At 42.0% G+C, this 71,197-nt stretch overlaps 4 protein-coding genes across 6 annotated transcripts; 3 read left to right on the top strand and 1 right to left on the bottom strand.

Moving 5' to 3' along the window:
* Window positions 1–4,992: 4,992 nt before the first annotated feature.
* Window positions 4,993–21,173, top strand: LOC139321272 (B-cell receptor CD22-like). Of its 3 annotated transcripts, none has more exons than XM_070949940.1 (11): window positions 4,993–5,037; window positions 6,324–6,381; window positions 7,671–8,084; window positions 9,327–9,617; window positions 10,241–10,513; window positions 12,143–12,412; window positions 13,986–14,399; window positions 16,202–16,495; window positions 17,848–18,123; window positions 19,475–19,738; window positions 20,902–21,170. In XM_070949940.1, exons 2-11 carry the CDS (start codon window positions 6,348–6,350, stop codon window positions 20,913–20,915), a joined length of 2,544 nt encoding a protein of 847 aa, XP_070806041.1. In that variant the 5' UTR covers window positions 4,993–5,037; window positions 6,324–6,347; the 3' UTR covers window positions 20,916–21,170. The 3 variants fall into 3 exon arrangements, with proteins under 3 accessions (XP_070806041.1, XP_070806043.1, XP_070806042.1); XM_070949941.1 differs by lacking the exon at window positions 4,993–5,037 and adding an exon at window positions 5,105–5,134; XM_070949942.1 differs by lacking the exon at window positions 17,848–18,123 and having other exon boundaries at window positions 20,902–21,173.
* Window positions 21,174–27,222: 6,049 nt separating this feature from the next.
* Window positions 27,223–47,952, top strand: LOC139321346 (B-cell receptor CD22-like). The gene is made up of 14 exons (XM_070950016.1): window positions 27,223–27,233; window positions 27,553–27,659; window positions 27,804–28,199; window positions 29,545–29,838; window positions 31,274–31,543; window positions 32,486–32,740; window positions 34,535–34,798; window positions 36,642–36,911; window positions 38,094–38,354; window positions 40,314–40,413; window positions 41,363–41,426; window positions 42,184–42,341; window positions 43,663–43,747; window positions 47,328–47,952. Exons 1-14 carry the CDS (start codon window positions 27,223–27,225, stop codon window positions 47,490–47,492), a joined length of 2,700 nt encoding a protein of 899 aa, XP_070806117.1. The 3' UTR covers window positions 47,493–47,952.
* An 8,968-nt stretch (window positions 47,953–56,920) lies between these two features.
* LOC139321345 (G-protein coupled receptor 42-like) lies at window positions 56,921–57,868 on the top strand. Its single transcript, XM_070950015.1, has one exon. It carries the CDS (start codon window positions 56,921–56,923, stop codon window positions 57,866–57,868), a length of 948 nt encoding a protein of 315 aa, XP_070806116.1.
* A 10,098-nt stretch (window positions 57,869–67,966) lies between these two features.
* LOC139321198 (free fatty acid receptor 2-like) lies at window positions 67,967–69,010 on the bottom strand. The gene has a single exon (XM_070949849.1). The coding sequence runs from the start codon at window positions 69,008–69,010 to the stop codon at window positions 67,967–67,969; it is 1,044 nt and encodes a 347-aa protein (XP_070805950.1).
* Between the last annotated feature and the right edge of the window lie 2,187 nt (window positions 69,011–71,197).

The raw sequence follows: 71,197 nt of genomic DNA, 5'->3' as shown, positions 1-71,197 counted from the left end.
TTTTTTTTTTAATTTGATTTATATGCCGCCCTTCTCCGAAGACTCAGGGCGGCTTACAATGTGCTCAGCAATATTCTATTCTATTCTATTCTATTCTATTCTATTCTATTCTATTCTATTCTATTCTATTCTATTCTATTCTATTCTATTCTATCCTCCCTGAGATTCTTCCTTTCAAGGAAGCATAAATTCCAGGGAACAGTTGGGTAAGGATTTAATTTCCAATTTTATTTAATGAAAAGAACAACATCGCTAATACTGTGGCCCTGGATAAATAAATCATGATAGGACAGTCTATGAATCACTCAGTTTTTTATGTTCTCCTTTGGTTGCTACTCGCATTCAGATGGCACCATCTACTGAGAACATTGAGAACAGCATCCGGAAGTCTTGATGTCTCTGCTGGGCTTTAACAGGCTCGCTTTTATGCTTGGACCATGGCCAGCACACAGCCACGTACTTCCTGAGTGCAGAAATAGATCATGATATCTTCCTCCCACTACTTATCCATTGCAAATGCACCTTGTGGCATTTCCCCCCGCAACTTTGATTTGAAGCTGCTGTTTTCCAACGCAACTCATCTTCAATCCTTCAGAATGGATGGTGTCTAGCACTTGGTCATATGAAACATAGGAAGAATGGCTGCAGGAACTGGGTGTGTCTAGTTTAATGAAAAGAAGGACTAGGGGAGACATGATAGCAGTCTTCCAATATCTCAGGGGCTGCCACAAAGAAGAGGGAGTCAAGCTATTCTCCAAAGCACCTGAAGGCTGGACAAGAAGCAATGGGTGGAAACTAATCAAGGAGAGAAGCAACTTAGAACTAAGGAGAAATTTCCTGACAGTTAGAACAATTAATCAGTGGAACAACTTGCCTCCAATTCTATTCATTCTAGTAGAAGCTCCAATTCTGATTAGCTGCAGTGCCTGACACAGCTCCCTGCCTCTCCTCCAGCAGCTGGTCATTGCATTGGACGGCCCTTTCATCCCCACCCTGTGTTTTTCCCATCCTCTCTTTAAGTCTCCCAGGGGAGGCCCTTTCTCCTTCTGCCTAGGCTGCTCCCTTTGCTTTCTCACCTCCTGTCTCAGAAAACCCCTCCTTTCCTTTTATGTTTTTAAACAGCAACATAAGAATATTATCTTAATAATGAGCCTGAGTGGCGTAGGAGGCTAATGCCTCCTACTAAGGCAGCATTTAACATCCAGCTGCCTGCAATTACTGCGAGTTCAATTCTCCCCAGGCTCAAGGTTGACTCAGCCTTCCATCCTTTCTAAGGTGGGTAAATTGAGGACCCAGTTTGTGGGGGCAATAAGCTGACTTTGTATGAAATATACAAAAGTATGAAGGCTATTGCTTAATGCATTGTAAGCCGCCCTGAGTCTCCGGAGAAGGGCGGCATATAAAAATAAATAAAAATAAAAAAATTATCTTAAGGCGCAGCTGAGAGGAAGCAGCAATGTGAAAAGCAGGCAAAGCATGGGGCGGGGGAGAGATCGCTTCACTCAGCTAGCGCCTAGTTAGGGCTGAAAGAAACCTTCTAAAGAACAGCTGAGAGTCAGAGCAAAGCAAGGAGACTGCTTCACTTGCTAGTGCCTCGTTAAAGCACAGCAGAGATTCGAGGGAGCAGGCAAAGCTGGAAAGATCCTTCACTCGCTAGTGCCTTGTTAGCACCTCGTTACGGCTGAAAAAAAGCTTCGAAAGAGCTACATATCGGAGTATACGACACACCCAAATTTTCAGCCTCTTTTGGGTGGGGAAGAAAGGTGCATCTTATACTCTGAAAAATACAGTACATCATGAAACATGCAAATCAAGGGGAAGAAAAAAGAGGGGAGGGACTTCATGGTGATATTCCTAATTATTATTATTTTTTAAAAAGTGGCCACTAACATTCAATGGTTTTCATGGGAAGGAGATGACCAGGTTCGATTTAAGTCATGTCAAAACATGTGGGGGGGGAATAATCCTGGGCATTGGAAGCATTTTGGTAATTATGACAATGGAATTTATAAACTCCTTGGAAATTAGAAAGTATGTGTGTAGGAATGCCAGCCTATTTATCGTACAAATCAGGAAAGAATCAACTCATGCTCCAGATTTGCAAAGCCCATTTTCGGAGAAGACAGCTAGTGAAGTGCTTTTCAAATATAACTGCCCTATCCAATTCTCACTTCTGCGTCATCTTCTCTAGCCTTTGATCTCTCTCACTCTCCAACTGTGGGGTTGCCCCTTGGTTATCTTTGGTGTAACATGTATACATGTATAGTACATCCTGGCAGCAGAAGCAGTACATACTTTCAAGAGGGCCTCTGGCTATTTCAGGTCAACTGTGTCCTTTTGAGTCTGATAGGGTTTTTTTTTTTTGGGTTAATGATAACTCTACTGTTTGTTTTGTCAGGATTCCAAAGAAGTTCCAAAACAAGTGTCCTATCAAACCCAGCACCAGTTAACAGTGGTGTCCCCCAAGGCAACGTTTTAGGACCATCACTCTTTCTGCTTTTCATAAATGACCTTTGCAATCATATTATAAGCAGCTGCGTCCTCTTCGCTGATGACGTAAAACTATTTAATACCACCAACAATGCTGCTGCCCTACAAAGTGACCTTGACTATGTGTCAGAATGGTCATGCAATTGGCAACTCCAAATCTCAACTAACAAATGTTCTGTCTTACACATTGGCAACAAAAATACAAGCTGGGTGGATATGACCTCGTAGATGACCCTCACTCTGTCAAGGATTTAGGAGTATTCATCTCAAACGATCTAAGCCCCAGAACTCACTGTAACAGCATTGCCAAAAAGGCATTAAGAGTTGTTAACCTAATTTTGCAAAGCTTCTTCTCCGGTAACATTGTACTGCAAAGTAGGGCATACAAAACCTTTGCCAGACCAGTTCTCGAATACAGCTCATCTGCCTGGAATCCACACTGTATATCAGACAATTGAGCAGGTCCAGAGGTACTGTATTTCACGAGAAGAGTACTCCACTCCTCTGCTCACAACAGAATCCCTTATGCCACCAGGCTGGAAATTTTGGGCTTGGACAACCTGGAACTACGCTGCCTATGGTCTGACCTAAACATAGTACACAAAATTGCCTGCTACAGTGTCCTACCTGTCAACATCTACTTCAGCTTCAACCTCAATAATACATGGGAAACAATAGCTACAAACTCAAGGTAAACCGCTTCAAACTCGATTGCAGAAAATCAGTAACACTTCAGCAACAGAGTGGTCAACACCTGGAATGTTCTACCTGCTACTTCCTCAATCCCCACAGTTTCAACCTTAAACTGTCTACCCCATCCCTAAGAGATCCGTAAAGGGGGCATGCATAAGTGCGCCAGCGTGCCTACCATCCCTGCCCTACTGTCCCCATTTATTTGTACTCATTTCCTGTGTTCATGTCCATGTTTATACTTATACCAGTTATCTTGTACATGTTTGACAAACTAAATAAAAAAAAAGTTTGGGTTAAGGTAATGAAGGCTGCAAGAGCTGTTCCATGGAGAAGAGGAAGGATGTTCTAGGGTGGAAGAGGGATTGACCAGATTTGCTCATAAAGGTAAAGAATTTATGCAAGCAGCATAAGTTTGCCAAGTGCAATCTGAAATCCAGAATCTCTGGTCCCTTCCAGAGAACAGGCTCCTGCTGTCCTTCTGCCTTGCTGCTGTCAGACTCCAGAGGCTGCACATAACTATCATATGTCCTGAGTCTCCGGAGAAGGGCGGCATATAAATCAAATTAAAAAAAAAATGGCCTTGGCCCCCTCTCTGCCTCTGATGCAGAGCCCTTGTCTGAGCTTTCCCCAGCCCCCAGGACTGGCCCAGGTTCCTCCCCAACCTCCTCAGTGTTTGACTCTGCTGCCAGCTCTGCTGGCCGCCAGCGAGCCACAACAGTGTTACTTGGAACCCTGACATCAGGGTTCTCCATCAAGGGCCCAAACCAACTGGCAGAGGCAGTTTTAAGGCTCTTCTTGAAGGCCTGAAATGTGAGAAAAGATCTCATCTCCAGAAACAAGATGTTCCAAAGGGCAGGGACCATGGCAGAAAAGGCCCTTTTATATCCCACCAGCCAAAATCCTTGGCTGATGTGGTCCACAAGAACAAGTGGGGCTGGCCAATTCCATTGGGGTAAGACATTTCCTCAAATATCCTGTACTCATATTAGTAGAGCAGAGGAGTGGTGCAGTGGTCTAGAGGTGGAGCTCTCGCCTCACAATCAGGAGGCTGTGAGTTCGATCCTAGGTAGAGGATCAATATTTCTCTCTCTGGACATAATGAGAATATATCTGCTGAACAAAACTCTGCATTGGTGACAAGAAGGGCATCCGGCCATTAAAATACTCTGCTAGCTCCGTTCAGTTGCCCAGACTCCATCCCGCAAGGGATTATGGGGTCATTAAAAGATGATGATGATGATGATATCAGTAGAGCTGAGCTGGACTCCTGGTAACTACATGGACATTCCAGGTACAATATTCTAATACTAGGTTACTTTGTTCTTTTAGAAATTTTAGGATCCCAATTATGTTCGTGCTGATCTGGGCAGTTGTGATACAGAGTCTCAAACGTCCATAGAACTCTACCTTGAAAGAAGGAATCATAGCCTTTCCTATCTAGAGACTAGCCAATCAGAAAAGGCAAGAATGGTTCAGGGTCCAAGAACACTGCTTTCCCTGGGAGAAATGCCAAGCTACAGTGAGAACTGAAAGATCTTGATGATTTTTTATTGCACATATTTTAGAAGCAGAATCCAGTATTATGTGTGCAACACCATATAAATCAAGCTTCTAACTTTTTCCACCCGTTGAAAATATAATGGTCAGATAATAATGTCAGCTATTTAGTTGCCAATAACCGTCCTTGACTTATTCCATTATCGCACTTAAATGTTCCCCAGATATACAAACATTTGATTTGGGTAAAAACATGCAGATGTAAACACATGGCAGAACTTCCCTCTGCTTTTCTGTCCTATTTGCTAAATCCTCATTTCCAGACAAGAACAGCGGATCTGAAATTCTATTTTACTGGTGAGTTAGTTCACCTTTATTTTATTTTGCTTTCCTCCCGATAATCCAGTGTCTCACTAAATTATAAAAATAATATAATACGATTGGGAGGGCAAAGGTGAATTTGAGTTGTAGATATGTTCTCAGCATTTTCTTTTAACTAACGGTGTTGGATGGGATGGATTAGATAGCATCAGGGTATTCAATACTATCGTATACTGTAAAATAGTTAATTATGTAGAAAATAATTTGAGAGTGTTTTATAGCCAATCTAGTGAATAATTCTCAGGCTGTGTTGCAGCTGAAGTTTTCTAAATCTTGTGTCTATCTTGTCTAGCGGAGATGGGAAGCCTGTAGATCAGTGTTCCTCAATCTTAGTAACATTAAAACATGTGGACTTCGATTCCCAAGATTCCCTAGCCAGCCATGCCAGCTGGGGAATTCTGGTGGTCAAGGTTGAAAAACGCTACTTTAGACCTTGATATATTAGATTCCAACTCTCATTATCCCTGATCATTGACCACGATCAATAGAGCTTCTGATTGTTTATGCAGTCTACATGCAAAGTTTCTTTTTTCTTTCTCTTGATCGCAGAAACGAGAGTGGAGACAAATGGCAAGATTCCTAGATTTTTGTAGATCAGGAATTCCAGTTTAGCTCATAAGATGTTTGCTTCCTTGCAACCTGAAGCATTCCTTGGTTAGAATAGAATAGAATAGAATAGAATAGAATAGAATAGAATAGAACAGAACAGAACAGAACAGAACAGAACAGAACAGAACAGAACAGAATAGAATAGAATAGAATAGAATCGTTCTTTATTGTACACTGTATTGTACACTGATAGCATATGCACCAAAGACAAATTCCTTGTGTGTCCAATCATACTTGGTCAATAAAGAATTCCGTCTCTCTCTCTCTCTCTCTCTCTCTCTCTCTCTCTCTCTCTCTCTCTCTCTCTCTCTCTCTCTCATCTATCTATCTATCTATCTATCTATCTATCTATCTATCTATCTATCATCTATCTATCTATCTATCTATCTCATTTGTCCCATCAGCATTATCAGTTGCTCACTTTACAGCATTCATTGCAAATATTATTAATAGATTGTATAGATCAGGACTAATGGAAAACATGTGCTTGTTTAATGACTTTTCTTGTGAAGGTGATTGCTGCTGTAGCAGTCTACCCTTTGTTAACTGGTTTTCCTTTTTAGCTAAACTTATGTGTTGGTCAAAATCACCGATCAGTGTATTCACCATGAATGATGAAGGCCATTGTCAACCATATACTTTTCTTTTCCCAGAATTGGGAATTACATGCTCTGACGATGAGGCATTTCCTTTGGATGTTGTTCATTCCAGGTAAGGAAGTAGGTTTGATTTGTCTCAATCAATATAGCAATAGCAATAGCCGTCTCACTTAGACTTATATATCACTTTACAGTGCTTTCTAGCCCTCTCTAAGCAGTTTACAGAGTCAGCCTATTGCCACCAATAATTTGGGTCCTCATTTTACCCACCTCGGAAGGATGGAAGGCTGAGTCAACCTTGAGCCTGGTGAGATTCGAACTGCCAAATTTGCAGTCAGCCGGCAGTCAGCAGAAACATGGTTTAAAATACATCACACTCCATTGCTCTCTCAATCTATGGCGAAACAGGGTCTAGAATTTAGATTAATAGGGGTAGAATTAAGGTTAGAGCAAATTACATGGAGTCAACTGGGTAGATGATATTTTTTTCATATTTGCTCAGGATCTGAAGCAACCTGAACATCCTGAGACTGGGATACTTAAAGATCACCTTGCTCAATTCTATATGAAGGCTGAAACTACATCTATTAATACTGGCTATAATAACAGAAACTTGCAACTCTGACTCTGCATTCTCCTTCTACTCTTGCATCGATACTCATGTGAATTAGGGCAGGGGTAGGCTTCAAAAATTTTAGCAAGGGGTTCTTTGCCCGGTTGCTGGGTGGGCATGGCCATGGTGGGTGTGGCTTAGTCAGCCTCCTGCATCATCGCGGGGGGTGGGGGGTGGGCATTTTTGCCATCCCTGGGCTCTGGAGGCTTTCCATAAGTCTCCAGGAGGGTGAAAATGGCCTCTCCAGGTTCCGGAGACCCTCTGGAGGCTGGAAACGGGTCCATTTTTCGCCGTCCTCGAGCCTCCATACATGCGTCATGCACTAACCTGCATCCAAAATGGGTTGCGTGGGGACTCCTGGGAGGGGCGGTGTGGGGTGGGCAGGGCCAACCAGGAGTGGGATTTGGGGGTTCTCTGAACTGCACAGAATCTTAGCTAGTGGTTCTACCGAACCCCTATGAACCCGCAACATCCCACCCCTGAATTAGGGTACTGGCTATTGCTTTTCCCCCCTTGTTGCTTTGGTAATAGATCCTGCTTTAATCTTCCGGTGGGTAATCTTTCTTATTAAACAATATTAGACTTATTATATCTTCCTTATTAGACAATACATAGTGCTTGCATTCTGGAACACACTTCACTTTGAACTTCATGAAGATCCCAGGATTGATCTTTCAGGCATTTTTTAACACTTGGATTTAATTGAGGCCTTGCCTGGGTGTATATAGCATATATTCGTTTTCTGCATCAATACCAAAACGTTGATCATGATTTCTCCTCCATTGTAGGCTTTTGGTGTTATGAATCCCCGCTGAGGATCAATCCCAATTCCTTGGTGGCCTGGACAGGATCCTGTGTCTTAATCCCATGTCAAATTGAGGAAAGAATAAATTCTAAGAAAATTGTTGCCACTTCTGTGGTTTGGTATTTTCAGCCTATTTTGAATATGACTTTATTTGACTATGTTGGCAGCGTCTTATACAATAATTCCAGAATCCCAAACGAGCATGCAAACCTACCAACTATTGGTTTTGAGGGGCGAGTGAGGTTTGTTGGGGATTTAACCAAAGGAAATTGCAGCTTGATGATTACTCAGCTCCAGAAAAAAGACAATGGCACATATGTGATAAAAGTCACTGCATCTGTGGAAAATCAAAGTAATCCACAGATACTTCATACTTCAGCTACACTGAAAGTTTCTGGTAAGAACTTTGAAGAATGCTTTTCATTTCTTCTCTGACCTGGAGAGGTATTGCTCCTTAATTTGGATATAATCTCCAACATCTTGAAGTCTTGCTTGCAAGGTCTCCATTGAGGGTTTTCCATTCAGAGATGATGTTGAATTGCTATCATCAAGCAGAGAAAGGACCTAGAGGGCTACTCATAGAATAGAAACGCGTTGGTCTACATCAGGGGTCTGCAACCTTAAACACTCAAAGAGCCATTTGGACCTATTTCCCACAGAAAAGAAAACACCGGGAGCCACAAAACCTGGGTGGGCGTCGCCAACTTGACACCACTCACTTCCACCAGTCACATGACTCCCTAGCCACGCCTACCTTGCTGGTCATTAGGACAGAGAAATGGTTGTTAAAAAACACCGGGAACCACAAAACCCTTTTGAGATCTCTTTCTCTCTCCCTCCCTCCCTTCCCCCTCTCCCTCTCCCCCCCCTCTCTCTGTATCTCTCTGTCTCTGCCCTGGCCACTTCTCCATCCCCCGCCGTCATCCTTACCTTCTCAGGCCAGGCGAGGAGTGACTGGGAGGTGAGGGCGAGGGGTCGGGACAGCCAGTGGTGGGATCACCCAAAAGGGAGCCATAGAAGAGGGCCCAAAGAGCCGCATGTGGCTCCAGAGTCGCAGGTTGCTGACACCCGGTCTACATCTTGCTGCAGACTGGCAGAAGGATGTGACTTATGGAGAGTCGAGTTGCTGATGTTCAAGAAATTTCTTCTTGTCTAAGAACACTTGAAGTCCATAAAGTTAAGCAAATCCTAAAATACGTTGTTTCACTGGCTTTTTTTTTTTTTTAATTTGATTTATATGCTGCCCTTCTCCGGAGACTCAGGGTGGCTTACAATGTGCTCAGCAATAGCCTTCATCCTTTTGTATATTTATACAAAGTCAGCTTATTGCCCCCACAACTGGGTCCTCATTTTACCTACCTTAGAAAGGATGGAAGGCTGAGTCAACCTTGAGCCTTGGCGAGATTCGAACCTGCAGTAATTGCAGGCAGCTGGTCTTAATAACCAGCTTAATAACAGGGTGCCTTAGACCACTGTACTACCAAGGCTTTGAGTTTTTCCAACCCTTTCAACCTGATTACATTATCCTGTTGCATTAATACACACGCCATTTAGCATGTTGTGTCCCTTTCTGAATTCTTATTTATCAGGCCACAGTTTTTCTTCCTATTTGTATCCCTTTTTTATTTTCTGGATACAGATTTGTTTCCAAGTCCCAAATTGGAAATCTTGAAATGCCAAGAAAGGTGGGCCCTGCAAGTGGTTTGTTCTGTGCCTTCCCATTGCCCAGAAGATCCAATAACAATGAATTTCAAAGGCCTAGAGAAGCATTATCTTACTTCAGAAACTATGATGATGGATGATGGAGTACTGCGGAAGACAGTCACCATTCAACCAACTGCGAAACCTCGGAAGAAAACAATAACCTGCCAATTGAGCAACAAGGACATGTCACAGAAATCATCCATCATCCAGGAGCTAGACATGAAAAGTGAGTGTGAAGCTGGGAAGAAATGAAGGACCTTGGGTGGGTTTTTCTGACAAGAATAGACAAGTCCATAAACCATTGGAAGTCCTTTTCATTTAGTATTGTTGCATTCAAAGTCCATCCTGTCTTTCTCTTTTGTCCTTTCCATATTATTGTCACTGGATTATGATCCGCCCAAATGTTTGAACCAATATTTACTTCTTGTATATTATCTATAAATTCTGTTGACGTCCATATCATATCTATCCTTGACCACGATAAATGTCTATTTGAATAAAAAGTGAATTGTTTTTCTTTCAAATGTTTTTGTCTCCAAATATCTTTGAATACTCAGTTCTTCTATCATTGTGAAGAAGGATTTCTGCAATATTTGTCTAGATTTTTTGTTTATCTTCCTTGTTTTATAGTCCAAAGCTTGATTCCTGGTTATGAATATGGCCGTGGAAGTATTTTTTAAAAAAGCAGCTGAGATATACCATTTGACATGGCTTCTTTCAGGGACATTAAAAAAAATTACAAAATGACTGCATTTTTGAGAATATACATTATCTTCTGAAATATTATCCCTGTTTTGTTTTCTATACAAAGCTCCTCACTTTGACCTGTTGGCTTTTTTTTTTTTTCAGATTGTCCCAATGATGTCCAGGTTTTCATTGTGAATGATCCACTCATAAAAGAAGGAGATATTGTCACTTTGAACTGCTCTGTGGGTGGTAGTACCTCTAGTACCATCTGGTTCAACTGGTGGAAGATTGATCTCCATGTAGCTAATTTTAAATACAGCAGTTTAAAGCTGTTGACCTTCCCTGCACATTTTGGACCAGTGACATCATACAAATGTGAAGCATGCAATACTTATGGCTGCACTTCATCTCCGCTGCTCACTGTGGATATCTTCTGTGAGTATTGCCAAATACTTAATTAGCGGAAAGCCCTGAAACATCAATTACTGGCAAATACAGCATGTTCAGGAGATGAAGCTGCTAGAAGAGGGAGATTGTAGGTACCACTCAATCAGTGTGAGTTAAGTGGCACCCAGGTGCAATTGGATTTTCCTCAATCTATTTAGATAGCAGAAAAATCAAAACACATCATGGGTCAAAAAATAAAGCCTGGAGAGACTCACCTGGCACCTGTACTCTCTCTGTATGTATGTGTGCTTTTGAGTTATTGTTGACTCCTGGTCTCTACCTGGACTACTCCTTGCATTTTTCTTGACAAAATTTCAGAAGTGTCTTGCCATTACCTTCATCCTAGGGCTAAGAGAGAGTAACTGGCCCAAACTGGCCGAAAGATGATTAGGGGAATTGGAGGCTAAAACATACAAAGAACGGTTGCTGGAACTGGATATGTCTAGTCTGATGAAAAGAAGGACTAGGGGAGACATGATAGCAGTCTTCCAATATCTCAGGGGCTGCCCCAAAGAAGAGGGAGTCAAGCTATTCTCCAAAGCACCTGAGGGCAGGACAAGAAGCAATACGTGGAAACTAATCAAGGAGAGACGCAACTTAAAACTAAGGAGAAATTTCCCAACAGTTAGAACAATTAATCAGTGGAACAACTTGCCTCCAGAAGTTGTGAATGCTCCAATACGGGAAGTTTTTAAGAAGAGGTTGGATAACCATTTGTTCGAAGTGGTGTAGGGTTTCCTGCCTGAGCAGGGGTTGGACTAGAAGACCTCCAAGGTCCCTTCCAACTCTGTTATTTGGTTAAGGTCACCTACCGGGCTTCCTGCCTACTCACGTTCTATCCCAGAGTCTTAATCACTTTACCAAACTGGCTCTCACTTGCCATGTATTTCAACCCCAGTCCTAATCATCTTAGAACTTCACCATCTTATTGTTACCTACAGAGGATTTGCACATCCCTATGTGGAACCATTTTTACCTACAGTTATAGCCAATAATATGCTGGTCAATGTTTAACAATCAGTTCTGTCATCTCCATTGCTACCACTGCACCATGTTGTCAGACACTACATAGCTGATCAGCGTACTAGGTGTCCTGGCTCAGTTCTGTTCTTACCTGGCTTGCAAAATTCAGAAAATTTAACAGTTGGTTTTACAAGCCAAGATGAGTTAGGTCTAACCCAGGGGTCTGCAACCTTAAACACTCAAAGAGCCATTTGGACCCGTTTCCCACAGAAAAGAAAACACCGGGAGCCACAAAACCCTTCCCGTGCCTGACTATTTCTTGAGCAGCCACAAAACTAGCATATGTAGTTGAATTAAACATTCTGTTTTTCTTCTGAAACTTTTCTTGGATTTATCCATGGTTGGCCTACCGGGGGTTGAAAAGCTCAATAAATTGCGTGCCGGCAGGGGTCGCACATTGCCGGTTGTGACGCATATTTTGAATGACAAGGAGGCACAGCAGAGGGGTGAAAGAGCCATATGCAGCTCCAGAGCCGCAGGTTGCTGACCCCTGCTCTAACCCATCCTTAGTTCCAATGCATGAAACCCAAGCGAAAGCAAATGCTTTTGCAGTTGGTGATGTTAATCTTATGCCTTTGTTTTATCTTGTTGCAGTTGCTCCCAGGGAAGTCAACATTCGGAAAAATCCAGGAGGCCAGATTGATGAAGGCATGAATGTTGTGCTGCATTGCGAAGTGGGTGAAGCAAACCCCACAAATCTCTTTTATACGTGGTATAAAGATGGGGAAATGATTTTATTGGATTCTCCCCATGCATACTTGAACCTTACAAACATAGATCCAGCACAAACTGGCAGCTACTGGTGTGAAGCCGGTAACAGTGTGGGCAAGGCACTTTCTCCAAAAATCACACTTCATGTTATCTGTGAGTAAAAGCATGAGACCATATGGCAATGGATGTATGATCAAACCTGGTTCCTGTTACTAATCTCTAGTGTTGGATGTTTGTGTAGATTTAGTGGGAATTGGAGGTAAAGTTTCCCTTTCTTGGCCATTAAGATAGGAATCATAACATGTTGATTAACAATTGGCAGCTTTTGAATGGAAGTTACATTTACACCAATGAAAGGCTTGTCAACTCACGAAGCATTCTTGACCTGCTCTCGAGTTCCCATAGGCAGGGGGATGGGGAATCAAGCCTCGCAGCTGCATCAAGGAACTTGAACATCAGTCAAAACAAAGCACATTCCAGCCGGCGATTGTGAAGGCCAACTCCAAGGAGACCCACAGTGGCCGAAGGGAGTAACTTCTACAGCCTGCGAAATTGCTTCGTTTGGAAATGTGACTGATAACACACCTTGGGGGGAGGGGGAAAACAGGGTCAGAGCCAAGGCACGAATTAAGTGAGGTCAGAGTTGGCTTGCTTTCAGGGTTCCGATTGACGCCCTAATTAAATCATGAGCCTCAAGCCAAGCTTCAGAAGAAATCCAGTTATTTATTAGGAGCGCCATGTTGGCACGAACCAAGTGAAGCCAACTTTGACCTCACTTAATTCGCACCTTGGGTCTGACCCTGTTTTCCCCATCCCCTAAGGTGTGTCACATTCCCCAACAAAGCAATTTCGCGGGCTGTAGAAGTCACTCCCTTCGGCCACGGTGGGTCTTCTTGGAGATGGCCTTGACAATTGCCAGCTGGAATGTGCTTTGTTTTGACTGATGTATATATTCCTTGATGCAGCTGCGAGGCTTGATTCCCCATCCCTCTGCCTATGGGAACTCGAGAGCAGGTCAGGAATGCTTCGCAAGTTGACAATGCTTGTATTTTCAGATATATACATGTCACGATTTGAAAAACCTTTTCAGTTTGTGCTTTTCAAAGGCAGAGAAAGCCACGCAAAGAGAGAACCAGTCCATTGTAGTACTCCGTACCGTGAGAAAATATTAATATTGGTTCTGTCATAAACAATAAGCATAGAACACCATTGGACTGTGTCTGGCATGAGAAACCTTAATTATACCATGAAGTTGTTTCTGATTCCTAGCTTCGACACAGATATTCTCTATGAGATATTTCACCTAACATCTTATGAATTTTGGCCAAGGATACTAAAAATCTCATTAAAAAAAAATTAGGACACACCATGTTTTCAAAAGTTGCCTATTCTTAACGTACAACATTTAGACGGGCTACATAAATATTTGTAAACCAGTGGTGAAATCCAATTTTTTTTACTGTGGGCGTGGCTTGGTGGGCATGGCTTGGTGGGCGTGGCTTGGTGGGTGTGGCAGGGGAAGGATACTGCAAAATTTCCATTCCCACCACACTCCAGGGGAAGGATACTGAAAAATCTCTACTCCCACCCTACTCTGGGGCCAGCCAGAGGTGGTATTTGCCGGTTCTCCGAACTCCTCAAAATTTCCGCTACTGGTTCTCCAGAGCCTGTCAGAACCTGCTGGATTTCACCCCTGTGGTAAACCATAATGATTTCTCTATTGCAGGTTTCCATTGCGATGAAAATCCAATAAGCATAGTTCCTAATTCTTTGTTTGCTTGGGAACAATCCTGCGTGGTGATTCCATGCCACATCAATCAAATGCCCAGTTCTGGAACAGTCAACGCCACAGGCATAGTGTGGTATTTTAAGCCTTTTGGAAACAATATCTGGAGCGAGGGGAAAACTATCCTGTTGTACAACAGTTCTCAAACCTCTGGAACCATTACAACCGTATCTGATGATGCTTTACCGAGCCGGACATGGCTCATTGGGAATTTAACCAATAGAGATTGCAGCTTGCTGATCAGTCCAGTGCGAACACTTGACAGTGGCACATATGAAGTAAAGGTGACTGTTTCAGTTGACAAGCACCCATGGCAATTCAAGCGGTTCCTTACTGCTACACTGAATGTCACAGGTAAGAAATGTTCAGTTTGAATCTCACCTGATAGAAAGCTCTGGGTTTTTTTTATGTCGGTGTGTGTTTTTCCTGCAAGAAGCATCTTTGGTCATTGATATCTTCTAGTATACAAATTAATGAAAGATTAAGGACAGATGATGTGTGTTCGCTAAGTTTTTATATATCTTGGTTCCCATCAGACTTTCTATCCCTCGTTGGCTTTAAAAAATAAAAATCTCCCCTCTCTTTTGTCTACATTTTGGATCATCTTCAAAGCTTCAGATCACAGGAAGGATAACAGAAACAGATTTCAATTTATCACAGAATCATAGGGGGTTCATCCCAAAGTGCATAGCTAAATGACTATGGAGATTCTCAGTCATCCAGGTCATGGTTGTCCCAAAGGTGCTTTTTCAAGAGACAACTGGACTTTCTGATTTTTCACTGAAGACGTTTTGCATCTCATCCAAGAAGCAGCTGCTTCTTCTCCTTCTCCTTCTCCTTCTCCTTCCTTCTCCTTCTCCCTCTCCCTCTCCCTCTCCCTCTCCCTCTCCCTCTCCCTCTCCCTCTCCCTCTCCCTCTTCCTCTCCTTCCTTCTCCTTCTCCTTCTCCTTCTCCTTCTCCTTCTCCTTCTCCTTCTCCTTCTCCTTCTCCTTCTCCTTCTCCTTCTCCCTCTCCCTCTTCCTCTTCCTCTTCCTCTTCTTCTTCTTCTTCCTTCTCCTTCCTCCTCCTCCTCCTCCTCCTCCTCCTCCTCCTCCTCCTCCTCCTCCTCCTCCTCCTCCTCCTCCTCTTCCTTCTCCTTCTAGCAAATGGCAAAAAACCCGGTTGTTTTGTCCGTTGATAAGTCAATCTAATGTGCAAACCCAGAAAAAGAATTAATTCACTAACCATGTAGCAAACAAAATAAACAGCTTGGTTTGGTAACCGCATGTAAATTGATTGTTGAATTCGTTTGTTTCCTGGGTTTGAACAATCTATTTTTATTGATTTTGCTAGGCTTATGGACTGCTCCAGTCATCAACAACTGTGTGCAATATATATCCCAACCCCCATAAATTGGTTTAAAAACAATACAATAAAAAAAAGAAAACAAATCAATAATACTATACAAGCTACATATAACCCCAGGGACAATAATTAATATAACTAACAATTAAAAGAGGTTTCCTTATCAGAGACAAGAAGGTCATGGCATCCCAGCCTTTACTATATCACAAGCCAGCAAAAAAATAGCTAGCTAAGCTACACAAATAAACCACCGAGTTTTTAAGAGGCCTGAGTTAAGGATATTGAACAAAACCTCATAACTGAGAGGGCTGTTAGTTTTTAGGAAAAGGCTGCCTTGCCACCTCTCATGGATGTTTTATTGAGTTAATAAATTAGACCAGATGATTCCTCTGGTCTTTTCCACCCAACAAGTTTATGATTTACAGAATCCAATTTCCTGCTCCTTAGAACTTCCCCAACAGGTCCTTTTTTTTCCAGCTTCTGTTTTGGTGTGACTTGCTTGGGAATTCTGGGAGTTGAAGTCCACAAGTCTTAAAGTTGCCAAGGTTGAGAAACACTGCTCTGTTTGAACAGATACAGGAAAGGACCATCCATCATGCTATTGATAAATACCATTGTTGAATAGCTGTTACCATTGAGAGGTTTTTCCAGATCTGAAATACTGGAGATTTTTTCCTTGGTAATAACGGTTTCATGACTTGGAGAGGAGTTTTATAGCCTCCTCCTTTATAATCTCTTCTTCTGATTCTAATCTCAGCATCTTTTGTGCTTAGTCTAAAAGTGTGCTATTGATTTTGCTTTCTCATTTGCAGAGTTACCTCCAGAGCCCACCCTGGAAACTGTTCCTGTAAAGACCCAAGAGAAAAAGCTAACCCAAGTGATATGTTCAGTACCTTACCGCTGCCCTCATAAGCTAGTAAACTTGACTCTCAATGGTTTAGAAGAGGAGCACTTTCCACCGCAAAAAAGGACAGTTGGAAATGGAGTGATTCAGACTGCCCTGAGCTTTGAACCAACGTGGGAGGACAATGGGAAAATGCTGAGCTGTTTGTTCAAGTCAGGGGCAGAAGTGTTATCTCAAAGCACTATGAAGTTGGACGTGAGATGTAAGTGTACAGTGGAGAAGGAAATTGCCCTTTTGAATGATGCTGCCATCAGGATAGGATTTGGGACTAGAAGCTTAGGAATCCACCCAGCAAATGAACAGAAGGCCTTCAAGCAGGGGTGAAATCCAGCAGGTTCTGACAAGTTCTGGAGAACCGGTAGCGAAAGTTTTGAGCAGTTAGGAGAACCGGCAAATACCACCTCTGGCTGGCCCCAGAGTGGGGTGGGAATGGAGTTTTTGCAATAGCCTTCCCCCAGGAGTGGGGAGGGAATGGGGATTTTGCAGTATCCTTCTCCTGCCATGTCAACCAAGCCACACCATGCCCACCAAGCCACACCCACAGAACCGGTAGTAAAAATAATTAGATTTCACCACTGCCTTCAAGCATAGCATGGTTAGTTCTGAAACTAATGTAGTCATATCCCAACACTGCCACTACCGGTTTGCCCAAACTGGGGCAAACCAGTAGATACCCACCACTGGTGAGCTTGCATGAAAGCTGAAAGCTATGGAGTTCCATGAATGAATATTGTGAAGCTCAATGGTGTTGATATCTCTGTGTGTTTGTAAAAGAGCCCATGCATATGCTATGCTGGATGTTCTGTTGCAATTTAGTTCCTTCCAAAAAGGAGAAATAGCATGGAAAGTGAGAGGGTTTAAATACACAATTTAAACATAGTTCTTTTTTCCCATAACCTCAACATGGTTCTCTTTTTCCATAATCTCGACGTGGTTCTCTTTTCCCGTACCGTAATCTCATCGAATGTGTACTTTGCATTGGGCCATTCTTTTGATGGATGTAGACCATAGCAGCTACAGTGAAGAAAGCAATGTAGATTAAAGGGAGGAATTAGACCAAAGTTTCTCAATCTTAGCAACTCAGCTGATCTTCAACTCCAACAAGTCTGCTGGGAAATTCTGGGAGTTAAGATTCCAGATATTTTTAAATATGTGGATTTAATCAGGGATTGTTTCAACTAGTTCACTTTTGCCAGGCAATGCATATGGGTCTATACATACACATTCCTTAATATTATAATATACTCATGTCTATTTCCTCTACCGAGAAATGTATTGATTGAATAAGACCTTTTTATTTCACCAGGCTGGTCTGGCCTAACCTTTCCCATTCTTTTTTAATGTAAATTTTAATGTAAATTTTAATTTGTTCTTAACCTGGGGTTTTAAATTTGTCTTGGGCTAAATTGATTTAATTCGATTTTACTTCTGCTCTTAATTTTTGTATTCTATGTGTTTTATCCTGTGCCTGTTCACCACCCTGAGTCCTTCGGGAGTAGGGCGGTATACAAATTAAATAAAATGAAATGAAATGAAATTGATTTGATTTTCCAGATGCTCCCAAGGATGTCCAGCTTGTTATTTTAAATGATCTGCCCATTAAGGATGGAGATACCATCACGATGAGCTGCTTTTTTGGCAGTAGTAAGCCCAGCGATAATTGGTACAACTGGTTTAAGTCAGATCCCTCTACGATTGAATATAAATATAGTGGTCCAAATTTAATGACCTACCCTGCAACATCTGGACCTTACAACACTTCTTATGAATGTGAAGTATGCAACAGGATTGGCTGCACTGCATCTGCAGTAGTCACAGTGGAGGTCTTGTGTGAGTAACACTAATGACTTTGAAAACTTGAATCACCAAAGAAAGGAAATACAATAATGCTCTCCAGAAGGCATGGGATTTTGTAGGGAGGAGAGGTAAACCAGTTAGCGAATGTATACTTAAGGTCAGGAGATGTGATGGGTGATGGCCTGAAAGCAGTGTTTTCAAGCTTGACAGCTTGAAGATGCATAAACTTGAGTTTTGGGAGTTGAGGTTAATTTTTTTTTTTAATTTGATTTATATGCTGCCCTTCTCCGGAGACTCAGGGCGGCTTACAATGCGTTAAGCAATAGCCTTCATACTTTTGTATATTTTATATAAAGTCAGCTTATTTCCCCCACAGTCTGGGTCCTCATTTTATCTACCTTAGAAAGGATGGAAGGCTGAGTCAACCTTGAGCCTGGTGAGATTTGAACTTGCAGTAATTGCAGGCAGCTGATGTTAATAACAATGCATAATAACAGCGCTTTAGTCTGCTGCGCCACCAGGGCTCTTAATAATCTTCAAGTGGCCATGGTTCAGAAATACTGATCTGTGGGGATTCCTTCCTATGGAAATGGCCTCCTATGGAACAAAAGGGATGACCCCCCCCCCCACTCCCGGACTCACTATCATGGATTTTCCAGAGTCTCTTTTAAGGGTCATTGAGGTAAGATGTCATTTTACTGTATTATATTATAACAATTTGAATTCCTAAGAGCCGTGGTGGCATAGTGGTTAGAATGCAGTACTGCAGGCGAACTCACTGCTCACTCCAGGAGTTTGATTCTGACGGGACTCAAGTTTGACTCAGCCTTCCATCCAGAGGTGGGTTCCAGCAGGTTCTGGCCAGTTCTGGAGAACTGGTAGCGGAAATTTTGAGTAGTTTGGAGAACTGGTAGTAAAAATTCTGACTGGCTCCACCCCCATCTATTCTCTGCCTCCCAAGACCCAGCTGATCAGGAGGAAATGGGGATTTTGCAATAACCTTCCCCTGGAATGGGGTGGGAATGGAGATTTTACAGTATCCTTCCCCTGCCATGCCCACCAAGCCACACCCACAGAACCGGTAGTAAAAATTTTTGAAACCCACCACTGCTTCCATCCATCCAAAGTCGGTAAAATGAGGACCCAGATTGTTGGGGGCAATAGGCTGACTCTGTAAACCGCTGTAGAGAGAGAGGGCTGTAAAACTCTATGAAGCGGTATATAAGTCTTAAGTGCTATTGCTGTTGCTATTTTGTACAATCGGACTTTTCTGCAGTAGAATTAACACGGGTTATAAGGTGGCATCCTTTTCCTGTGCTCGGTCCCAGATGGTGATATGGAAGGGGCAAGTCATCTCCACGTGAAACTTTATTCTGTCTTCCAGCTGCTCCCAAGGAGGTGAAAATTCTGCAACAGCCAGAGGGGCGCGTCCATGAATTTGCCAAGGTTGATCTGAAATGTGAAGTGGAAACAGCAAAGCCCATGGATCTGACTTTCAAATGGTATAGAAATGAAGAACTGCTGGATTTTACAGCCCATGTCCTGAGCATCTTCAAAACAGATCCCAACCATTCGGGCATTTATCACTGTGAAGCCGAAAACAGGGTGGGGAGATCACGGTCCCCGGCTTTTACACTGCATGTAGTTTGTGAGTAGTCGTCGTTCATACCTCTAGTTGCTATGCTTGAGACATCTTCAGTCATTAATCTGTTCCATCTCTCTTTGTACCTTGCGCCGTGCCCTTAAGACTTTACTGTTTCAACAGGCTGGGCTGGCTTAATAACGAATTTTAATGGGTGTTTTAGTTTTAATATAGGGGCCAAAATTATTTAATATGTTTTAAATTGTTTTTAAATTTTATGGATTTACGTATTTTATTGTGGCTGTGTGCCGCCCTGAGTCCCTCGGGAGAAGGGCGGTATAAAAAATTAATTAATTAATTAAATAAATAAATAAATAAATAACAAATAAATAAATAAAAAAAACATACTTTTTGCATTCTCCTTCTGGAAAAAATGAACAGTTGCAATGAGTTTGCATGCATTTCCTCCTAAAATATGCACTCTCCTCATAATCTAGACTCTTTTCTGGTGTTATCCTGAAAAATGCCTCTGGGTATCAGTGCCATTTTAGCAGTGGTGGAATTCAAATTTTTTTTAATTACTGGTTCTGTGGGTTTGACTTGGTGGGCATGGTGTGGTGTGGCTTGGTGGGCATGGCAGGGGAAGGATGCTGCAAAATCCCCATTCCCACCCCACTCCAGGGGAAGGATATTGCAAAATCTCCATTCCCACCCCACTCTGGGGCCAGCCAGAGGTGGTATTTGCCGGTTCTCCAAACTACTCTAAATTTCTGCTACCGGTTCTCCAGAACCTGTCAGAACCTGCCGAATAGCATCGCTGCATTTTAGGGTGCCACTGATACTCTAGTCTTTGTGAGTAGCTAGCTACCAAACCTTATTTAACTGGTGCATTTTCAAATATAACTATTTATCAAAATATTTATACAAAGTCAGCTTATTTCCCCCACAACTGGGTCCTCAATTTACCTACCTTAGAAAGGATGGAAGGCTGAGTCAACCTTGAGTCTGGCGAGATTCGAACCTGCAGTAATTGCAGGCAGCTGGTCTTAATAACAGGGTGCTTTAGACCACTGTACTACCAAGGCTCTACTTGTTACAAGTTACTACTACTATCTTGTAATAGTAACTCATAATCTGTTCCTCTTTGAGGTTGTAAAATCTAACTGGCACTATCTTAATGGCTCACAAGATAGTATTTATTTACTTCTTTCTTTCCCTTATACTTGAAGCTTCAAAGCATTAACCTTTGAGGGACAGAAGAATGGAAAAAGACTCTGACATGGAGAATGAATGGGTCCCATTGGAAGACCTGGAAGAAGTGAAATGGAGAAGAGAGGAAAAGAAAGAGAATTCATGCTATTTTCTTGTGGATTTGGATTTATTTTACTTTACTTCATTTTAACTGTTACTTGAACATGTTTTTAAAGAAAGAAAACTATAATTTTTTTAAAATAAAAAAGGACATTCTTAGAATCAGTGTCGGTGTGCTCCTTATATTGCTAAAAACTAATAAGAACAGGAAAGGCATTTGGTACCATGTCCATGAATTTTATAAGATACATCAACAAATTGCAGCTTCCTGCAATAACACCAGTGGAACTGCAAAAAACTGCGCTACTTGGAACATCGTACATCTTAAGAAGGTACTTGGTTGATACCTAGGATGCTGGCAGCAACCCATATCAACCATTAGCACCAGTCAATGGTATTTGTGATGCATTTTTGAATGTTCAGTTGACTGAGTTTCATGTTTAATGAATAAAGTAAATAATAATAATAATAATAATAATAATAATAATAATAATAATAATAGAAGAAAAAAGAAAAGAACAACAAAAAGTGCAAGAAAAAGTTAAGAGATACAGAAATGATTTCCAAACTTCTTTTGCAACAGACAATTACTCCTAAAGTTGTCGCAGATCAGCTGTTTCGCGGAGGTGTGTTTGGCAGTTCTCCCCTTCTCCCCCTCATCTCCTCACCTCGTGTCACATCACTGCAAGCAACTAAAGGAAATGGCGGCCAGCAACTGTGCAGGCGCTTAATTAAGTCTTATTCTGGGTTGGTGGTGGTAGGGCTTATATTCAGCCCATGCGCAAATGACGTGATAGGGCCTACTTTTGAGGTAAGTCCTATTTTCAGGGAAGCACGGTATAATCTGATTGTCATGCCTGGAAGCCATATTACCTTTGTGCCTTGAGGATCCAGGCCTGCCACAATCATACCATGGGAAGTTGGGAGTGGGGATTGCATGAGTGAAGTAGAGATAGCCATAACAAACTTCTCTAAGAGAAGTTCAAGGCCATGGTGTCCAGCAGCTGTGCAAAGAGGAAATTGGAGGATGTCTTCTGTTAGGGAAAGAACTGATTGGAGCTGTGCGTACATGTGGGAGATGTGGGCAAGATCTTGAACTTTCTTTTGTGTGAGGAAAACCCGGAAGCTTTCAGATTCGGGTTTTCCCAAATGTGCCAATATGACATCCCTAATAAAAGTTAGCTTTGAGGAACTTCAAGCCTCGGAGTTTGATTTCGTTGGGGGTGTTACTTGGAACCCTGACACTGATTATAATTACAATCTAATCTGGGGGTTAATAGTGAACACTTTGGGGAACTCGGATTTAGTCATAGCTTTTCCCCAGCTTGGTCATTGTTCGTCACAAACAGGTTAAGCTATTTGAAAATTCAACTCAATCCAGAAAATTTTCATTGTTAAACTGCAGTTGTCAAACAATAATTTTCTGAAGTGATATTAATCATGCAGCTAATTCAAATTATCAAGCATCAATTCAGAATTTTTGAATTGTGCTATTTTGCAGCTTCAGTCTTACTGGTATTTTCTGCCTAAAATAGATACGGGAAGTGGGTGAAATTAAATGAAAGAAAACTATCTGTACCCCTCCCCCCCGAAGCTTCTTTTTTATTCACTAAATGAACCTGCTACACCTGGTAGATTGTTTGCACATCTGCATAGAAATAAGAACTGTTTCTGAACATCACTTATAGTTTATTTTTTGTGTTGAAGCAATCAGATTTTTTTTGGGGGGGGGGGAAATGTAATAGAATCCTAAAACTGAAGGTCATTTGAAAGTCACTGAAACTAGCACTCTGTCAATGGTCAAGCATCTCAGAGAGATGGCCTTCCAGCTTTTCTTTGAAGACCTCTAAGAGAACTCATCATTTCATGTGGCAGCCAATGGGAACAGCCAGATATCCTTAGCTGTCCCAATCTCTGACACTAAGAGAGATTACATTTACATTTTATATTATATTATATTACATTTACCCCCCCCAAAAAATCTGATTGCTTCAACACAAAAAATAAACTATAAGTGATGTTCAGAAACAGTTCTTATTTCCATGCAGATGTGCAAACGATCTGCCAGGTTTAGCAGGTTCATTTAGTGAATAAAAGAGAAGATTTTTTTTGGGGGGTACAAATAGTTTTCACTCAATGAAGAATCTTGTTCTGTGGCTCCCGGCAACCACTAAACAGGGAGAGTAAGAGCTCTTAAACTGCTACCAAAATGAAACCAAGCTTGACCTTAGCGGATGCATGCAGATCTTGTGTCACTCGAGGGTGGCAAGAAGGAAATAACAGTGGCAGATGTGTGTGGAGCTTGGAGACACAAGCTTTTTGACCATCGCAGAGAAAGGATTGCTGTGCTCTCTTGTCTCAGACTGCCCTATTGAGACAACGAGGAGCGGGATTCTTCAGGATCAAGTCAGTCATCTTCCAGAACCTCAATCTTGCAAGATCCAGTATGATCTACAAGGCAAGTAGCGATCGGTGGAATGGGCTTGCCTGTTATATTTTCTAACTTTTAGTGGCATGAAAAAATATTCAGCCTGATAGACACAAATATCACTTCGACTTTTGATTAAGGGGATTGCTTGGAAATAGTTCCCAAAAAAGAAACAGCTAAGAAACTGGAAATCAAACTGTAACAGAATCACCCATGGAGTGAAAAACCATTCCTAATTGGCATATTTCCATAAACACCCATTTTTTTAAAAAAATAATCTGGTGTTGTCAACTTTATTAATGACCTTTCGTATGAGTTAGTGGTACCTGCAATCTGAACTCTGCTCTCTTTCCCTAGGCTTAAACTTACAATGAGGTGTTTCATATGGCTGCTCTTCCTTTCAGGTAACTGTTGTAAATGTGTGTAGAACAAGTGTGTGTGTGTGTGTGTGTGCGTGTGTGTGTGTAGGGGGGAGGGTCAGTATGTTCTGTCAAGGGACAATAGGGAATCTGAATTACATTAGATTGTAACAACAGAAAGTTTTTTTGTGAAGGCTGCCAAAAATAGTTTGTTCTGCCCTTAGGGCTTTAGAGATGTAATAATAGGGATCATCCAAGGTTCAGAACTGAAATTCCTTGGAATGCCAAAATGGATGGGTAGAAATGAAGATATCACTTCTTACCTTGTGATACAACATTCAGTATATTTACCGGTTGCACTTTCCATTTCTGCTTTATGAGTTCGCTGTAAGATATTCTTTGCAAAAGATTTTGTTCCTATGTGGTTTTTTTTTTTTAAAGAACAGAATAGTAGAGTTGGAAGGGAACTTGGAAATCTTCTAGTCCAACCTTCTGCTCAAGCAGGCAACCCTATAACATTTCAGACAAATAGTTATCTAACATCTTCTTAAAAACTTCCAGCGTTGGAGCATTCACAACTTCTGGAGGCAAGTTGTTCCACTGATGAATTGTTCTCACTGTCAGGAAATTTCTCCTTAGTTCTAGGTTGCTTCTCTCCTTGGTTAGTTTCCATGCATTGCTTCTTGCCCTGCCTTCAAATGCTTTGGAGAATAGCTTGACCCCCCCCCTCTTCTTTGGGGCAGCCCCTCAAATATTGGAAGACCATGTCACCACTACTCCTTCGTCTTTTAAATTCAGCTTCTTCTATGACTAGGAAAGTCAGTGTAGATTTCAACTTTCTGGACTTATTCTGCTGCATTTAGATGCTTTATTGGCAGAAAAAAAATAAGTTCAATTTGTATTCTGTGATATTTTCATAATTTAATTATAGAATTTTAGATTGTTGAGAGTTTTTTCTTTCTTTTGCTATCTAAATAAACAGTCAATGAAGTTCAGGTAACTTCTGGACCATAGAGAGAAATTTAATAATTTTCAAAATCTTTCTAACGGAAGTGTAGACAAAAACAATCTCCTTGAGAATGTTATTGATATATCCCATGCTTTTGCAAACAGTAGCTTCCCCTGAAAATCTCCCACATTGGTTTCAAGTTTGCATAACTGTCAAAACAACCACAAAATGTGCTTTTTGTTAACATTACATGGCTAATGTCATGGCAAGGCTGGCTTTTCTTTTCTAAGAGGGGTGACGGTGGCGGCAAGTAAACCTGTTAAAAATAGTAAAAGTTAAATAAATAGGAACAACTCCAGATCAAACAAAAAAAAATATATTTTGTAATCTGGGTCTGAGGGAGATAATTGAAGTAAGTCCAAGAGTTTATTCATAGCCAGAGCAATAGCATTTAGACTTATATACCACTTTACAGTGCTTTACAGCCCTCTCTAAGCGGTTTACAGAGTCAGCCTATTGCCCAAAACAATTTGGGTCCTCATTTTACCCACCTCAGAACGATGGAAGGCTGAGTCAACCATGAGCCTGGTGAGATTCGAACTGCCAAATTGCAGTCAGCCGGCAGTCAGCAGAAGTAGCCTGCAGTACTGCACTCTAACTACTGTGCCACCGTGGCTCATTCATTAATTTATTCATACTTACAGTTCACTTTTTAAAATATCATAATTATTACTGAGTTTGATTTAAACATTATGAGTGATAAAACCTAAATATAATACAATAAGCTATGACTATTTAGCTAATAAAAAAGTCATATTTATACAATTATAAGAGTAAATTTTTCAACATCAAACTGAACAGATTATAGAGAATCATATTTTTTCCATGTTTTATTCATTTTATTTATAATACTTTTCATCTCTATCAAACAGTGTGTGAACTGGGTACAATTCTTTTAAATATTTATAGTTCGTATACTGTATTTGTTGTTGTATTTGTTACAATGACATTGATAATATAACTATTTATCAAAATAATTTACAATAGTACATAACATTGTCATAAACTTTTCTCCGTAGTAATATTTTATTTTCTTATATCTCCTTCCTAACTTCTGTTTCTATTCTCTAGCCATTGATAAAATACCTCCCACGTCAGAAAATATTCAGTATCTTCTCTGTCCTTAATGATAAGCGTTAATCTGTCCATTTCTGCGCATTCCATTATTTTCTGAATTACCATTGATTGACCGACCTGACTGATAATATAAAGCCAATTCAAAAGCTAATTGTTGACAGATTTTTTTGAAGTCAAATTCTACAGTCTGGTGCATCCTTGCTTTAAAGCTTATGTACAGGTAGTCTCACTTAGTGACCACAATTGAGACTGGCAACTTGGTCACTAAATAACACAGTTGTAAATGTGTCCTGGTTGAAAAATACAGTGTGCCAATGGTGACCACATGACTGAGGGATACTGCAACGGTTATACATGTGAGGATTAGTTGCAAAGTACTAACTGAATGGTCATTGCATACAACAGTGGTTAAGTAAGATCTACATAGAAATACAGCTGACTCTACTGTACCTTTAGGAAGAATGTGATATTTGCTGTAGGCTGCTGATACTGGAAGCTGGTGGTAAGAAGACCTTCATTTTTTAAAGTAGGCTGATCTCCTGTTGTATAATGGAAGATAGGTTTCCATCAACTGGTCAAGGAAAGCCAGAACAGTTTGGGTTTTATGCAGGGAATGAGGGGGGAGAGATTTTGATATCTCTTTCAAGCAGCACTGTCTTCTATTCAAAGATATTTACCCATGTAGTAGGCTGTATTGTGATTATCCTTGTCATCTTCTCGTCTTTCACACCTCTCATCTTTCCTACTATCTTCTCCTATTGGTATATTATGATTTGTCAATTGTTGTTGCATCTTATGACCTATGACTGTTATGGTGAACCTATGGCACGTGTGCCACCGGAGCCATATCTGTGGGCACACGAGCCGTTGCCCTAGCTCAGCTCCAGCACGCGTGCTAGCAAGCTGATTTTTGGCTCGCCCTGCTCATGCCGCCCCTCCCTTCCCAGGAATCAGTAAGTACAGGGCTTGTGTGGGAGCTCTGGGAGGGTGTTTTTGGCCTCTGGATGGCCTCCGGTGGGGTGGGGTGGGGAGCCATTTTTGCCCTTCCAAGGCCCCCAAAAAGCCTCTGGAGCCTGGGGAGGGTGAAAAACAAGCCTGCCGGGCCCACTGGAAGTCAGGAAATGGGCCTTTTCCAGCCTCCAGAGGGCTTCTGGGGGGTGGGTGGGCAAGCCTTTGGAGCCTGGGGAGGGCGAAAAATGGGCATACCGGGCCCACTTGTAACCTTTGTGCCACCCCATGCCAAAAGAGGGGGAGCATGAGGAGGGTTGTGTGCGCATGCGTGGGGTGCAGGAGGTGGGGGCATTGAATTATGGGTGTGGGCACGTGCGTGCGTGACCCCCCCCGCTTCCCTCGCTTTTGACATGTGATGGCAAAAAGGTTAGCCATCACTGATCTATGATGTATCACTTTGTTCTTTGTGTGTACACTGAGAGCTTATGCACTGGAGACAAATTCCTTGTGTGCCCAATCACATTTGGATTCTATTCTATTCTATTCTATTCTATTCTATTCTATTCTATTCTATTCTATTCTATTCTATTCTATTCTATTCTATTCTATTCTATTCTATTCTATTCTATTCTATTCTTCTAAATTGGTGTGCTTTGGGATTGCTGCATTTTTCCCTCTTTGTAATGCAACTCCCTCTGAGCCTATCAACAGCTTTTTGGAAACTCTTTTCAACTTTGTGATGAAGGAGCAGTGACAAGGATGGAAATGGAAAGACCTCCTTGGAGGATCCAAGCGATGGCTCGATCATTGCATTTCTTTATGATAGTGTCACTTTTTATCCACTTCCAAACCGTGAGTAAAATCTGGAATGGGATGGAGGGTTTTCACCGTGGAAGTACGAAAACACTACTGACTTGTTGCTCTCTCAGTCCATTTTGTTTTGAGAGGTAAGGAGATGGATCTTAACCAAATATCATTATTTGATTCTCTTTTCAGGTTCTCTAGGCAATCCATTATCTGTGACACCCGAAAACCTAAGTGTTTGGGAGGGATCTTGTGTGACCATTTCATGCAAAATCAAAGAGGAGCATAATGGTCGATCTATCAACCAGGTGTCCTTTGCTTGGTATTTTAACCCTTCATTTGACAATGACCGACGTGAGTTCAGTGGAGAACTCTTATATGAGAGCAACCAGACAGCAACTGAAGTCCTTTCTGAACGTAGTAATCAAGTGAAATTTGTGGGTGATTTAAAAAGCAAAAACTGCAGTTTGAAAATTTCCCAGCTCCACCGAAGTGATACAGGCACTTATGGGATCAGATTTTATTGGAAATCTGGACTATTGCCTGAGCAACAGAAATGGCTATCTCAAGTTACTATTACGGTTCGTGGTAAGTTTTTCTGAGATCTCTCTCTCTCTCTCTCTCTTTCTCTGTCTCTCTTCTATCTCCCTTCCTATCTCTATCAGTACAAAACCTTCCTTTTCAAAACATCACTAACAAACTTTGAACTTGCCACTTGCAGTCTATAGATGATTCCAGGATATTAATTAGGACATAGCTTTCAAAGGCTGCAACAAGAAAATGGTGCTTTCCATCTATGGGTGTTTCACATACTCTATTTTCCTAATTCATCAGAAGGATGTATTCAATAGATTGGTCATATTTTCTCAAATGGGGATGAAAGATTGTCCAGAAACTTATCTTCCTCTTTACCTGTGAGTCTGCTCGACTGAAGCATAGTTATAATATATTGGGTCCTTTGCCCTTCCCTCTTTCCAATCAGGAGTGCTCAACCTGAGCCTTATTGCCACTGTGTCCTTCCCCAAAATACTTTGGATGCAGAATCCAAAAACCCTTTAGATATTGCTTCTGAATTATAATTTTTAATATGGTAGTGGGGGAGGGGGGTATATTAAATATATTGTACTTTTTGGAGTATAAGACACATTTTTTCTCCCCCTAAAAGTGGGTGAATATTGCGGTGCGTCTTATACACCCACCCACTGGCCCACAACCTTTGGCTGTTTTCGGCCTCCATGCATCGCATTTCTGGCCTCCACGTGTTGCATTTTCGGCTGGTTCCAGGCAGTGGGGATCGGCGGCGGTGAATGGGCCATCCTGAATGGGTGGCAGCAGCGAATGAGCACTGGCAAATGGGCTGCGCCAAACAGGCCACAGTGGCAGCGAACAGGCTACAGCAAATGGGCAGCGGTGAATGAGCCAAAGTGAACAGGCCAGTGGTGGGTTGCCCCCAGTTCGCACCGGTTCTATAGAACTGGTAGTAAAACCAGAGGGAGGCTCTGCCCACTGACCCTGACGTCATTAAAATGCTTCTGCGCATGCGTGCGCATCCCTATTGCGAACTGGTAGTAAAGGTAAGTAGAACCCACCCCTGGAACAGGCCACGGCGAATGGGCCACAGCAAATGGGCAAAGGCAGATTTGTTTTCTTGTTTTCCTCCCCCAAAAAGGTACGTGCGTCTTATACTCCAGTGCATCTTATAGTCCGAAAAATATGGTACATTAAATGTAAAAGGGTTTTTTTTTTTTTTTTTTGCTTTCCTTTCTCCACTCCAGAGTTCAGTCTGTGAGTATATGATAAAATACTGGTTTGAACGTGATAGATTTCTAAATGAATAAATTTTCATTTAATGAAATGGCTTTCATTAAAAAGCAATTCAACTTTATTCAACATCTGTGTAAAATATTTCCTTCCTTCAATTATCTGATTGCAGAAACCCCTTCAGATCTGATTCAAACAAAGTCCCCAGAAATGAAAGAAAACAACACGTATACAGTGGCATGTTCAATACCTTATCATTGCTTTGATGAGCCCATAAAATTGTCTATCCAAGGATTAGAAGGTCGTCATCTTCTGCCCCCAAAAATGACCACTAAAACCAAAATAATAGAGACTGAACAGACTTTCATGGCCACTTGGAAGGACCATGAGAAACAATTGACATGCTTGCTAAAAACCTATGATGGGAGAGAAACAACGAAACAGTTTGCAAATCTGATGGTGAAATGTGAGTGTTGTTTTTTTTTAAGAATAGAATAGAATTCTTTATTGTCCAAGTGTGATTGGACACAAAAGCAATTTGTCTTGGTGCATATGGTCTCAGTGTACACAAAAGACAAGATACATTCGTCAAGAATCATAAGGTACAACACTTAATGATAGTCATCAGGAACAAATAAGCAATCAAAACATATTAGGAAACAGTCAGTATGAATCTTAAGGATACCAGCAACAAGGTTACAGTCATGCAGTCATAAGTGGGAGGAGATGGGTGAGAGGAACAATGAGAAGATTAATAGTAATGCAGACTTAGTAACTAGTTTGACAGTGTTGAGGGAATTATTTGTTTAGCAGAGTGATGGCGTTCGGGAAAAAACTGTTCTTGTGTCTAGTTTAATGGGATAAAAGCTGATGCAGGGGTCAGGGGTCAGGGGTATACCTAGGATATGGCCAAATCTGCAAGATGGTGGACACAATTGGGTTGATCAAAGCTTTGTCTATTTTTAAATGCATCCTATGTGGACCACAACCTGAGGACATCCATGGCAATGGTGATATATGGAAAGAATACTTTGTCTAATATGAATAATGAAGGATGGACAATTTGAAGAACCTCCATGTGTAAAATGAATACCTTTTGCAATCATGACCTTCAAAAATTTCCATCTCTGTTTTCTAGAAATTTCAGGGAAAGGGTTATAGATTCCATACAGTGGCTGTGTACATACACGTCACAACCAATTATGTAACATATAGGACAGGAGTGTCAAACTCGTGGCGTCACGGCAGCGTCATATGATGTATCGTGACTTTTCCCCCCTTTCGCTAAACCAGGCGTGGCCAGTGCGTGACACATCTGGGCTGCGGGCCGTGAATTTGACAGGAATCTAGGAACTGCATTCAGAAAACAACCAAGCTAGTTAGTTTGTTTTTAATCTCAGTTAGTTATAGTTTGGGCAGGAGAGAGACCTGCTCTGATGATCAAATGTATGTTTAGGTCTAGCTTGCTGCATGAATCCAGGAAAACTGGTTTAATACAATATCTAAATTAAGTATGTTGTTTATACCAAACTAATGGCTCTTGAGAAGCCTAAACTGCATGGCTCGATATTGTAATGCTTCATATAATAATTTCATCCTTCTGTGAGAGACAATATTCCAAATTAGGCACAAGGCTACAAACATTCCACGGACTAAAAGGGGAACAAGGTTAGGCATTTTTTGCTGAGTAAAAAGTATTATTTAAAAAAATTATTTAATGCCGACTCATCCTTGACTCTGGGAATCTCTTATGAGATTGAAATGAATTGTGTCTCTGAGGTAACTATAATTCTGAAGACTGTAATTTGAATTCCGGAACATTTGATCTTAATTGTGTCAATCATTTTTCTCAAGCATTTTTGCTTTGTTTTATTTTAATTCTGAATCTTGTTTGTTTTTAGATGCTCCCAAAGGAGTTAAAGTGAATGCTGATCGTGGAGGTGCAGTCAAAGAGGGAAACAAGCTCACTCTGGAATGTACAGTTAGCAGCAGTAATCCATCTGGGCTTTCTTATCAGTGGTTTAAGGATGGTAAAATTTGGAACGATTGGCTACCGGACTCCAGAAGAGAGTTTTATAGTTTAAAAGAAACAGATTCTGGCAGTTACAGCTGTAAAGCTAAAAACGACATTGGAAGTATCAACTCTGGAAGTCTGACAATCGACGTACAGTGTGAGTTGATTAATTAATTGCCCCTGAGTACCAATTCTCTCTTAAGGCCTCTTCACTGTCCAGTTTGTCTGAAGATATTTTCATCTTCCAAAGGGAAGGTCATGTACACTCATCTGCCAATAAGACAATCTTTGAAGTTTTAACTAAAATTCCCATGAAAAATATGTCACCTACAGATTCAGTAAGCTGACCCTAGAAATGTTTGCATGTTTTAATTTTCACAAGTGGTTTATCTGTGGACAATCCATGGATTATCCATTTTTCATGGTACTTTGGTTAAAAATGTGAGGGTCATCTTATCCACAGATGGGCTTGAAATTAAGTAGATACAGAATATATGGGTAGTTTTAAAAAGTATTACCTTATATACTTGTAGATAAGCCCATCTATAGATAAACCAAACCCAATTTTTCAGTGCCCACAGCCAGCAGTTTGATCCTGACTGGCTCAAGCTTGATTCAGCTTTCCATCCTTCTGAGGTCGGTAAAATGAGAACCCAGATTGTTGGGGGCAATATGCTGACTTTACAAGCAGCTTAGAGAGGGCTGTGAAGCATTGTGAAGTGATATATAAGTCTAAGTGCTATTGCTATTGCTATTTTTCCAGAAACCAATTTTCCTGGTTTTTGGCAAAAAAATGCTAAACAATGGTTTTGCTTAACAACCATGGTGTTTGTTTAATGACCATCTCAAAAAAGAGCATAAAATCAGGGAGGGGGGGAGAGAGGGAGAGGGAGATACACACACACACACACACACACATACACACACAGAGAGATACAATGACACAACAAAAATTGCAGGCTCAATTACAGTACTCAGCTTTGTTATCATCTTCTTGTCCACATGAAATTGATTTATTCCCTTGCCCCTTCAGGAGAAAGAAATTGCCAAACATCTGCCTTACAAAAAACCTGAAATCAATTTTGTTTTAAATCCCCAGATCCACCAAAAGTCTATATTATAATGCCACCATCACCCATCCAAGAAAAGAACAATGTGGTTTTGAGATGTTCAGCCACCGGCAACCCTCCCATCAGTGGTTATAAATGGTACAAAAGCAGCACATCTGGTATTATCACGACTGGATCGGAACTGCGACTTGAGGCAATTCAACCGGAGAATTCTGATACCTATCATTGTGTGGTCCACAATGAGATAGGTAATTCGAATGCCTCTGTCACACTGAATGTTCACTGTAAGTAGAAACAGATCCTGGCACTGGAAATTGTACAAAAAAAACAAAACAAAAAACCCAGAAGGCTGTTTAATCCACATGGCTGTATATTACTTATAGATTAGCAGGAGATCTTTTACATTGTCCGCTCCCCAGTGTTGCTGGGGATGTTGAGAAAAAGACACAGTTGTTTTAAACCACTGTGGAAAACTGCTCCATTCAAGGGCCAAAGAACCACTTGGAGACTAAGCGCTGCACAGCCCCAGTCCTATATCTTCTCTCCTCCAATAAGGCCAGGGGTGAAATTCAACATGTTCTGACAGGTTCTGGAGAACTGGTAGCGGAAATTTTGAGCTGTTCGGAGCACCGGCAAATACCACATCTGGCTGGTCCCAGAGTGGGGTGGGAATGGAGATTTTGCAGTATCCTTCCCCTACCATGCCCACCAAGCCACGCCCACCAAGCCCCACCATGCCCACCACCAAGCCATGGCCACAGAATGGGTAGTAAAAAAAAATGGATTTCATTACCGAATAAGGCACACTTCAGAAAAGCAGAACTGAGATCCATATAATGTCCTTTGGAAGCCACTATATGGAAGGGTAAAATACAGATTTCCAGATTCCGTTGCAGTTGAATTGGTGACAATTTTTTTTTTTTCATTCTAAAAGTATCAAAGTTATGGAACTTTTCTTTCAATACTAAAGTCCTGGAGGTGAAACTCACAAGTCCCTTGAATGATACAAATTTGTCTTCCCTACCTAACAGTGACAACAAAAGATAACGTTCTGAAGTAGCTCTAATTATGAGCTGGCCAGCCTACAAAATCTCCGCCTGGAACTGCTGTTTATATGTACTTTTTATTTATTGACATTTTCTCCCAATCCGTAGCACTGCAATATTTTGCAGGCTGCAGCACATTGCACATTGCACCATCTCGGCAAAGAAGTAAATAAGGGTTGCTGGACTTCTGTTACCAACCTGTCTCGGGAACCAGTGCCTCTGCTAATTCAAAGTGGGGTACAACTTTGCAGAGATGCTTCAGAGCAGGGGTCTCCAACCTCGGCAACTTTTTAAGACGTATGGACTTCAACTCCCAGAGTTCCTCAAGCTGGTGAGGAACTCTGGAGTTGAAGTCCACAAGTCTTAAAGTTGCCAAAGTTGGAGACCGCTGCCTCAGAGAATTCTGAAATCAACACCGCAAAGAACCTTTTTCAAAAGCCGGAGAACTCTATAGTCCAGGGATGGCTAACCTTTTTGCTGTCGCGTGCCAAAAGCAGGGGGAGTGTGGAGGGGTTGCGCACACATGTGCCAACACCCATAATGCAATGCCTCCCACATGCCCAGCCCCCTGCGTATGTGTGCATGACCCCTCCATGTTCCCCCTGCCTTCCGCACATGCACACATGACCCCTCCCCCCACAGCCCATTTTGGGCCTAGTAGGCCTCCCTGAAGCCTCCTGGGACCAAAAATGGACTACGAGGGGGGGCATGCCGCACTCCCTGTGGCCCATTTTGGTGCAGGGAGACATGATGCTCCCCCTGCACTGCTCCTCCCCTGCACATTCGTGTGCGACCCCCCCATGCATGCATGTGCACCCCCCGCATATGCACGCATGTCTCCCACATGTGCCCCGCCCCTGCACCGATGACCCAAAATCAGCTGGCTGGTAGGAGATATTTGCGCACGCATGGAGAAGGTGAGCTGGGCGACAGCTCGCATGCCCGCAGAGAGGGCTCCGGAGGTTCGCCATCACAGCTATAGTCTATCTACTGCATTAAAAACAACAACACCCTATTGATTTTGTTTTGCAGATTGCCCCAAGGATGTCCAACTTTTTCATTTAAATCATTTACCCATCAAGGAAGGAGACAAAGTCATTTTGAACTGCTCTGTGGGCAGTAGTTACCCCAGCATCAACTATTACATATTTGTTGGGTCAAGTGGCGACACGCACAGAACTCCTCGCTCGTCACTGGTGTTCATCGCATTACCTGCACTACACACTTCTTACAGATGCGAAGCGTGTAATAGTGTTGGCTGCACTTCCTCCCCAAGCATCACTTTTGATGTCCTCTGTAAGTAAGAATAATTATATGATGAGCTGGAAGCCTTTAAAGCAGCTAAATTGTTCCCAGGAGGGACCCACAAGAGCATTGGCCATTCCAGTCTTGGACAGAGCAAGTATAAGAAATTGAAGGTGGAATAAATTATTTTAGGAAACTCAAGTTATAAATCTTTCTGTTTAGACTGAAGGAGCACAATTTGGTTTGGGTTCAGAGCTATACACCACATTTTGGGGTAGCACACCAACTCTAAAAAAAAAAGATTAATTAATTAACTTTGGACTGAATTTAAATGTAAACGTTAAAATGGATATATTCATATGCTCAAAGCATTTCTCCTTTTTGGTGTGTTAGAATTAGAATTTCAACTATAACTTTGGGAGGTGTTCTGATGGAGATATAGCAGAAGACCCTGCTATGGGCACCCATCCTAGCTTTATTTTATTGATTTATTATTCTTCTCATCTTTCCTATTACCTATTTCCTTATCTTCTTATGACTATACATAACTTTGTTGCTTGTATCTTTCAAGTATATTGCTTTATTTAGTATCCTAGTATGATTTATGTTGATTGCTTATTTAGTATCCTATGACTAACACCAAGTATTGTATCTTATTATTTATGATGAATGTATTTTTTATAATAACTTTGATCATGATTTATCACTTATTGCTTTTATGTACACTGACAGCTTATGCACTGGAGACAATTTTCTTGTGTGTGCAATCACACTTGGCCAATAAAGAATTCTATTCTATTCTGTTCTGTTCTGTTCTGTTCTGTTCTGTTCTGTTCCGTTCCGTTCCGTTCCGTTCCGTTCCGCTCCGCTCTGCTCTGCTGTGCTGTGCTCTGCTCTGCTGTGCTCCGCTCTGTTCCATTCCGTTCCATTCTATTCTTTGATAGAATTATAAAACTGCCTTACGTCAAGGAGCCCCAGGTGCACTCTCACCTCTATTTTTCTCCACAGTAAAAACCCTGGGAGAATGATTGCCCAAAGTCACTCAATTAGCATCTGTAGCTGAAGATGTACTTGAACCTGCCTCTCCTAGTCCAAGTTCAATATTTCAACCACAACCTCATATTTTTTTAAGAATTATTTTTATTTCTTATACACGTAATGTAAATGTACATTGTCTTATACATAATTAGTCATACATATACATATTTTTCTTAAAGAAAGTATAAGAATAAGGCATTTTAGTTACATTTGGGATTGCTCTTCTACCCTTTCTTTTCCCTCATTTCACAACAAACCGTCTTCTCCTTCTTCTTTCTTTCCCTTCCCTCCCTCTCTACTTTCTCCCTCCTTCTCTCCTTCCTCTTTCCTACTTCCTCTTCCCCCACTCCACCCCTCTTTCCCTTTTTCACCTTCTCTCCTACTCCTGTCCCCTGCCCTTTCCTCCTTTCCTTTCCCCTTTCTTCCATTCCTCTCCCTCCCTCTCCTCTTCTTACACTCTACTCCTCTTGCCTTTCTTTCTCCTTTGTTGAACCACAACCTCATATTGACAAAGCTCTGGGCATAATCAAATCATTTTGGGGCATTGCTACTTAAGGTTTGTACAAGCAAACAAATGAGTAAAAATAAAATGCTTTAGAGTGGTTCAGGGGATACGTCAAAAGTTGAGAATGATTTAATTAAAGAGTCTATAGCTTTGGGTTCAAAAAGGAAAGCGGATGCTATTAGTTGAGTTGTTCAGTGTAGCTAATGTATGCCTCCGATGCTGGTCACTCTGGGCAGATGTTCAAGAGCAATAAGATATCACTCTCTGTGATATCTATCAATATCACAATAAGATGTTCAAGAGCAATAGGATATCACTCTCTGTGCTTGCATTTTTCCTTTTGTCCTACAGATGGCCCCAAAGATGTCAGGCTCAGTCAAGAACCTTCAGGGTTGGTCCTCGAAGGCAATTCTGTTCATCTGACTTGTAGTGTGAGCATGGCCAACCCCAAGGAACTCAGCTACACCTGGTATAAAGATGGGCAACTTCTGCCACTGAACTCTACAGAAAAGGTTCTATTCATCCAGAATGCCCAGTCAATGGATTCTGGCATCTACCATTGTGTATCAAAAAACATCATAACAAATGCAGAGTCTCCAGTTATTAGGCTGAAAGTGAATTGTGAGTAGAGATTCAGTGTATAGTCATGATGTCCTTGCTGTGCTCAATGGGCTTTCTCTCCTAGGTGAAGTCATTGTGGACTCAAGTTCGATTCTTGCTTACTGCTTTAGGCACAGTGACCTTGGGCCAATCCCTATTTTTCAGACCTAGGAAAGAGTCAAAGGGAAACTACTTTTGAAATTTTGTTCAAAAAAACTGCAGGACTTGTCCAGGCATTTGGCAGGAGTTGACAACAACAACAAAATGGAAAACCTACCACAGTGGTCATAGAACTCTTCTTTCTCCTTTGAAAAATGAAAGCTGCACTTCACGGAACATGGGGTAGTCTGCCATATTGGGTATGATTTCAGTAGAATCTAGTGGAATGTACTGCTGTCAGATGCAATCTTGACCCCAGAAGTGATTTTAAAAATGGAGAAGACATATTCAAGGGAGGACTGGAGGATCTATTATATTTGTTGTCCGATGACTCCCTTGCCAGTCATAGATTGTAGTTCTAAACAACAGTGAAAGATGATTAAGGCCCTCAGATGCCTTTAGGTGATTGCTGTATGAGCAAAGACTATGGACTTGAGAAAGCAATGTTTTGCAATCTTGATAACTTTCAGATGTGTGGACTTCAACTCCCAGAATTCCACAACCAACATGACCATTGCTAATAATTCTAGAAGTGGAAATATCAGGAAATTACCAAGGTTGAGAACTAATGAATATAGATTCAGGGGTGAAATGCTACTGGTTCGGACCGGTTCACTTGAACCAGTAGTAAAAAAAAATGCTACCGGTTTGGGCAAACCAGTATTTCCGATGATCAGCTGTGCCGCGTGATTTATATTCGCTAGAAGGCAGGAAATCCTGCTTTCTAGTGAATCTAAATCACGCGGCACAGCTGTTTCCCCCCTCGCTGTTCTACTTACCTTTGCAGACTGAGAAAAGGCTTCTTAATCCTCCTTTTTCAGAGCTGTGCTGTAGTGCATTTGGTGCGCGCTGTGCATGCACACGCGAAGCAAACTGGTAACAAAGCGAACCAGTAGCAGAGCATTTCACCCCTGATATAGAAGCATATTTTCCCATCTATGTCTTTTCTTGAGTCCTTCTAAATGCCTTTGTCTTGCAGCAGATGCTGAGAATCAAATATACAAATGCTGGATTAAATTGAGTGACACTTCCTTTTTCTGACAGATGGACCTCGTAACGTTCATCTAACTCTAGACAAGAAAGCTGTTATTGAAGGCATGGATGTCAATTTGAGATGTGATAATGATGCTTACCCATCAGTGGCTACTTACAAGTGGTACTGGAAAGGAGAAGAAATCTTTATGGAGAGTTCCAAAATCTTAGTACTCAGGAAAATTAAGGTGGAGCAGTCAGGAGAATATCATTGCGAAGCATTTAATTCTATCTCTAATAAGGAATCACAGCTCATCACCATTAGTGTATCCTGTGAGTATTTCCCTTGAAAAATATTGTTATAGTTCAGTGGTGAAATTCAAAAATTTTTCCTACCTGTTCTGTGGTCATGGTTTGGTTTGGTGGGTGTGGCTTGGTGGGCATGTGACCGGGTGGGCATGACTGCACAACTGATTCACACACAATGTAAAAGCAGCTGGACTTCACACCAAATGGCCCCTGCAACAAGCAGGAACCTCACAGAGTCACAGAGAGCTCAAAAACAAACTCTCACACTTTACACAAAAATAACACAAAAGCTACACAACTGACTCACACACAATGCAAAAGCAGCTGGACTTTATACAAAATGGCCCTTGCAACAAGCAGGAACTTCACAGACAATCAGGCACATTGTGATTGTCTCACAGATGATTGGTAATAAGAAAAATGGTTAAAAAAAGTAAAAAAAAAAAAAGGTTCTGACATTGCCCGGCACAGTTAATTGTCACACAGCTAATTGTCGGAACTATTTGTTTACTTTTTAAAGCATTTTTTTTACTATCGGTTCAGGCAATTATTACTACTGGTTTAGGCGAACCGGCCCGAACCGGTAGCATTTCACCCCGTTACAGTTCCTAGGTGAACATTCTTGATTAAGAAATTCTTGGCAATGGAAAGATAACTAGTCAAACCAAAACAAGCAACTTCATGTTCTGCAAATATTTTGGAGAGCAACTCTAAATGTTCACGTTGGCTTGGAGATTCATGAGAATAGAAATCAGGCTGGCTGATCCTAAAGTACAATTTTTTGAATGAGCAACTCATGGCTGAAGAATTCTCTATGACATTTAGTCTGTTGTCAGAGTGGAATTTATGTTTTCATACCTGGATTGAGGAGATAAATAGCAATACCACTTAGACTTATATACTGCTTTACAGTCCACTCTAAGCAGTTTACACAGTCAGTTTCAATGCCCCCAACAATCTGGGTCCTCATTTTACTGACCTCGGAAGGATGGAAGGCTGAGTCAACCTTGAGTCAGTGAGACTCGAACTACCAAACTGCTGGCAGCCAGCAGTCAGCAGAAGTAGCCTGCAGTAGTGCATTCTAACCATTGCACCACCATGGCTCAAGACTCAGAAGAAAGCTATAGATGATTTCTTAACAAACAAAGCAAAAATGAAAACGTAAAAAACAAAACCGAATGAAAAACCAGATACCTCGATGCAATTTAATTCATATATTTTGCAAATTGTATTTCTCTCCTTCACACACTCTCTCTCATATTTATACTAACGTTCCCTAATGTATGGATTTTCAGTAAACCAGCTTCCATAGAATCAAAGCAAATAAAATGGCAGTACCTGAATGTTGTTCTATCGTTTACCGCTTTTGGGTTCCTCTGAGCATGCAAACTATATGAATAGAAACAGTGGTGAAATCCTCCGCTGTTTGCCACTGGTTTGCTGCCTGCACATGCACAGTGTGCGCCAAATGTGCATTGCGTGCACACAATGCATGCTGCACACACATGCGCAGAGCGCTCCAAACGCACGCTATATGTGGAAAAAGGAGGCTTGGGAAGGTAAGTAGAACAATGAGGGGGGGAACAGCTGTGCCACATGATTTAGATTTGCTAGAAAGCAGGATTTTCTGCTTTCTAGCTAATATAAATCGCGTGGCACAGCTGATAGTCAGAAATACTGGTTTGCCCGAACCGGTAGCTTTTTAAACTACCGGTTCACTTGAACTGGTAACTTTTTGTTACTACCAGTTTGCCTGAGCCGGTAGCTTTTTTTTTTACTACCGGTTTGCCCAAACCACTAGCTTTTATTACTACCAGTTCACCCGAACTGGTGTGAACTGGTAACATTTCACCCCTGAATAGGAATATGATGGGGCATTGATTGGCATAGGTTTGATGAGCAAATAAGGTCATGGACTCAAGCTGACACAAAATCAAATCGAGATCCTGCTAAACTTTGTTATTTTTCATTTCTACTGTGCAGACAGCAAAGCTACACTGATGAAACGAACTTTGATTAGCCTTGGCATGGTTCTTGCCGTTATTATCTTACTGGGGTTGCTGATTTATGGCTTGAAGAAATGGTAAGTGAGAGTCAATGGCCTGCAGGCAATGATCAACAATCGTCATGATGGTCACCATCCTACTGCTAGAGTAGGGTGCCCTGCAGTTATGAAGGATAGTGGGGAAAGTCACTTTTTCTAAGGCAGACTTTTGCTTAGTAATATTTTCAAGATTCTTTGCTCCATTGGCTGATGGGGGACACTTCAAAAGAAAGCCATGTGAGAAGAAGCGAGGTACCATCAAAATCAAATCAAACCTTTATTGCAGTTTAATTTAGGCAAGAGAGATTAAAATCAAATTGAATCAAAGGCTGAAATAAGACTCGGCAAACCAAATGTCCTATTCAACGTGAATCTTAGAAGGGCAACTTACTAGTGGTGTTCAGCATCACATTGGGGTACAATGGTCTATATTAAAGGTAAAGGTAAAAGTTCCCTTTGCACATATGTGCTAGTCGTTCCTGACTCTAGGGGGTGGTGTTCATCTCCATTTCAAAGCCAAAGAGCCAGCGCTGTCCAAAGACATCTCCGTGGTCATGTGGCCGGCATGACTCAATGCCAGAGGTGCACGGAATGCTGTTACCTTCCCACCAAAGGTGGTCCCTATTTTTCTCCTTGCATTTTTTACGTGCTTTCGAACTGCTAGGTTGGCAGAAACTGGGACAAGTCACGGGAGCTCACCCCCGTTATGTGGCACTAGGGATTCGAACTGCTGAACTGCTGACCTTTTGATCAAGAAGCTCAGCTTCTTAGCCACTGAGCCACCACATCCCTTATTGGTCTATATTGGGTGTTGCCAATTCTGCAGGAACCACTATAGTTTTGAAGAAGCAATTGGCACTTCTGGTAGGACTGGGTCCATCTCACAGGAACAGCAGCATGTTCCCAGTGGCATCACAGCATCCATCCTGTGAACTGGTTCCAAAACCATGACCTGGAGGTGGACCTAATTCTGTTTCTCCTCTTGCAGGAAGAAAAAAACACGTTCAGACATTGGCAGCACACAGAGGACAGGCTCGTTTTTTGTGAGGAAGGTTAAGAATCACTTTCTATTGTTTTCTATGGTACAGTAGAGGTGGAGAGGGCATTGAGGAGGATTCGTAGGCCTTTTAGCGCCCTTGCAGTTCTAATACCCTAAATGTTCCTCCTTCTTTCAAATCCAACGATTGTGTTATTAGCCTATAATACTTCTTCTCTATTTAGTAGCTGAGAATGAGATGCAGTGGAAGATCGTGTCTCTGTAACCTGCAATAGTTAGGTAGGAAAGAAAGAGGGGGGAAAAAGAGAAGGGAAGGGGAAGGAAAAAGAGGTGAAGGGGAAGGGGAAAGGGAAGGAAAAAAAGGAGAAGGAGAAGGGGGAGGAGAAGGGGAAGGAAAAAGAGGAGAAGGAGCAGGAGGGAGGGAGGGAGAGTGAGAGAGAGAGAGACACACACAGAGAGAGAGACACAGAGAGAGAGCATAGTGGCTCCTAGATTGGAACTGTATTGTGGATGTAATGAAGGAAATTGGGGATGATCGCTCTTTCTCGTCTAACTTACCTCGTAGAGTTCTTGTAGAATTGAAACGTGAGAAGAGATATTAATATATCATCTTGAGCTTTCAGACGAATCAAAGGGGGACATCCGTGCAACAAATAAGTCATGAATGGATACAATTTGCCCAGCGCCCCGATTTTCATTTTCCAACAAGTTGCACTGATCAAATTCTTCCTCTTTACTGAAGCTATGAAAGTTGGAGGGTTAGTAGTCTTCCCTGGCTAGAATACTGAGGGTTTTTTCCCCCCTCCCCTTAGGCCAAGCGAGAAGGACTACCTAATAACAACTCCAGACCAAATGGAGGTAGAACAGGCAGCCCCCTAGACTGCCAGAATGAGGAGCAAGACGGCACCATTTCATATGCAAGACTCCAGTTCGCCCACAGTGGGTTACAGGACCGTACTATTTATTCCAGGTATGATGATGATGAAGTGATAAAGGATCTAAGAAATCATGAGGGATACATTGCTGGCTTCAGCTTTTAGAAGATTCTTGATAAGTTCTGCCCCTTCCCTTACTTTGCCTACTGCTTCCTCTTCACCATGGTTCCCCCAGTCCATCTATTTGCCACTCCCTTTGGATCTCCAGCATCTTCTGGGAGAACAGAGAAGATGGACAAGCTGGGCTTCTCCTTGCTCATTTGGAGAGAGAATGTGAAGAGCAGGAAGGAGAAAAAAGAACAGCCACAAGATCAGGAGCTTATGTGGATGGACAATGCCCCCCCCCCCCACAACTGATGCCACCAGGCCTGGACAACTCTTGGTGTTAATTCTGGTTCAATGCAGAGGTCAAGAGAAAGTTCTTTAAATTAGGGATCTGCAGATTTTAGAAGGGGGTGTTTGGATTCAGTGAAGGCTAAAGTGCAACTTATGTCCAAAGTCCTTTATCAAATGCCCAATTCTGCTCTTCTAACCAGTGGAATGAGTATTGTGTGCTTCCCTTTGCTTATTGGAAGTCACTTCTGAGCATCTGCAGGCCGAAATGGTCAACTGAAGTCACTTTGCAGAGATGGAGTGACTTACATCCACAGGAGGCTACATTATGTCAGTTCGAAGATGGTCAGTTGTGATTCACACAGGGCTCCCTTAGACCTCCTTGAGGCTGACTAGATATACAAAACAGCAAATTATTGCCTCCTTGGCTGCTGAAATGCCATACAGGAGGTCTATCTTTGAAACCATAGCCTTATTTTTCAGTGTATTTGATCCAATGTCACTTTAGTTCCAGTCTACGAAGAAGGATAGAGCAAAGTTCTTGTGGATCCTAAGTAAAAATAGAGTAAATCTAGGTGATGGTGTACAAAAACATATGAAGTAGAAGTCAACTAGAAACACAAATTTATCTCCTATTATGACATCATAGGAGCTTTTCTTTTCTTTTCCATATTTTATTATCTCCCTCCCCACTCCCTCTCTCCCTCTCCCTCTCCCTCTCCCTCTCCCTCTCCATCATCCATCCATCCATCCATCCATCCACCCACCCACCCACCCACCCACCCATCTATCATCTATCATCTATCATCTATCATCTATCATCTATCATCTATCATCTATCATCTATCTATCTATCTATCTATCTATCTATCTATCTATCTATCTATCATAAAATATCGAAAAGAAAAGCTCCTAAGTTACGTGTGTCTGTGTGTGTATTTAAAAAGTTATTTTGAAGAGAAGAAACAAATGCCAGCAAGTCCATCAAATAATCTCACACAATTAATGTCTTCTTGATTACAGTGTCATGCAGCCAAACTTGGGACTGGATTCCTCAGAGAACAGCGTGATCTACAGTGTAGTAAAGAAACCTTCATTCCACCCCAAGGTACATATTCTTTGAGCTGGATCCCTGTGGGTTATGAACGGAGGGCATTCTTGACTCTATAGCTCAGATATTGCTGGGGTTGCAGATCTCAGAATGCTCAGCCAGCACAAACGGAAGGTATCTATTTGGGTAAGGCAGGTCCTTTTTCTTTCCTGTTTTCATAGCAGAGACAGAAAGGTTTGAGTAGATCATACAGATGATCAGAGATACTGTAAGTCTCCTACAAAGTGATCCATTCCTCACGCCATTTTTGGTGATAATACTCAATATTATTTTCTATCGATTTTCTATTTCAAAGATGAGGGCCAGGTACAGTAATGCCCAAAATTGTGGAAACCTTTTGGGAAAAGTGTATTTTCTAAAACTAGCTAATAACACCACTTTTTTGGGGGGAGTAGTACCATAAAATGATATATCCATGGAAAGATCATTTAATCAAGAATGTAATGCAATAACTTTTATGAAGGATTTACTATTAGAATAGCAGTTACAGTATAAAGAAGAAAAGTGAAACACGTAGGAAAAACGAGATAGACAAAAATGATCACCCTGTCAGTTAATACTTAGTTGGGTAACCTTTAGCATGAATTATGGCCTTACAATATCTTCCCAAGGAGTGAACCAAGTCTTTCAGTTCTGCAGCTGTTCTAATGTGAAACCAAGATTGAATGATTGCTTCTATTAACTGGGTTTTATTGCTGGGTCGATTCTGACTAACAAGTTTCTTTAGTCAGCTCCATAGATTTTCAATTGGGTTAAAGGTCTGGGCTATTCCCAGGCCATTCCAGCAGTGGAATAGGATTATCTTGAAACTCCAAAAAAAAAAAAAAAGGGGGTGTTATTATTAGCCATCAAACCTCAAAAATACACTTTCCCCAAAAGGTTTCCACAATTTTGGCCACGACTGTATATAGGAATGACCAGATGGGACCCTCACCAGATACGTTTGGACTACAACTTCTATCACCCCCAGGCAGCCTGTCAGGAGACGGGCTGGCTTGAGATGATGAAATCTGAAATCCAGTTATATGAGAAAGTCATGGTCTTTTGATTCAGCTTCTTCTTTTCGGATTCTTTTTGTTGTTGTTGATACAATTCATGAGAAATGATCGTCCTTGAAATAACCATTTATATTTCTCTTAAGAAGACAAACATGTGCTTCCCTTTTTCTGGGCTGAGTTTCTCTATTTTATGATGTGGTCCCAAGGGCTTTTGCTGTTGATGCTCTTCCCTCTTGCGCTTGCCAGCTTTTATTTTCATAAAGTCCCTGTAGCTATTTTTGGCAACATGTAAAGCAGAAATTGAATCATGCACAAGGATGGGCAGTATCGGCTGATTTCCTATATTTCCTATATTTAGCATGAAATCTTCTTCAGTCCATCTCTGCATGAGCGTGTAGATTTATTTGAAAAATGGAAGGTCTGCAAAGATCTTTGTTTGCAATTGGCATGCACATTTTCCATATAGAATAGAATAGAATATTAGGCAGGAAGCCAGGTAGGTGACCTTAACAGAATAACAGAGTTGGAAGGGACCTTGGAGATCTTCTAGTCCAACCCCCTGCCTAGGCAGGAAACCCTACATCACTTTATCCAACATCTTCTTTAAAACTTCCAGTGTTGGAGCATTCCCAACTTCTGGAGGCAAGTTGTTCCACTCATTAATTGTTCTAACTGTCAGGAAATTTGGTTTGGTGTCATCTGCAAATTTGATGAGTTCCCCATCTATCCTCTCGTCCAAGTCATTGATGAAGATGTTGAAGAGTACTGGGCCTAAAACAGAGCCTTAGGGTACTCCACTGCTTACTTCCCTCCATGTAGATGCAGTTCCATTGAGGACTACACGTTGAGTCCGGTTGGTCAGCCAGTTACAAATCCATCTGGTGGTGATGCTGTCACCATTTTTCTACTTTATCTAGTAGTAGGTTATGGTCTACTTTATCAAATGCCTTACTGAAGTCCAAGTAAATTACATCGACAGTATTCCTCTGCTCCACTAATTTTGTCACTTTGTCAAAGAATGCAATAAGATTAGTCTGGCATGATCTATTTTTGACAAACCCATGTTGGCTTTTGGTTATTACTTTGTTTGCTTCTAGGTGTTCGCTAATTCGTTGCTTGATTCTCTTTTCCAGAATCTTCCCTGGTATTCAGGTCAGGCTGATAGGCCTGTAGTTTCCTGGATCTATTTTTTTTTTCCTTTTTTGATGATATGTTTTTGTGTTGGCATATGCACTTTTTGCAAGCCAATTTTGCTTTATTTTTAAAGGTGCCATTTTAAAGAGATGACAGAGAAAGATGATAGAGCTTTTTAAATCTGCAATAATGAGAGTATGGGACTTTTTCAGTTGAAGTGTAGCTTTCTTGCAGTTTAGGAAGCGTGGCCATCTAAGTAGGCTTCATAATAACGAAAATCTATATAATAGAAAACAGCAGGGTCGGCAGTATTCATCCCCTTTTCATCCATGAAGTAAGCTGACAAACACGCACCACACAAAGAAAAATAGAAAAGAATTGTTCACTAAGAATAATTAAGAAAAACATAAGGGAATTTGAAAAACCACAAGCCAAATTTCGATAAGGTTGCATTGACTTCAAAGTTTTGATTAGGTGACATTCAAAAGGTGAGTTTCATTTGACTCATTAGGTCAGGTTAAAAAATGTCAGCGGTGAAATCCTCTGAAGTCTGCTACCAGTTCTGTGAGTCTGCTACCGAGCGTGTGCTTTGCGCACGGATGCACACTTTGTGCACATGTGTGCCTGAGGCACACCTGCGCAGAGCTAAAAAAAGAACATTTTGAAGCCTTCCGAGTCTGCAAAGGTAAGTAGAACAGCGAGGGGGGGGAATCCGCTGTGCCACATGATTTAGGTTAGCTAGAAAGCAGAAAATCTGACAATTCTAGCTAATATAAATTGTGCATCACGGCTGATCGGCGGAAATACCGGTTCGCCCGAACTGGTAGCATTTTTTACTACCAGTTCAGGAGAACTGGTCCAAATCAGTAGCATTTCACCTGAAAAATGTGGTCTACACTGACAGAACATGGCTCTCCAGAATTGCAGAGTGGAATCATTCTCAGGTCATTTGAAGGTGCTGATGACTGAACCTGTTCAGATTTAAGTACAGGTAGTCCTCGACTTACAACAGTTCACTTAGTGACCGTTCAAAAGTTACATGACTGAAAAAAAGTGACCTAGGACTGTTTTTCACAGTTATGCCTTTTGTAGCTTCCAATGATCGTGTGATCAAAATTCAGATGCTTGACAACCGGTTCATACTGATGACCAATGCTGTATTCGAAGGTCACATAATCACCTTCTACAGCCTTCTGGGAAGCAAAGTCAGTGGGAAAAACCGATTCATTTAACAACCGGGTTACTAACTTATCCACTGCAGTGATTCATTTAGCAACTGTGGCATGAGAGGTCATAAAATGGGGCACAACTCCCTTAACAAATGTCTCGCTTAATGATAAAAAATTTTGGGCTCAATTGTTGTCGTAAGTGGAGGACTACCTGTATAAAGTTCACCCGAATCTACTATCCTTTGCCTAAACAAGTTCCTTCTCTTCCTGTTTTAGAATGACACCAAGATGGATTATGAGAATGTGACGAAGAAAGAAGAAGAGGAACTGCACTATTCTTCCTTGGTGAACCTAGCGCCACGCTCCCGTCCCACCAACATTGACTTAGAAACAGATTCTGAATCAGAAGACAGCATCCAATATGCAGCTCTGAAGCACTGATCTACTCAAGTTTGCAGAGATCAGGACTCTCCTGCTAGGGACTGGAAAGAGATTAGAGTTGGGTGTGTCTAAAAAAAAAGCTTTCTTTTTTACAACTCTCAGGAATCTGAGAGTTCCGCGGGTAAAAGAAGAAAGATAAAATAGGATAAAGGGCTAATAAAGCCAGTATTTAAGTTTATATTGTGTGTCCAAGTCCACAACAGGAAGTATATAATGATCAGCTTTCAACATATAAACCTAATTCACTGGTCTTTTTCATGACTGCTAAAGCTTCTCTGTCTGATATTCAATCCACCTCTTAGAAACTATTATAGAGCAGCTCAAACTTGTTCATATAGATGCTTTTTTCAGGGGTGGGCATCGAAATTTTTAGCAAGGGGTTCTCTGCCCAGTTGCTGGGTGGGCGTGGCCTAGTCAGGCTCCTGTACCATGGCGGAGGGGGGGAGGAGAGCGTTTTTGCCTTCCCTGGGCTCTGGAGGATTTCCTCAAGCCTCCAGCAGGGCGAAAACAGCCTCTCCAGGCTCCAGAGGCCCTCTGGAGGCTGGAAACCTCCCTGTGCCTCTGCGTGCGTCCTGCACTTACCTGCATCCAAAATGGGCCACATGGGGACTCCTGGGAGGGCAGGGCAGGGCCAGCCAGGAGTGGGATTTGGGGGTTCTCTGAATTGCACAGAATCTTAGCTAGAGGTTCTCCTGAACCTCTGCAAACCCCCAGCAGCCCACCCCTGGCTTTTTTTTCCCAAGAGGCAACTGGACTTTCTTGTTTTTCTTTGAAGACATTTCGCTTCTCATCCAAGAAGCTTCTTCAGCTCTCTCAAAGTGCATAGCTAAATGTCTATGGAGATGCTCAGTCATCAGTTGTCCCCAAAGATGCTTTTTTCTTTTCAAGAGGCAACCGGAATTTCTTATTTTTCTTTGAAGATGTTTCGCTTCTCATCTCAGAAGCTTCTTCAGCTCAAAAAACACCTTTGGGACAAAAAACACCTTTGGATGACTGAGCATCTCCATAAACTTGTTCATATAGTTTGTTATATAGTTCATAGTTCACATATAGTTCATATACTTTCAATTCTGACAAATAGGACTTTTTCAGGCCAGAGATCTTCCTGACTAGACAACCCTAATTTGCTATCTAGGTTATCAGATTGTCTTGTGTTGTATCTTCTACCATGGCACAGTTACTTCTAGCTTACCAGTTCCAACCATGTGAGATCTATTACCAATCAGTTCTTCAAAATAAATGAAGTGATAATCCCAGATACAGTTTTCCTTCTGTGCTTCTCAGGGTAGAGTTTGATATGTTCAGCCAAATACATTAAATCCAGCAATCTCAGCTTGATTAGCAGCTGTGTTTTTGTGAATGTGACTTAATGTGTTGGGCAAACTGAGCCCATTTGGTTAGTGTGTGGTTAAAAAAAAAGCTTATAAAATTGGGTATAACTCACTTAACAACTGCCTTCTCAGCAACGGAACTTCTGGTCCCAATCGTCATTGTAAATCAAGGATTACCTGTTATCTGTCATGAAGTCATTCCAAAATGTATGATGGCACATTTTTTATATATTAGCGACAAGCTCATTCTGGGTTGTCCTCCAATGTTAAGAAGGTTTACTTTCCTGCTGAAGCAGCTTTCTGTTTTTCTGCCTCATTCCCAAGATTTGTTAGGTTTGTTGTTGTTGTTGCTATTTGTTTTCTGGACAATAGATGGAGTCAAGTTGGTTTTCTCCTTGCCTGATGTTCTTCCAGGGAGGCTGTGGGTATAATCCAGGGGTGAAATCCAGCAAGTTCTGACAGGTTCTGGAGAACCAGTAGCGGAAATTTTGAGCAGTTTGGAGAACCAGTAGCGGAAATTTTGAGTAGTTCAGAGAACCGGCAAATACCACATCTGGCTGGCTCAGGGTGGGGTGGGAATGGAGATTTTGAAGTATCCTTCCCTTATCACACCCACCAAGCCACACCACAACCACCACGCCATGTCCACAGAAATGGTAGTAAAAAAAATTGGATTTCACCACTGGTATAATCTCTCATAGAATTCATTTTCCTACTACCCTTGTTTTCCCCAAAATAAAACCCTGTCTTATTTTTTTTTGCCACCAAAAAAGACACTAGGTCTTATTTTTGGGGGTGGGGAATATCATCCACTGACTCACTTCACTTGCATGTGTTGCCCCTGGTCTCCTTTTTGCTGTCAGAGGCCTTCAGGAACTTCTTCTGCGGCCGGCAAGGTATTCATAAAAGCCTTGCCAGCTGCAGAAGAAATGGGCCCAGATGTGCAAGGCCTGGCTGCAACTGTCTGAAAGTAAGTAGTAGGGCAACTCCACCACCCCTCATCCCCACCCTAGCTAAATTTTTACCCGTGCACCCTGGAGTGGGCAGAGTCTTAATTAGGGTTTATTTTGGGGGTAGAGTTTATATTGGGCGCACGTGTAAAAACCAAACTAAGACTTACTTTCGGGGTAGGTCATATTTTTGGAGAAACACAGCAGAATGTATTACCCAGTGGTGGGATTCAAGTAATTTAACAACCGGTTCTCTGCCCTAATGATTTCTTCCAACAACCAGTTTGCCAAACTGCTCAGAAAGTTAACAACCGGTTCTCCCGAAGTGGTGCGAACTGGCTGGATCCCGCCACTGGTGTTACCCATAACTAAAGGCTCCCTGGTATAAAAATCAACTTGCTAGAAATGTAGAACAGAAGAGGAATACGCTGGGCTGGAGATTTTTTTTTTCTCCTTGCTGGATTGGGAGTTTTTTTTTAAGGAAAAGAAGAGTCCATATACCCATGTTGTAATGCTATAATCCAGATAATCCAAGCCGATTTGGAAAATCTGCTTCCCCTTCGGCCAATTTATTAAGTACCAGAGAAAATTATAATTTGAAGAATGAAGGTAGATTTGGTACCTGTTTTCCTTGTCAAATGCTAGGCATGCAAATGACTTTGCAAGTCATTCTTATACCCTCTCCCTGGGTAAAGCATCCTTCATCAACAAGTTTTAGTGGCACTTAAAGATACCAGCCATCAACAAATCAAAAAACATTGTTGGAGGAAGGAGTTGCGGGGAGGAGAGTAAACCGTGCCCGCCACTTAGAGGGAAGGCAAACAACAGCTGTAGGCAGGGGAGGTCAAACAGCAATTTGGTCAATATTCTTCTTTCATTGGCTAGATAACTGTCAGAGAAGTCATTACAGGCCCCATTTCCCCTCTAACTAATTCCTGACCTTTGGGACATTTTATCAGATAACATCACCCTGTTTGCTTTCGTGCCAAGCAACTCTGTAGCAGGTTGATCTGCGATGGAAGCCTGGCTGATTGACGAGGCTGTTTTTGTTGACAGAATAGAGTCCACACAGTTAAATGTAGTGTGGCAAGACACACCTAAGGGCTGGGATGCTTCCAGAAGATGCTGACTCCGATGCCTTCAGAAACACCGGAGCTTCATGTACTGTACCAAAATAGCAATAGCAACTTAGATTTACAGTATATACTGCTTCACAGTGCTTTCCAGACCTCTCTAAGTGGTTTTACAGAGTCAGCATATTGCTCCCAACAATCCGGGTCCTCATTTTACTGACCTTGGAAGGATGGAAGGCTGAAAAACTTTCCTAGCTCCCACCTCCCCAAACACAACAGTTTCTTGCATTGTGTGTTAGGTTCCAAGTAATGCATGCATCATAAATTGAACTCCGAGGCATTCCGTTTTCTTAAAGTACAAATTTATTTAGATACATCATATTGGCACTAACTGGTGAAAAGCCAGTACTAAAGTACCTGGGCTTTTCACCCCAATATAAGTTTCAGTTTCTCAAGTTTCCAAAACAACTGTCACATTATCCTCCCAAGATGGGAGCTGGTTGCTCAGCTACATCTCTCCTCCTCCTTCTCTGATCAGCTAGACGTTGGAATGTGGTTGACTTGTCAGTTAGGAATGCTATTTTGACTGAAGGCTCCATCCCCCCTCAGCTCCCAAATGTGTCAAGCTGAATGCATGTCAGAATGCCCAAGGATACAAACAACCCCACACCCCAGTGGTGGGTTCCTCCCGGTTCCTCCTGGTTCTGCCGAGCCAGTAGCGGTGACGATGTGATGTCACCGAACCGGTTCTGCCCCCCCGCGTTATTCTTACCTTTTATTTGACCCCACCCCCAATCTATTGCTGCCTCCTGAGTCCCAGCTGATTGGCTAGAAGGAAAAACACTGTTTAAACTCTTGCCGCGGGGCTTCAAAGGGCCGCCCTACAGCTGATCAGTGTTAAAAGGCAGTGTGGTGGTAGACCGGTGCCTCCAAAAATAAATGGGTAGACCAGTACAGCTCTGCAAGCAGTTAAAAGCTTGGTAGACCAGTACCTCTGCTAAATCCTAAAGAATTGTCACATGATCATTAAGCCATGCCCACAAAATAAGCCACGCCCACAGAACCAGTAGTAAACATTTTTAGAACCCACCCCTGCCACACCCCAATCAATTTCAGGCTTGACATTGTGATGGAAATCAGTAGATAGTATTAGTGACTCTTCAGTATGACAAATAGAGGGTTGAATTTTGGCCCCAGTGCATGGATCATACATGTAATCAAAATGGCTGCTTCTCCAAGAGTGAATGAAGCTGGTGATGGGTTTGGGAAGCTGCCTTCTTTGACTTATTGCTTTGTTATATAGACTCTTAACTCAAGGACATGGTAGGGGGCCTTGGACACGGTTTCCCAGTCTTCTGAGTATATACAGAAGACACTTCTGGTGGAATAGTTGGCAAAGACTGAATGTACTCCCACCATTGCTGCCTGCAAATCATAAATGGTGATTCTCCAAATCTATTTTGCTTTTTTTTTTTTTTTGCTGAAGAAGCCAATAACATATAAAGGTTGTCCTCGACTTACAACAGTTCATTTAGTGACCGTTCCAAGTTACAACAACACTGAAAAAAGAGACTTATGACCGTGTGTCACAGTTACGACCTGTGCAGCATCCACAAGATCATGTGATCAAAAGTCAGGTGCTCGGCATCTGGTTCATATTTATGACCGTTGTTGTGTCCTAAAGTCATACGATCACCTTTTGTGACCTTCCCCGCTATTACAGATAGTCCTCGACTTACAACAGTTCATTTAGTGACAATTCAAATTTACAACGGCAATGAAAAAAAAAGTTTTTCACACTTAACAACCATTGCAGCCTCTCCATGGTCACGTGATTTCAATTTGGATGCTGGACAACTAACTCACATTTATGATGGTTGCAGTGTCCCAGGGTCATGTCATCCCCTTTTGCGACCTATTGACAAGCAATGTTAATGGGGAAGCCAGATTCACTTAATAACCGGGTTACTGACTTATCAACTTAACAAATGAGGAAAGAAAGGTAAAATGGGGCAAAACTCACTTAACAAATGTCTCATTTAACATGATCTCATTTAACAACAGAAATTTGGGCTCAATTGTGGCCATAAATTAAGGGCTATCTGTATCTATCTGGCTCACCATCTTCTCAATAGGGAAATAAATCTTTGAGATAAATACTATCCCCCCTCAAAAAAGCTCCCCAGATGATTTCACTTTTAAAAAGAACAGTTTCTCTCTTTGATAGTGCTTACTTCAGGGTTGGGTTGCTGGGGGTCTCCCCAATAGGGGGAGAACCTCTAGCCAAGATTCTGTGCAGTTCGGAGAACCCCCAAATCCCACTCCTGGATGGCCCTGCCCACCCAGCCCCTCCCCTCCCAGGAGTCCCCACGCAGCCCATTTTGGATGCAGGTAAGTGCAGAGTGCACGCAGAGGCTTGGGGAGGGCGAAAAATGGCCTCACCAGCCTCCAGAGGACTTCCGAAGCCTGGGGAGTCTGTTTTTGCCCTCCCGGAGGCTCAAAGAAAGCCTCTGGAGCCCGGGGAGGACAAAAACACCCCCCCATGCCGTGGTGCAGGAGGCCGACTAGGCCACGCCCACCATGGCCACACTCACCCAGCAACCAGGCAGAGAACCCCTTGCTAAAATTTTTGAAGCCCACCCCTGGCTTACTTGCTAATTAAAATTGATCTGCCTATCATCAATCAGCCAGAGTTATATTTATGGATTCAAGTGTGAGTTCCGTTAAAGAGACAATTTTGTCCTTCCTGATTGACTCACTTTAGAGAATAAACTTTCCACCAGTCATCGGAGCATGTTTCCTTCCTGAAGAACTCAATCTATTTTCACTCTCAGGCAAATATAATACAATATGTTACTTAAATTATGCATACACACGTGTGTGTATGTGTATATATATGTCTCTGCGTAATAGTTAAAAAAGGCATTGGTCAGCATCTGATAATAATTTACAAAGGTTGAATCAAACTATTCTAAAAATACGAGTTCCAGGTATATTAGTAAAAAAAAAAAAAGAAGCAGACATACTGCGAACTCCGGAACTTAAGATTTTAAAATTTTAAAAGAATTAAAATTTTATTTTACTAAGCTTTTGTCAGCCATCTGCTGACATCGTCAGAGTATTAAACTATCATTGCAGATGTTAAGTCCTCACATTTACAACCTCCTCCGGAGCCTCCCTTGTTGCTGCCCTGCTCTGATTGGGTTAGACGCAAGCAGGCAGCTAGCGGGAAATCGCTACGTTCCTATTGGATTCCGCCGATCTGACAGCCTCTATTTAAGCAGCTGTCAGACGGCGACAAGTTGTCACTAAGTCTACGCACGCGTACTGCGTTGATTGTTACAAGAGTTATCCTGTTAATAATAAAGCGTTGTGTTACGATAGCCAAGCCTCCATCTTCCTTGCCTTGTTCTTCCAGCTAGAACAGCAGAGATCTCTGCCTTTATATGCCATTAATCAATTTAGCCTCTTGCGCGTGTAATAGGCCCTTCCAGCCGTCTCCCACTTGTAATCAGCTGTGTTGTTTTTGCTGTCGTCATGCTGGATGATGGAGGCTTGATTCCTGCTGTTTCCTCCCTCCTAGCTTGCTTATCAGTGGGGGATGATGTTAACCTGTCAGCTATTGCAATTTGCTGCCTTGTCTGTGACCTTGTGGTCAGCCAGGTTTGTTTCTCAGTAATCCTATCTGTTGCAGTTTGAGACAGCCCTGCCGGGTTGCTCTGTGTTTCATCAGGACCAACTGTGCCTTCACAGGCTGAGTCTGCATGCCCAGAGGTGTGTGTGGGGGGGTGTCTTTGGTCTCTGCTCACTGATGGAAAGCCGTCTCTGCTCCTCTTGCAGGCTCTTTCCTGGTGTCTCAAAGCCTGGTAGGCCAGTGGCAGTTCGATATGCCTGCTGATGGAATTGTTATTGGAGAACCAGGCTTCTTTTAGTAGGTGTCCTCCTTTAGTCTTATCCTGGGCAATAACCTCAGCTTCTTGAAAATCAAATGTGTGGTTGTGTTCCTTCATATGCGTCCAGATCTGGGAGCAGTGTTTCTTGCATCAGACAGCCAGTTCGTGTTCATGTATCCTGGTCTGTAACCGCTTGGCCATTTCCCCTACGTAATTGCTTGCACAATTACTACAGTTGATGTGGTAAACTATTGAAGATGTCTCCTCCTTGGATAATGCTTCCTTTGGGCGCATCACTCTCATTCTCAATGTTTGGTCCGGCTTGTGCGCCACTTTGACTCCATGTGCCGAGAGGATGCATGCAGCAGTTTTGGATACCCCCTGTACATATGGGAGTACCCTCCACGCAGCATGCTGCATCCCATATGTACAGGGGGTGTCCGACACAAGGAACGCTTTCCTCGCACAAGCACGAAGCCGAAGACACCAGCCTGAAGATGACGAGTGGGACCTCGTCAAAACGTCACCAAGATACTCTCAATCTTACATGGGAAAAGACCCGAATACACTAAAACTTGCATATATATATATATATATATATCTTGGCTTATTGACATCCTGCTTTAATTCAACATTAAAAGTATTATTAATGCAACGTGCTGATAAGAAAACAACATAAAACCAACGGGAATTATTTACAGTGTAAGCTTTATCCACAGGGTGTTGGTGATTAAACAAAAAGTACAAATATTGGCCTCAATGATGTGTAATGGTTTGTCCCCTTTTTACACTTTGCACAATGTACATAAAGAAGAGTGTGGTTTGGATTTCATAATTACAGTCGCCATTATTGCCTTTTTTTTTTTTTAACCCTCTCCTTTTCGACACCCTCAATTGTTCAGGATCCATTTAAAAGGAAGAATTAGTCCTTGGGTAATGGACCATAATGGAGTTGTTGTAAGCCATTATGGTCATAAAATTTTACAACTTCTTGGTGTCACTCAGCAGGTGAACACTGTGGTTGTAAGGAGAAACACTACAGCCAGGAAGCAAACCAATTGTTTCCTCTGGCACAGTTTTGCCAAAAATCAAAAGTGTCCGTTTTTTGAACATCGTTGCAAAATACCATCATGTAACTGCAGGACATGGCAAATGGCCATATATGTGACTGTGTTGGCAAGCAATGAAAAAAGTGGTCACATGACCAGTAGGTGGGGTTTGCTTCCGGGTCATAAGTCCCCTTTTTAAGTTAGATTGTAACTACTCCCTGTAACTATCTGTACTTTCATCCAAAATATTGTGCCTGTATAACACGGTGGCTCAGTGGCTAAGACGCTGAGCTTGTCGGTTGAAAGGTTGGCAGTTCAGCGGTTTGAATCCCTAGTGCCACGTAACAGGGTGAGCTCCCGTTCCTAGTCCCAGCTTCTGCCAACCTAGCAGTTCGAAAGCACATAAAAATGCAAGTAGAAAAATAGGGACCACCTTTGGTGGGAAGGTAACAGCGTTCCATGCACCTTTGGCATTTAGTCATGCCGGCCACATGACCACGGAGACATCTTCGGACAACGTTGGCTCTTCGGCTTTGAAACGGAGATGAGTACCACCCCCTAGAGTCAGGAACGAATAGCATATATGTGCGAGGGGAACATTTACCTTTACCTTTATATGCTATGATCTTAATTCGGGGAGAATCATACAATATGATGAAAAAAAAAAACCCCACCACCCATTAATGTGTAAGGTTTTAGATATTAGAGAATTCCAGTATCTGATGTCTGATTCCTCATTTCCAGGAGTGCAGCAATGGCCCAGCTTTTAAGAGATTCGGACGTCTTTCGTCATCACTTGTTCCGTCTTTCGGTTCCTCGGATTACCTAGGCATACTGAGAAGCCCAGTGGGCCATGAGAAGCTTCGTATGACTTTCTGAGGTTTATGGCTTTATTGCCCTGGCTCACAGCCACTTTCACTGAACAAATTTTCACGGTCCATTTCACCAAAGAGCTGCCTTGTTCCATGCTTCTTGCATCTGCTCTTGCTCACTCACTCACTCACACACCCAACTATTTAACAGCTAAGCAGCCTGAGACCTTCTCAGCACTCCTGATGCTGTTTGAAAATAGACGGGAGAAATAAGTAGACAAGCAAAGCTTTGCTCTTTCCCGCTCATTGATGCTGATAGAATGCCAGTCTGGGAGATCATTTCTTTGGTGGTCTACGGGGCAACCATCCTCTTGGGATTGCCCTCCAATATCCTGGCCCTTTACATCTTCTACTGCCGTGCCAGGGTTCGCTTAACCCCCAACCTCATCTACATGATCAACCTTTGCCTTTCCGACTTGGTCTTCCTCCTTTTCCTACCTCTTAAGATGCTGGAAAAAGGAAAGACGGACTGGATGATGCCAGGCTTCCTATGTCCTCTTTACAATCTGATTCATTTTGGCACAATTTACACCAGCTCCTGTTTCCTAACGGCTGTGAGCGCAGGGCGATTTTTGGGAGCCGTTTATCCCCTCCATTATCAAGCTTACAAAAAGCCTTGTTATTCCTGCCTGGTTTCCGTGGGCATCTGGAGCTTGGTAGGGTTCCACGGTGTCCTCCTCTTTGCTCTCGAGACCTCCAGGGACACCAAATCCAGCCTTTTCGCCGGGAACAGCTCTTCCTGCTACCGCAACTTCAGTGAAGACCAACTAGCTTTACTGGTCCCCGTGCGGCTGGAACTCTCTGTCGTCTTGTTCTTTCTCCCCTTGTTAATCACAACTTTTTGTTACGCTGGATGTATCCGTGTCCTGGTTGGATCACATCTCCATCTGCGGAAGAAACGCCGTGCGGTACGGGTGGCCGTGGCCACTTTGTCTGTTTTTGTCGTCTGTTTTGGCCCTTATAACATATCCCATGTTGTAGGCTTCATCAATGGGGAGGATGTTTGGTGGCGCACGGTGGCCCTACTTCCAACTGCGTGCAATGCTTTTCTGGACCCCCTCATCTTCTACTTCCTCTCCTCTGCCATGGATGATGGGATTGTTCAAGTTTGGCGCTCACTGAGAGACAAATATAGCTCCATCCGGATGAAGATTGTCTTGGCTCATGGAAAAGCAAAGACTCAACAGGGAGACAGGGGTGTTGCCTGAATTCTTCATTTTCCGTGATATCTTCTGTCCTGTGGTCTCTAACAAATGGGATTAGACCATCATACTTTAACCATTCAGGGAAGGAGTTGGTCTTCTCAGCATTTTCACGAGGAAGAACAAATGGGAGCTGTGCTGTGCATGGAGCATATAGGCTGCCTGGCCAAATGACAAGCTAACTAATTTATACAGGTGAGGGACCAACTAAAGAAATGTTGTCTTAGGTCTGTACCTTTTTTTATTCTCAGTGCCTTTACCTGGCACCGAGAAGACAGCAATTGAATTTGATGGGTCTAAGTGAGGGATCTGCCCAGTGGTAAAATCCAAATTTTTTAACTACCGCTTCTGTGGGCGTGGTGTATCTTGGTGGGCATGGTGTATCTTGGTGGGCATGGCTTGCTGGGCATGGCAGGGGAAGGATGCTGCAAACTTCTCATTCCCTCCCCACTCTTGGGGGATGGATATTGCAAAATCTCCATTCTCACCCCACTCTGGGGCCAGCTAGACGTGGTATTTGCTGGTTCACCGAACTACTCAAAATTTCCGCTGCCGGTTCTCCAGAACCTGTCAGAACCTGCTGGATTTCACCCCTGGATCTGCCCCACCCAAGTGGAAACCGGTCTTGCAAAGCTTTCGATGAGGTTAATAGCAGAAACTGTGGAGAAGTGAGAAGATTCAACAGCAACCTCCTGTTCACATTTTTGGAATTAGAGTGGAAAGATGAATTGGACAACAGACTTGGTGTAAACAATCCAGAAGAGTTATACATTCTGAGATCTTTTATTTTCTCTGGGAAATGGTCTGCAGAAACTGAGCTCACCACTTGAGTGTAGGCATGCATTTCTCAAGGGCTAAGCAGCTCACAGCTTTGAATGTGATCAAATGCATGTTATCTGCGCCAGTAGGGCACAAATAATTGTTTATTTAAAATATACTGAGGGAAAAAAACTGACAGAGGGTCCTTAACTTTTATATTTTCTTAATATGTCTTATGTAAATGAAGATTTTGTCCCTTTTTGAGTAGGGAAGTTGTCTCTTGTATGCTCTTTTAGTACCTTGGAAATAATATTTCAGGTTCTTCCTTACAGCCAGTGGCTGTTAACAGCAAAAAAAACAAAAACAAAACAAAAAAACAGAGGGATGAATAGAATCTTTCTTTTCCCCTCTTTCTTAGACGCCTTCTTCCTAATATTTGGTGATGGAGGCAACCCTCCCTTTCTGTATAGCTGGGTTTATGTAGAGGAAAAACAGGGAGACCTTTCAACTCATTCCTTCTCAGTTTAAGCTATCTCAGAATTATGGGGAAAAACAGAAGGGGAAACTCTGTGTCCTTCACCTTGAGTCCCCAAATGAAAGGAGAGACAGGCAACTAATCAATCATAAAACAATAGTATGGAGCATTCAGTGCACTCGTGCAGATGTTTGCGCAGACATGAACTTTCCCACACAAAAGATTCTCCTTTTTGAAAATGGATGCCCAGCTTGCTGTTAATGAGTGAGGTTGCAAAAAGGATTGCAATGTGGTCCAGGGGAGCTCAATGTTTTCTCTCTTGCAGCCTTAGCTGCATCAGTATCACAGAAGAAAGGGAACCAGATGTCTTCTGCTCACAGATATCTTCTACTCCCTTGATTCCACTCTCAAACTGCTGTTGTATTATGAGTTACCTTGTGGTAAAATGGGCAATCTATAAATTTAATAGATGACACACACACAGAGGATACAGACAGATGATAGACAGATAGATGATAGACAAATATATAGATGATAGATTTTATATCTATCTTTGATTTTATATCTAGATTTTATATCTATGATAGTAGATAGATAGATAGATAGATAGATAGATAGATAGATAGATAGATAGATGATAGGTAGGTAGATACATAGATGATAGCTAGCTAGATGATGATAGATAGATGATAGATAGATAGATAGATAGATAGATAGATAGATAAATAGCTAGATTGATGATAGGTAGGTAGATAGGTAGGTAGATACATAGATGATAGCTAGATTGATGATGATAGATAGATAGATAGATAGATAGATAGATAGATAGGTAGGTAGATAATAGATAGGTAGATAGGTAGATAAATAGATACATAGATGATAGATACATAGATGAAAGATAGATAGATAGATAGATAGATAGATAGATAGATAGATAGATGATAGATAGGTAGATAGGCAAATGATAGATAGGTAGGTAGGTAGGTAGATAGGTAGGTAGGTAGATACATAGATGATAGCTAGATAGATGATGATAGATAGATAGATAGATGATAGATAGATAGGTAGATAGGTAGATAAATAGATACATAGAAGATAGATACATAGATGATAGCTAGATAGATGATAATAGATAGATAGATAGATAGATAGATAGATAGATAGATAGATAGATAGATAGATAGGTAGGTAGATAAATAGATACATAGATGATAGATACATAGATGATAGATAGATAGATAGATAGATAGATAGATAGATAGATAGATAGATACCTGCACAGTTAGTTAGTTAGTTGGTCGGTTGGTTGGATGGATGGATAGATGTTCCTCTCCCCGCCATCATTCATCCAGCATCGGCCTTTTTGTATCTTAAGATCACACATTGTAGAACGAAGGAAGATCACAGCTTTTTTCTGCATGACACCCCTTCCCTCTTTTGAAGAACATGTCCGTATCAGCCTACAGTAATTTCCCCCCCTCAAGGATAGGCCTTCAACATTGTCCTCGACTATCCATTCATCTAGCAACCATTCAAAGTTATAACAGCACTGGGGGAAAAAAATGACTTACAAACAGTATCTACACTTACGACTGTTGCAGCATCTCCAGGGTTACATCATCAAAATTTGGGTGCTTGGCAACGGGTATGTATTTATGACTGTTCTCATGGGATTGCCGTTTGTAACCTTCCCAGCCAGGTTCTGACAAGGAAAGTCAGTGGGGCAATCGTGCTTAACAACTGAACGATTCGTTTAACAAATGCAGTGATTCACTTAACAACTGTGGCAAAAAATGTCATAAAATTGGGTGTGACTCATTTAATAACCTTTTTGTGTAACGATGGAAATTCTGGTCCTATTGCAGTTGTAGGTAGGGGATTACATGTATGTAAAACAGATTTTTTTTTTCTGGACTAGAAAGATTTCTCAAACTTTCTTTTTTTCTTGGCATATTCTAGTCCAGTGCTCTGGTGTTCAGGTTGAAGGGGTACATGATGCTTCACACTTTCATTTCAAACAAATATTTTAGACTGACAATTTATTTAAATCTGCTGTGACTGTTCCAGTAATGGAAATGCTTCTATATTTATAATGAGGGTTCATGTTAGTCCAGATACCAATGAAACTAAAGCAGGTGTTAATTATGATTATAATATTATTATATTATATTGGGGCCAGTTTGGTTTTACATTCACAGATTAGACCTTAGATTTATGAAATTAAATCTATTTGGGGCCAAGACTAAAGTGTGTACATATAATTTATTAAGAGGGCTGCTTTATAAAAGTCAACATTGAGCAATCTCTCGCCAACCTAATTTGCTGACTTTATGGATATCTTTCTTGGTCACAACATGGAAGTGGTTTGTCATTGTCTCTCTGCCGGGTTTTTTCCCCCCTAAAATTTCCCAAGATATTATTTATTTATTATTTATTTATTAGTTCAATTTATATGTCGCCTTATTCTCTTCAAATTTGAATTATTTAGAGAGCCGCATCCAAGATCTGATTCTGCTTGAGTCAAGCATGAAAGATCAGGTTCACATGCAAAGGTCCAGTTAATCTTGGGATTTATTGCTAATCACACCTATGAACAAGAATCTTCTTAACTAATAATTAGCACCTGCTTGGGGTTAAGGATGAATAGAATTCAAAGGAGGTTGGACTTAGTTTGCTTGTGGCTACGTAGAGTTTCTAGGCCCATGATGGCGAACCTATGGCATGCGTGCCACAGCTGGCACACGGAGCCATATTGGTGGGCACACAAGCGTTGCCCTAGCTCAGCTCCATCATGCATGCGTGCACTGGCCAGCTGATTTTTGAGCCTTCTGGGCCCACCGGAAGTCAACAAATGGGCTGTTTCCAGCCTCCGGAGGGTCTCCGGGGGGGTGGGGAAGGCTGTTTCCACCCTCCCCAGGCTCCTAGAAAGCCTCTGGAGACTGGGGAGGGCAAAAAACGGGCCTACCAGGCCCACCAGGCCATCACATGCTAATAGCGGGGGGAGCATGGGGGCTCACGTGCGCATGCGTATGGGGGCAGGGTGCATAGAATTATGAATGTGGGCACACGCGTGTGCGACCACCCCACACTCCCTCAGCTTTTGGCACGCAATGGCAAAAAGGTTAGCCATCACTGTTCTAGGCTGATCCAGTGGTGGGATTCAAATAATTTAACAACCAGTTCTCTCCCTAATGACTGGCTGGGTGGGCGTGGCCATGGTGGCCATGGCCAGGGGTGTGTGACAGACAGCACTTAGCCTTCTGCACCCCCCTAGGAGCAAAAATGGGCCATGGGAGACTCCCCTCCCGTGCCCCGTTTTGGGCCTAGTAGGCCTCCCTACAGCCTCCTGGGAGTGAAAATGGGCCACGGTGGGGTGGGGTAGCGTGCCGTGCCCCATTTTGGGCCTAGAAGGCCTCCCTGCACTTGGGAGCCAAAATGGGGCACGTGAGGACCCGGGAGGGGAGGGGCAGGGTGGAGCCAACCAGCAATTTAATTACCGGTTCTCTCAAACCAGTCTGAACCAGCTGAATCCCACCACATCCCTCTTTTAACTGTTCCACTAGGTTCTGCCATCCTTTTACAGCTTAGCTTTTAAAATATTGACTTGAAAAAGCCATAAAATAGGTACAGCTTTCTCCAAAGCCCATTCTTCCATCGATAAATCTTTAGACCAAGCCTAAACGGAGACCTTCACCACACAATATTTTCCTAAATAAAGATATCTCTCCTTTATCTCATTTTTTCCCCTATTTTTGTGGCTTTTTAAGACAATATTTTAAAAGCTAAGCAGAGTCAGATCTGCTTAATATTTGGATGAGATTTTGGCCCCACTTCAATTTTAGCTATTCTGTTAGAAGATTAAAATTCAATAAATGTATTTCATGACAATAAATAATAGAGTGAAACAATAGAAGTAAACTGTATCCTTTCACAAATCAGCTCTTTCTATTAGATAATGATCTGTCCAAATACTTGGATTTTTTTTAAAAAAAATAATGATCATTATTCTTCCACCTTTGATTTTTCTTCCTCCTAACGTGGTAAGTAAAGGTACGTCAGAATTAAACCTGGGTCTTAATATCTAGATGCAATAGATTAGGAGACCAAACTAGAAAACAAGGAACTCCCATCATGACCATTAACCATACTGTCCGGGTTTGATGTGAATTGGAGTCCAACAGTGTTTGCATTTCTTGGAATAGCCCCATCATACAGCTGGAGCAATGCCATATCAACCATCACATTCTAGTGACTTTCCTGAGAATGTGAATTCCTTTTCTTGGTTTCAACTGCTTCCTCATTTGGTCAAAAACTTGGGTGACTAGAGATTCCTTTTTTTTTTTTTTTTTGGCTAGTCCTATTTCTTAACTATGTCTGACAGTACATGGACGTGTTTGGGGTTGGGTGGAAGAAGCATTGGATTGATTTTTTAAAAAAAATTAATTACCATATGAAATTTCTTTCTTTCTTTCTTTCTTTCTTTCTTTCTTTCTTTCTTTCTTTCTTTCTTTCTTTCTTTCTTTCTTTCTTCTTTTTCTTTCTTTCTTTCTTTCTTTTCTTTCTTTCTCTCTCTCTCTTTTCTTTCTTTCTTTCCTTCCTTCCTATCTCTCTCCCTCCCTCTTTCTTTTTTCTTTCTTTCTTTCTTTCTTTCTTTCTTTCTTTCTTTCTTTCTTTCTTTCTTTCTTTCCTTCCTTCCTTCCTCCCTTCCTTCCTTTCTTTCTCTCTCTTACTCTTTCTTTCTTTCTTTCTTTCTTTCTTTCTTTCTTTCTTTCTTTCTTTCTTTCTTTCTTTCTTTCTTTCTTTCTTTCTTTCTTTCTTTCTTTCCTCCCTCCCTCTTTCTTTCTTTCCTTCTTTCTTTCTTTCCTTCCTTCCTTCCTTCCTTCCTTCCTTCCTTCCTTCCTTCCTTCCTTCCTCCCTCTCTCTCCCTCCCTCTTTCTTTCTTTTCTTTCTTTCACTCTCTCTCTTTCTTTCTCTCTTCTTTCTTTCTTTCTTTCTTTCTTTCTTTCTTTCTTTCTTTCTTTCTTTCTTTCTCTTTCCTTCCTTCCTTCCTTCCTTCCTTCCTTCCTTCCTTCCTTCCTTCCTCCCTCTCTCTCTCCCTCCCTCTTTTCTTTCTTTCTTTCTTTCTTTCTTTCTTTCTTTCTTTCTTTCTTTCTTTCTTTCTTTCTTTCTTTCTTTCTTTTCCTTCCTTCCTTCCTTCCTTCCTTCCTTCCTTCCTTCCTTCCTTCCTTCCTTCCTTCCTTCCTTCCTTCCTTCCTTCCATCCTCCCTCCCTCCCTCTCTCTCTCTCTTTCTTTCTTTCTTTCCATATCATCAAATTCCATGCTATCTTTGACAGTTCACAATGAACCACATACCGTTAATACCTTCTGTTTGTTTCAAGAAGGGATTAGCTAAAGGAAGTTGATTTTTTTTTTTTGGCCCCGTAAGATTGAAAAGTCTGTTACATAGCATTTTTTCTTTCTTGTCCCGTTCCCTCTGTCATTGTCAGAACATGGCTAGTTGAAAAGCTATTAGGCATACTAGTAATCTGTTCATTACCCTGGGTTTAACAGTCTCCTCAAATTCTCGGGAAGTCACCTTCCTGAGTATTATATGAATAGAGGGTCAGCAATATCAGGCTGGGTGGAATAGTAATCTATATGGCAAGTCAGATAGTATTAAAAAAGCCAACAAAATAAAAAATCTTTTCTTTGAGTTTTATCTAGCTTGAGCTAATATTACATCAGTTCTCAAGAGCGTTCTAGATTTTTGGCATTCTGTATTTGCCTTACTTTAAACCTTGCTCCTTTACATCAAGAGCCCCACTATGATAGATTGAGAAATTACAGGAACAGTTTTCACAAAAACCACATGTATTTCCTTTTCAGGACATCTTCCCTTGTTGTCTGCAGCATATAAGCCACTCAATGCAGTTTCACAATGTTTTATTTGGGTTTCTGAACAATCATAACAAGAGTATGGGGATAGGTTTTGGATAGATATCAAACAAATCTGGCCTATTTCAGAAAAGTGCTGATCTGGAACATTAAGCAGGACTTGAAAAGAAGACCTTTGGATACATGTCTATGCTAGCTATCATTACCCAAACTCTCATGGTCAGTATCTCTCGATTAGGTCCTAGTGGCCATTCCTTACGTTGCTGAAAGTGTGGTTTACCAATTGAGAAAGAGGATATTGTTATGCAAACAACCAGCTGCAAGCTTCCCCATTGTGCGTGGGGAAGACTTAGAAAGATAATTCAGAAAGTCTCCAGAGATAAATTGTTTCAAAACCAAAAACACTTCAGTTGCTACAGAGAGAAGAAACCTGTAAGAATCATGCTTGGGAAAAAAAAAATTGATGGAAGAAGTTGCCCAAAAGCCAAAAATCACCGCTTCTCTCCAAGTTTGGTTTCTATGCTCCATCAATACCACGACACGAATTGGCATCGTCACCAAATAAGGATGGGGTATCTGCCGTGAGTTTCTTTAAGTATCCACCAATCACAAGACAGAAACACTGCCTTGCACTTCCTGCTGCCCCCACAATGGCCAGAGTCATCAGCCTAGATCAAGGTGTCACTTTCATATTTGCTTCAGGAGGCCTTTGTGTATGGGAGTGGGGTGGGAAACCTGCTTAAAACCAGGGGTGGGATGCCGGGGGTTCGGGAGAACCTCTAGCTAAGATTCTGTGCAGTTCGGACAACCCCCAAATCCCACTCCTGACTGGCCCCACCCCACCCACCCCGCCCCTCCCAGGAGTCCCCATGGGGCCCATTTTGGATGCAGGTAAGTGCAGAGTGTACATGGAAGCTTGGGGAGGGTGAAAAATGGGCCTACCGGAAGTTCGGGAAGGCCAGAAACGGGCTTGTTTCCGGCCTCCAGAGGGCCTCCGGAGTCTGTGGAGGCTGTTTTCACCCTCCCGGAGGCTCAAAAAAAGTTTCCAGAGCCCAGGGAGGGCAAAAACGCCCCCCCCCCCGTGGTGCAGGAGGCCGACTATGCCACACCCACCATGGCTACGCCCATCCAGCAACTGGGCAGAGAACCCCTTGCTAAAGTTTTTGAAGCCCACCCCTGCTTAAAACCATGATAAATAGGACAGCCAAACGGGAACAAGTGGCAGGTACATGATGTATAGGATATGCTTGCCAAAACCCATCCCTGAAAGTAATCCCAGAGTCAAAACATTGGTTTTCAGTAAGAACGAACACAGCCGCTAAGAAAAATAACCGAATCATTTATTTCAGCATAGAAAAATACACATTTGAGGCCTAAAGCTTTTGTATACAGGCAGCTACTTCAACAGTAATCACTCAGAAAAGCACAAAGATCTTTCTTTCCCTATGGTGTCAGGCGGATGGCTTCTTCTGAATCTCTGCAGGTTTTATCTACCACAATCTAGTTGCATACAAATGTCCCACCAAAACCAACAAGGTGAAATACGGTGTGTTGGTTCCAGAATGATATATGTGAATGTTGCAATTGATGCTTCTCACAAAACTGAAAATTGTATTCAGGAGATTCAAAGTAATCTCACATCAGTGTTCATTTCAGGCTCTGCTAAAAAAACAAACAAACAAAAAACCCAAAAGTAGATCTAGGCTAGTGAATCTTCTAGGGAGACGTGACCTTCTGGAGATGTTGTGTTCTGCTAGCAGAATGGTCCTACTGTCTCATTCCCTCCCTATCTTATCCCTCCCTATCTTACTCCAAGATTTAAAAGTTGGGATAGCTGCTTCTAAGACCAAAGCAGTGGTGGAATTCAATTTTTTTTACTACTGGTTCTGTGGGCGTGGCTTGGTGGGCATGGTGTGGCTTGGTGGGCATGGCAGGGGAAGGATACTGCAAAATCCCCATTCCCCACTCAGGGGTGAAGAATTTTTGGTGGGTGGGGGTGTGTCTGGGGATTGTCATGTGTGTTGGGCTTGGTCTCTGGGTGTTATGTGAATTTTCTTGTATGGGTATACTATGTATATATGTACAATGACAATGAACTTTATATATTCCCTCTCCACTCCTTGGAGAAGGATATTGCAAAATCTCCATTCCCACCCCACTCTGGGGCCAGCCAGAGATGGTATTTGCTGGTTCTCCGAACAACTCAAAATTTCCACTACTGGTTCTCCAGAACCTGTCAGAACCTGCTGAATAGCACCTCTGGGCCAAAGAACTAAATAGCTGAACAGAAATATAATTAACCCTTGAGTTTGAGAGGAGCTTACCCAAACAATTCCTTCAAATGAAGATATCATATTGGACAAATGTTTTTAAGAGATACTGATCCATCACAAGTTTTGTGGCTGTCAGAGGAGTGGAGTTGCAGCTATCAAGTGCTAAAAGAAAAGAATGATCTAACTGGTCTTGGGCTATGAACAGAACCAGCTCATTATGACAAAAAAAGCACCTAGTGAAATTTCTTTAAGGAGATGGGCTGCTTTGAGAAAATAATTACTGTGTTATTAATGTGTACCCTTGTATCCATTCAGCTGATGGTGGCAAAAATCTGTCACAGTGACCCAGCTGGTTATCCATATGTATTATTGTTTACTTGTGACAAAGTCTCAAATATTCATGAAGTCTGGAGTCTTTGGCCAAAAAAGCGAACATGGAATTCTCTGCAAGTCTTGAAAGTCTGAGAACTATAAGCAGATGTCATCTTTTCTTTGGTAATAGTCAAAATAACTCAAAGTTGCTACAAGCAAGTCAGGAGCAGCAGGCAAGTTTTCCAAACATGATTTGATTGTTAAGTGTTGTCACTCAAAATGAAATTTCTGCAGGCATTATTTCAAATTTCACACTCGCTTGGATATATTTGGTGGTGTGATCATGTTTAGCTTAGGTGTTCTTGGGAGTCAGAAGTTTCTGCTCTGTATAATGAGACTTTTCTGAGTGATCACTCGTCTAATGTCATAGATGGTTCCAGAGTTGCAAAAGGGGTGGGGGTACTAGATCCTGCCAGTATGCTGGGGAGGTTTCCAAGAGATAACTCGCCAGCTTGTCCTTTTTTGTCATTGTCCCTATAAGACTTGCAGCAACATGGACAGCAGGGTGATGCATGATTCCGGAACTTCTTGCAGATGCCAATCCAACATTCTGTAAATGTCCTCCGGATGGTGGAGGAAGAGAAGAAGAAAATGACAGGATCCAACACTGTATTGAGGGAAGTCAGGCAGAACGTCTCTGTTCTCCAGGGGGGACTTTTTTTCATTACAAAGCCCACAACGTGGGAGATATTGTAGGGAGCAAAGGCCAGAGTGAAATTGAGCAAGGTAGCCACAGCTAAGCCCATGGCCCTTTGCCTCTTCTGAGGCTTAATGTTTGGCATGGCATTTAAGATGCGGATCACGTTAGCATAGCAGGAAACAGTGACAAGGAAAGGAAGTAAGAAGAGGACAAAGAAGAGCTCCAGGCGGAAAGGGAGGACAATCTCACTCTGTTTGGGGGAGAAGTCATGGTAGCAAGTGACATTGGATGTATGACTCCACGAAGTTCCAGGGAGGTAGTGAACAATGAAGACAATGCAGCCACAGTGGGAACAAGCCAAAAACCAGAAGAAAAGGCTGGCAATTCTTGCGTAGGTTGGTCTACGGTTCAACTTGTGCTTGACAGGGTAGGCAATACACAGGTAGCGCTCGATGCTGACTCCCATGAGGAACAGGAGGCTGATATAAATGCTGCTGTAGAAGAAGAAGTTTGCCAGTGGGCAAAGAATGGAAGGAAGAGGCCATGTGAAACGTTGGGCAACTTCTGCCATCTTGAAGGGCAAAAAGAACAGAAGGAAAAGGTCAGAAATAGTCAAATTGAGCAACAGGATATCTATGGGGACCGGCTTGCGACGTACTTTCCTCAGAAAGGAGTAGCAGGCCAGAAGGTTGCAAGGCAGACCAATGACGAAGGCAATGATATAGATAGTAAGGACCACGGTTTTGTTCTCCATCTTCTCAGATTCTGTAAAGGAATTTGACATAATCAGATTTTAAAAAAAAACTCAACAAAAGTGTTTCTTATTCCTCAAGGCTGAAGGATAATTTTCTGTCTCTGGGGATAGTCTCAATTGGCCCTTTGGGGAAAGGATGAATCGGTTTCCTCATTGGTCCTAAAAAAGATTTTCCAATGCTCTAGTGATGCTCAGATCTTTTATTTATTTATTTATTTATTGTTTGTTTGTTTGCTCATCAAACATGTACAAGATAGCAGGTATAGGTATAAACATAAACAAACACCAGTGGTAGTATTCAGCCGGTTCTATCCGGTTCGGATGAACCAACAGCAGCGGCTGCGGGAGGCTCCTCCCACCTGCCCAGACATCATCACGTCTTGTTTTTGACACTCTGTGCTTGCACCCGCTCACATTTGCAAACCGGTAGTGAAGGTAAGTGAATGCCACTCCTGAAACAAACATAAACAAAGGAAGTAAGTACATATAAATGGGGACAGTAAGACAGGGATGGTAGGCACGCTGGTGCGCTTATGCACGTCCCCTTTACATGCCTCTTAAGAATGGGATGAGGTCCATTGTAGACAGTTTGAGGTTGAAGCTGTGAGGGTTTGAGGATGTAACAACAGAGTCATGTAGAGCATTCTAGGCAGTGGTGGGTTGCTACTGGTTCGCACCGGATCGAACAAACCGGTAGCAGCGGCAGCGGGAGGCTCCACCCACCTGCCCAGATGCTTCTGCACATGAGCAGAAGCTTCTGTGCATGTGCAGAAGCACTGCATGCACGCGAACTGGTAGCGATGGGCTTTGGAACCCGCCCCTGATTCCAGGCATTGACGACTCGGTTGCTGAAGTTGTATTTTCTGCAATCGAGTTTGGAGCGGTTTACCTTGAGTTTGTATCAATTGTTTGTCCAGGTATTATTGTGGTTGAAGCTGAAGAAGTTGTTGACAGGTAAGACGTTATAGCAGACAATTTTGTGTACTATGCTTAGATCGGACAGCAGATGGTGCAGTTCCAGATTGTCCAAGCCCAGAATTTCAAGCCTGATGGCATAAGGGATTCTGTTGTGAGTAGAGGAGTGGAGGACTCTTCTCGTGAAATACCTCTGGATCTGCTCAATCGTCTTAATGTCTGATATACAGTGTGGATTCCAGCAGGGGTGAAATGTAAAATTTGTTACTACCGGTTCTGTGGGCGTGACTTTGGGGGGTAATGTGACTGGGTGAGCATGGCCAACTTTTTTTTTTAACTTTTCAAAGCGTTTTTTCTAAAAATACCTCTCTGCCGCTCAGGAAACTCAGCTGGGATCATCAGAGACTTTTCAAAGCAAGAGGTTGCAGAAAAAAATGCTTTGAAAAGCCTCTGATGATCCCAGCTGAGCTGCGCGATCATCAGAGGCTTTTATTTTTTTTACTTTTAAAAGCATTTTTTCGTCTGAAGAGGTTGTAGAAAAAATGCTTTTAAAAGTAAAAAAAAAAAGCCTCTCATGATCCTGTGGTTCAGCTGGGTATGGTGGTATGGTGGTGGTGGGGGGGCAGGGATTTTTGCTACTGGTTCTCCGAACCACCCACTGCCATCGCTACCGGATCAGACGATCCGGTCCGAACCAGGAGCATTTCATCCCTGGATTCCATGAGCTGTATTCAAGAATTGGTCTTGAATTATCATCAACAATTATCCATGGATACATCATCTTCCCTCTTCTGCTCATTTGACTACATAGAGGCAACTTTAGTTCATCTTTTTTTCCCCCTGATTCTCTAACCTGACACCAGCTCGCAACTTCTTATACTTGTATATTCTTGTATACCAAACAGTTTCCAAATTATTGTATTTTTGGAAGATGTTTGGAATACTTCTAAGCTTATGGTGTACTCATACAGACAGATGGAGGACATGATCAGACTGGATATTGATGATTTGTAAAAATTGTAGAGTAAAACATCAGAATTTTATTATTTAATAGATTTATTAAGGTGTCCTGACTTCTAAAAAAAAAAAAAAAGATTTAATGAAAGAGCTTGTATTTTTTTTTAAAAAAAATATTACATTGGATTCTTATGATTTTAAAGTGTGACTATTTCATCCCAAAACAATGTGATGTTGTATTACATGCCAAGAACACATCTAAAGTATGCTTTGCAAAATTCTCAAAATTCACTTTGTCCATATAATTCATGGAAG

Source organism: Pituophis catenifer, unplaced genomic scaffold, assembly GCF_029215685.1.
Source record: "Pituophis catenifer annectens isolate HBS135680 unplaced genomic scaffold, rPitCat1.0.hap2 SCAF_9, whole genome shotgun sequence".
NCBI lineage: Eukaryota > Metazoa > Chordata > Lepidosauria > Squamata > Colubridae > Pituophis > Pituophis catenifer.
The sequence above is the reverse complement of the archived record's forward strand: the minus strand, read 5'-3'. Positions and strand labels throughout refer to the sequence as shown.

Excerpts from the sequence above, each read along its gene's own strand:
- LOC139321272 (XM_070949940.1), top strand. The coding sequence starts at position 6,348 with ATGAGGCATTTCCTTTGGATGTTGTTCATTCCAG. Across the intron at positions 8,085-9,326 it reads AGCTACACTGAAAGTTTCTG|ATTTGTTTCCAAGTCCCAAA; the intron begins GTAAGAACTTTG and ends TTCTGGATACAG. Across the intron at positions 9,618-10,240 it reads CCAGGAGCTAGACATGAAAA|ATTGTCCCAATGATGTCCAG; the intron begins GTGAGTGTGAAG and ends TTTTTTTTTCAG.
- LOC139321346 (XM_070950016.1), top strand. Across the intron at positions 40,414-41,362 it reads ATTTATGGCTTGAAGAAATG|GAAGAAAAAAACACGTTCAG; the intron begins GTAAGTGAGAGT and ends CTCCTCTTGCAG. Across the intron at positions 43,748-47,327 it reads AACCTTCATTCCACCCCAAG|AATGACACCAAGATGGATTA; the intron begins GTACATATTCTT and ends TTCCTGTTTTAG.
- LOC139321345 (XM_070950015.1), top strand. The coding sequence starts at position 56,921 with ATGCCAGTCTGGGAGATCATTTCTTTGGTGGTCTACGGGGCAACCATC.
- LOC139321198 (XM_070949849.1), bottom strand. The coding sequence starts at position 69,010 with ATGGAGAACAAAACCGTGGTCCTTACTATCTATATCATTGCCTTCGTC.